This window comes from Schistocerca piceifrons, chromosome X (assembly GCF_021461385.2).
Source record: "Schistocerca piceifrons isolate TAMUIC-IGC-003096 chromosome X, iqSchPice1.1, whole genome shotgun sequence".
Classification (NCBI taxonomy): Eukaryota; Metazoa; Arthropoda; class Insecta; order Orthoptera; family Acrididae; genus Schistocerca; species Schistocerca piceifrons.
The window spans coordinates 378,748,535-378,820,623 of record NC_060149.1 but is presented as its reverse complement, the minus strand read 5'-3'; positions in this window follow the sequence as shown (position 1 = coordinate 378,820,623).

Sequence of the window (72,089 nt, the reverse complement as noted above, 5' to 3'; positions counted from 1 at the left end):
CACATGTTTCAGATCCTGTACGGGCCTTTCTCGATACAGAAAATGTTCAACTGCTGCCTTGGCCAACACGTTCTCCAGATCTCTCACCAACTGAAAACGTCTGGTCAATGGTGGTCGAGCAACTGGCTCGTCACAATACGCTAGTCACTTCTCTGGATGAACTATGGTATCGTGTTGAAGGTGCATAGGCAGCTGTACCTGTACACGCCATCCAAGCTCTGTTTGACTCAATTCCCGGGCGTATCAAGGCCGTTATTACGGCCAGAGGTGGTTGTTCTGGGTACTGATTTCTCAGGATCTATGCACCCAAATTTCGTGAAAATGTAATCACAAGTCAGTTATAGTATAATATAGTTGTCCAATGAATACCCGTTTATCATCTGCATTTCTCGGTTCAAATGGCTCTGAGCATTATGGGACTTACCTTCTGAGGTCATCAGTCCCCTAGAACTTAGAACTACTTAAACCTAACTAACCTAAGGACATCACACACATCCATGCCCGAAGCAGAATTCGGACCTGTGACCGTAGCGGTCGCGCGGTTCCAGACTGTAGCGCCTAGAACCGCTCGGCCACTCTGGCCGGCTCTGCATTTCTTCTTGGTGTAGCAATTTAAATGGTCAGTAGTGTATTTAAGGCTATTTATGAAACACAAAAGGAGGAGATTCGGCAACACTGCTGCTATGAGATTTCAAATACCCTAGGAAGTTGTGATACAAAATATGGATATGAGTGTTACTTCTGTTAAACATTTAATACCTACTAATGCCCATTATAGCGCATACTATTACCAATGTTATTTAACGCTACTTGCTCATACGACGCTCTGAATCTCAAACGGCAGTAGCGTATTATTCTCCAACATCACGACCCTGCTGCCTCTCAACAAGGGCACCTGCGCAACGCTCTAGCACTTACTAATTCATTCCGTGACGAGACGTTTTTCGTCGGTTCTTCTCTTTCTTTTCTGTTAATCGTACTTGGTAAGGATCCAAGACTGGTGAGCAAAACTGAAAGATTCTGTCGAACAAGATATTTGTAAGCCATTTCTTTCGCGGATGAATTATGTTCATTTAAAGCTCTTCCAATGAATCTCAGCCAGACATCTGCTTTGCTTACAATTCATTTACTGGTGGTCATTGCGCTTTAGGTCACTCTGGACAGCTACTTCCGGTTATTGTTACTTTTTCCAATGATTTTCCGCCAACAGCGTAAAAGGAGAGTAATGGATCTATTCGGCTGTTTACAAGTAATACGAGTGACCTTCCGAAAGTAAGTTTCATCATTGTTTTTGAAAAATAAGGTACAGCGGGTGGCAAAAACGCCATACGAATTCACACCAGTTGTTGGTTCAACAACGGAACGGGCGACAGAGGAAGAGGAATGAGACATGCGCAGTGCACCGAAGAAGAGAAAGTAGCAGCAGAACGGCCTGCCTGAGGATATTCGAGTACATATCACGATGGCAGACAGGCGTATACTGACAATGTGGTCGCCAATGGAAGTGTAAGCTGTTATACAATATTTAAGGGCACGTAGGACTATTGCGTCCATTATGTATGAAGCCCCACAGACCGTGTATTGCGAAGAGGTCTTGTCAACCCAAATCGTTGGTCGCTGGTGCTGCATATTCAGAAAATATAGGCAGAACGTGGAGGATGAAGGTCGAAGTGGGCGCCCCTCCACAGCCACGAAATGTAGAGTACAGAACATGGTGTTAGCGGATAGGCGCAGTGAGGCTTCGCAGGCTCCGAGTTTTGCCACAGTGGTTTGTTCAAACAAACTGCATGCTATGACAATTGTTTCAATGTCTGGATGACTATGTCGGAAAATAGTGTACGGTGTATAGTTCAGCATGCCACAGTATACAGGGTGTCCCATTATCTTGACCACCCTAAATAACTGTTTGGTCAGATGCAAATTACAAAATGTTTCAAGCAAATGTTCTTTATCCGTCAGGGGGACATCAATCAACATGATTGCCTTCGTTATAGCTTTGTTTTTTTACAAAGATATGAACAGCGGTATGACTTTTTTAAATGGTACCCTATACCTTTTATTCGGTAATTCATGTCCTCTCCTGAAGATCTATTCAAAAATGTATCACAGTGTGCCATTCACTGAAACACAACATTATTTATTACATAACACAACACTGACTTTGAGCCCGGGATCACAAACTGATCCACTTGCTGCAGTTGCAGAAAACAAATGAATACTAAGTAAAAACATAACACAAAATTGACTTTGACTCTCCTGTACCATTGCTCAGGAGTAGAACATTCAAAGGTGCTTAAAGTGGTGGTCCTGGACACCGATACACTGGTGCACTCGTAGAACGAAAGAATTATTTACTGCTTCCAGTGTTGCCTGCTGAAGAGAATTACAAGCAAGCACGATACGTTCCTGCATGTCCTCTGGAGTTGTTGGAATATCGCGATACACAATGTCTTTAATGCATCCCCAAAGAAAAAAGTCCAGATGATATAAATCAGGAGACCTAACAGGCCAAGTAACTGTTCCTCCTCGACCAATCTATCTGGCAGAATACCTTCGGTTCAGAACACGACGTGCTCGCAAGGCATTATTTGCTGGACATCCATCGTGTTGATACCACATAAGCATCCTGGTTATTAGCGGCACTTCATCCAGAAGAGGAGGAAGAATTCGTCTGAGGAAGTTTGCATACGATGTGCCGTTTAGACTACCATTGATGAAATAAGGGCCAAGACCAGACGTTAACTTTCCATAGACGCTGATGTGGACAAGTCTAAGCCATCGAGGGCTATCGCTGGACCAATAAAGGACGTTCCTTGTATTTACCTGTCCTTTGTTTGAGAAGGAACATTCATCGGTAAATAGAACTTTGGAGAAGAAGTTCCGGTTGGTGAGGATTTGCTGTTGTGCCCACTGACAGAACCGTACAAGTTTCTGGAAATCATTCCCATGCAATTCCTGATATAGGTGTACATGGTAAGGATGGAACCGGTGACGTGTAAGAATACGATGTACGCTGGTTTTAGGAATGCCAATCTCGTGTTCAAGCTATCGTGTGCTCACATGTGGATTCATAGTACCGGAAGCGAGAACAGTAACTTCGGCAGCTTCGTCTGTGCAAGTGCTACGACGATTGCGTTGTCGTGGGTTGAAACTTCCCATTTCCTGAAGACGAGAAAACATCCGTCGGGATGGTGGGTTCTTGTCAGGATATCGCTCTCTGTACAGTTCCGCTGCCTGCGTAGCATTTCGCCTACCTTCAACAACAACAACAACAACAATACAAGAAATGTTATGTCGATGCAGTTTGTAGAAAGGACAGCCTTTATTGTATGCCTACTCTACACAACAGTATTTAGAAGGACTAAACTACCCGTATGTAAGAAAACAGTACTGCAATTCTGTTCTGCTAACTCACATTCCCCATAGATGAAAATCATTTCTACCTTCTTTTCGTTGGTATACATTCTACTCATACAACTCTTCAACTGAGAATGGTTGATGGAATGACGGGTGCGCATTCTACTTACGTTTACATTTGTCCTTTGTCAACGTCAGCACGTGGATGTGTTCCGTTACCCCAAGTACCTGCACTAAGCGCTGGGAGCGTCAACGTCATTGTTGTGTTATGTAATTAATATTGTTGTGTTGCAGTGAATGTTACACTACGATACATTTTTGAATAGGCCTTTAGGAGAGGAAATGAACTACCGAATGAAAAATACAGGGTGCCATTTAAAAAAGTCATACCGCTGTTCACATCTTTGTAAAAAACAAAACTACAACGAAGGTAATCATGCCGATTTATGTCCTCCTGACGGCTAAAGAATATTTGCTTGAAAAATTTTGTAATTTGCATCTGGACAACAAATTATTTAGGGCGGTCAAGATAAATGGGACACCCTGCATAAGTTTTTGGCAATAAGGTTTCATGTGAAAACAATGACGAAACTTGCTTTCGGAACGTCTCTCGTATGCACATTTATTTACATACAGGGTCAATTGCACCATCGATCTTCGGCAGGTGTTTCTGTATCTTGCTATAGCCTTGTGGGGTTGCAACTTTCCTATAGACAACAGCATCGTCTCCAAAAACCCTCATAGAACTTCCAAAGTTATCCACAAGATCACTTATATATTTATTGGAGCCGGCTGTTGTGGCCGAGCGGTTCTAGGCACTTCAGTCGGGAACCACGCGGCTGCTACGGTCGCAGGTTCGAATCCTGCCTCGGGCATGGATGTGTGTGTTGTCCTTAGGTTAGTTAGATTTAAGTAGTTCTAACTCTAGGGGACTGATGACCTCAGATGTTAAGTCCCATAGTGCTTAGAGCCATTTTTTTATTTATTGTAAGCAATATTGATTCTACAGTCCTCACTTTGGGTACTTTCTACATCTCTCGGTTTCATCTTGTTAAGAATCAAGTATTACGTTCTAGCTCTTATAAATTCCTTAATCAGATGAAAACTGTGGTTCGCTACTCTATAAGCTCGTATTTTGTTCACTAAACCACAGTGCTGAACTGTACTAGATGCCTTGTGGAAGTCCATGAACACGGTATCAACCAGGGCGCCTTCGTCTATGTCGCTTTACATTCCATAGACAAACAGAGCGAGCTTTTTCAGGAATCCATCTTTATTTTTATAGAGGAGATTTTCTTTCTCCTCAGACTTCATAATAGTTGAGTACATAGCATTTTCCTTAATTCTATAACAAATTGACGGTGGCGATATACATCTATAATTACATGAATCAGTTCGACGATCTTTCTTGAAGACTGAAGTGACCTGTGCTTTTTTTTTTTTTCAAAACGGTTAGGACGCTCGTTATTCCTGTGACCTACGATAGACTACTGCTAGAAGGAGAGTAATTTATTTCTATTAATCCCTGTAAGATCTAACAGATATCTCACCGGGTCCCAATGTCGTTCCACTGCTGGGCGATTTTAGTTTCTTTTCTAATACGAAATCACCTTTTTCAATGTCTGCGATTTCAGTGTTAGAGTGATGTTTGAAAGGAGGAACTCTGTAACAATATTTCGTGGTGAAACTATTTTAGAATACTAAATTCAGTATGTCGGCCTTTTCTCTAAAGTCTACGGTTTCGATGCCGTTATGGTCACTGGGTTACTGAATAGACGACTGTCATCCGCCTACCGACTTCATTTATTTATTCACAAGGAACAACGCATACAAAAGATATTACAAAAAAATTCTCAAGAATAATTGTAATAATAACAATAATAATATAACAATTGACACTAGTAATAATAATAATAATAATAATAATAATAATCGGCATTAAAATTATATAGATTAGTTTATCAGATTTGAAGCTATAATCAGTATTATCAGAAGCGGAAGGCATAAACAAAGAAGAGATTGAAACGACAGTGAAGGTGGTTGTTAGGAAAGAAAAGAATTTAAATAAAGAACTCTGCCGACGAGGAGGTGGGATACGTTGAGGGGAAAGGGGACTGGCGAGAGTGAGCTGCAGATGTTACAGATGGCTGTCTATTGTGATAGAAGGCGGGCCATTATCTTTTAGAAGTTTGGCAGGCATTTAATTTCTCCGGCATTTTGGGGAAGATTGTTCGACAGTCGGGTACCTGATACAGTCAATGATGTAGAGAACAATAAGTGTTATAGGATGGCACAGAGAGGATTTTACTTAGTTCAGAACGAGTACTTCTGCTGTGCTGTTCAGAGAGCAGGGTAAGAGCTGAAGATATATAGGAGAAAGTGCAGTGATTGATACTTCACGTAAGATCCAAACTTCTTAGGATTTCTTGTGAGAAGGATTCTACCATTATACTTCTTACGCTCAGTTGGGCTTCGTTCAGCTTTTGCTTGTAAAGTAGACTGTGACTGCGCTTAAATCATGACGAAGCTCTCTTTGCTTGCGAAGCATTTTTCTAACACGGGTATTGTCCAACGTTGGGTCATTACCATCCCTCACAATCTTGATCGAGGCGTCCTCGACTAAGATATACACACATCAAAAATTTTTTTTCATCACCCCGCTTCCCAGAACTACTGAAGATAGACATTGACTGTGGATATTGTATCACAGACACAGTCCCTTTGACTCTTCAGAGATGTCGCTAAACCCGCCCAAAGACGTAAACATGCATGAGCAGCGCCTATTAGACGGAGAGGGTCCGAGAGCCCCTCAGTTCCAGTCATTCCACCAGGAAGGTGGTACACGGCTCGTGTTGTTTGTAGTTCAAACTTGCCTAGACGGTCAATACCGGAGTCCGATCGCGGCCGCATTGTTACTTTGTCCCATTAAGGGCTATCAGCAAGGAAAGTGTTCAGGCGTCTTGGAGTGAACCACAGCGATGTTGTTTGGCCATGGAGGAGATACAGAGAGAAGGAACTGTCACTGACGTGCCTCGCTCAGGACGACCAAGGGCTACTACTGTAGTGGATGACCGCTACCTACGGATTACGGCTCGAAGGAAGCCTGACAGCAACGCCACCATGTTCAATAATGCTTTTCGTGCAGCCACAGGACGTCGTGTTACGTCTCAAACTGTGCGCAATAACCTGCATGATGCGCAACTTCACTCCCAAAATCTATGGCGAGGTCCATCCTTGCAACCACGACACCATGCAGCGTGGTACAAATGGGCCCAACATACCGACTGAACCGCTCAGGAATGTCATCACGTTCTCTTCACCGATGAGTGTCGCATATGCCTTCAACCGGACAATCGCCGGTGACGTGTTTGGAGACAACCCCGTCAGGCTGAACGCCTTAGACACACTGTTCAGCGAGTGCAGCAAGGTGGAAGTTCCCTGCTGTATTTGAGTGGCATTATGTGGGGCCGACGTACGCCGCTTGTGGTCATGGAAGGCGCCGTAACGGCTGTACGATACGTGAATGCCATTCTCCGACCGATAGTGCAACCATATCGGCAGCATATTGGCGAGGCATTGGCCTTCATGGATGACAATTCGCTTGCCCATCTTGTGAATGACTTCCTTCAGGCTAACGAGATCACTCGACTATAGTGGCCAGCATGTTCTCCGACATGAACCCTATCCAACATGCCTAGGATAGTTTTAAAAGGGCTGTTTACGGACGAAGTGATCCACCAACCGTTCTCAGGTATCTATGCCGAATTGCCGTTGACGAGTGGGACAATCTGGACCAACAGTGCCTTGATGAACTTGCGGGTAGTATGCTACGACGAATACAGGCATGCATCAGTGCAAGAGGACGTGTTACTGGCTATTAGAGGTACCGGTGTGTACAGCAATCTGGACCACCACCTCTTAAGGTCTCGCTATATGGTGGTACGACATGCAGTGTGTGGTTTTCATGAGCATTAAAAAGGGCGGAAATGATGTTTATGTTGATCTCTATTCCAATTTTCTATACAGGTTCCGGAACTCTCGGGACCGAGGTGATGCAAAACTTTTGATGTGTGTATTATAAAATGCCTCTGAGTTGCGTCCATTTTTACTCCACATCTTCGTCCTCAGAGCTGAATTTTTGATGTTGGCTATTCAGATACTTCGCTGTAACATCGGTTTATTAAGCTCTATAGGAGATGATGCAAAAACATCCAGTGATCAGTCCCAAACAGCACAGTTGTCGTGCGTCGCAATAAATCTGGTGAAGGAATTTCCCAGGCAATAACAATCTGTAGCACACGTAGTCCAAGAGAAGTAAGTCTGTACACAAGTGCAAAAATGGCAAAACTATATGCACAATGGAAAATTTGACTCATTCAGATCAGCTGTCCTTAAGCAGACGATCAGCAAAACGCTTCGTCGCTTACAAATCAGACGAAGTTAGTCTTTTGAAATTCAAAACTGACAATCACATTCAGAGGAAATAACCACAAACTTGTCATTTCTTCACAGATTTGCAATTAAACTACACTATTTTAATTATATCTACATCCACATACATACTCCAAAAGCCACCGTACGGTACGTTGCGGAGGGTACCCTGTACCACTGATAGTTTCCTTTCCTGCTCCACTCGCAGATAGAGCGAGGGAAAGGCGACTGTCTACATGCCTCCGTATGAGCCCTAATTTCTCGTAATTTATTTTCGTGGTCCTTATACGAAATGTATATTGGTGGCAGTAGGATAAGTAGTTCACACTGGTAATTCAGTTATATTACTTGTGTCACAATACGTATCAGCAGTTCAGGGACTCAGCTACAGAAATCATGTTGCATCTCACGGCCTACAACAGCAAAAGTATATCTGTCCCGAGGACGAGCACTTTGCAGCCCAAATATAAAAATACGACTTCATTTGTGACAATGTTTTATGCATGACTGCATTTGATTTGTTTGAATTAGATATTCAAGACCATGTACCGGATGATCAAAAAGTCAGTATAAATTTGAAAACTTAATAAACCACGAAATAATGTAGATAGAGAGGTAAAAATTGACACACATGCTTGGAATGACATGGGGTTTTATTAGAACAAAAAAAAGTATTGCTAGACGCGTGAAAGATCTCTTGCGCGCGTCGTTTGGTGATGATCGTGTGCTCAGCCGCCATTTTTGTCATGCTTGGCCTCCCAGGTCCCCAGCCCTCAGTCCGTGCGATTATTGGCATTAGGGTTACCTGAAGTCGCAAGTGTATAATGATCGACCGACATCTCTAGGGATTTTGAAAGACAACATCCGACGCCAATGCCTCACCATAACTCCGGACATGCTTTACAGTGCTGTTCACAACATTATTCCTCGACTACAGCTATTGTTGAGGAATGATGGTGGACACATTCAGGATTTCCTGCAAAGAATATCATCTTTGCTTTGTCTTACTTTGTTATGCTAATTATTGCTATTCTGATCAGATGAAGCGCCATCTGCCGGACATTTTCTGAATTTTTGTAGTTTTTTCGGTTCTAATAAACCCCATGTCATTCCAAGCATCTGTGTCAATTTGTACCTCTCTATCTCCATTATTCCGCGATTTATTCAGTTTTTAAAATTTATACTGACTTTTTGATCACCCGGTATATGCTATCGACACTCGAGTTTCTCATGCCAGCATTCATCAACTGTGTGAAAAATATGGACATTTGTTCAGTGGCAGATCCGTGCACGCGGACGATTTTCAAGTGCACTGTCTAAAGACAATGCACAAACCAAAGATTTACTACGCAAGTCCGATACCTAAGGCCATTTGCGAGAATTTGGTTCTGAACTCAACAGATCGGAACAAAATCGTGTTTTGAAACCCATTTCTGCAAGCTACTGAGCTTCTCCTCTAGTTACCACCAGGCAATCAGAGGATAAAATCAGACTTTGTGCATGCTTTAAAGCAACATTTAACTCTCAAACAGTTATTGCTTCTTTCCTGTTACCTCGTATTCAGGACTTTAAGGGTCGCCTAGCAAGTGGAACATTCTTTTCGAGAATTGATTTAGCCGATGTTTACCTTTGTTTTCACGGCCGAGTGGGAATGACACGTCACTAAATATAAGCCCAGGTAGTCAGAACAATAGAACTTTATTAGGTTAATAAACAAATACAACAACAGTCTGCAGGTGCGTAATCTGGTGCAGGCTTAGCCAGTCAGAGTACACTGAATATCATAGGAATGCTTGTAGGTGGCCACAGTGAACAACAGAATGAAGTTCTGCAAGAGATAGGCTCAGAGCCGATGGATGCAGGCCACGTCCTACCAAGTGGCGCAAAGGAACCACTCGGCGGTGGCGGGGCAGTTTGACACATGGTCTTTCACATGCTTCTCGATCTTTAGCTGTCTGGGGGAAGTACGTAGTATGCGGTGTTCCGCGAGGTGACAACTCGGAGCTGGTGTCATATGTGGTGTGGCTCGAAGCGCTACAGGAGAGGCACCCGGCGAGGTCACAGCGGTTCGAAATGGCGCTGGCGAACTGCTCCTCGATCTTGGGCAGCAGACTCTGACTGCCGGGACGGTAAGTCATGATCTTTAGGTAGGTTGGTATCTCTGAGTGTGTGTGGCAAGAGCAAGACGTTAACGCTTATTTTCCTTCTGTATCAGGTCGGGTATCAAAATATGGATGCGTATACACAAAACGGTTAGCATATACCGAAAGGCGTAGTCCATTTAGTGGTGCAGTTACGACCACTCAGAACACATCAGTTCTTAAGTTTGTGTCGTGTTTGTGGGAAGACTGTCCGACAACCAACACACTCATGTGTGTACATATTAAGGTATCACATATGAAAACTTCTACAGTTACACCAGTTAGCCCCCATTCCTGTGGCTATTCAAGCGCATTTTCTGTGGTGTCTGCAGTTCCGTTTTTGCAACATGTAGTCAACCCACACAACTAACGCTCATCACGTATTTCATACGACGCACGGTAGCGACGGAAAGTGACGGTTTGTATCTCATTATAAACAAAAAAATTTTTTGCAAAGTTTAATTTTATGTGCCCATTCGATAGAGCGCTCCAAAATTAGTCTAGTGCGTTATTCGTTTATCTGTATTTATTAAGAGAATCAGTAAAACACGAAGAATAATCAATAGAAAGCGACTGAGAAGCTCTTCTTCATGGCGGTTGCAGTCAACGCGGACCAGAGCGCTGCTGTTGCTGCTGGTGTGCTGATTATTCCTCGTGTTTTATTGTCCTTGTTAATACAAACCAATAACAGAAATATCGCACTAGACTAATTTGGGACCGCCCTGTAGAATGGTCACGTAAAATTCCACTTTAAAAATCATTTTGTTTGTGATGGAGAAGAAACCGACGCTTTCCGTCGTCATCGGGCGTCGTATGAGAAACGTGATGAGCAGTGTTTGCTTCGGCTGACTTCAGCTACACGTTGCAAAGAAAAAATTACAAAAATCTGCCGCAACACCAGAGAAAATGCGCCTGTCGTTTCTTAGGAGGGACCACCCTGTGTGCGTGCGTGTGTGTGTGTGTGTGTGTGTGTGTGCGTGCGTGCGTGTGTGTCCAAAATCTTTGTGATGAAGTGTTCTACTAACCGCTAATTGTAATCATTCTAGTAGTTCGATTGCGTAAGTGGATTTTCTTGTAGAATTTGCATGTCAGTGTTGGTAACGTTAGAGTATGTGTTGTAGGAAACGTGAAGATAAGTGACTAACAGCCGGAACCGGGTGTTTAGTATTACTAGACCAGTGAGACAGTGTACTACTTACTGCAACTTGAATTTTCTTCTGTTTCACTACATCTCTTCGGTGATGCCACTGCTCCTTTCCCGGCCTGTCCACGCCCAGCTGAACTTACAATCTGCCTCTAACGATATCAACATCGGTGGGACCATAAACTAACCTAACCTAACCTCTCTTCCTTTAAGTGCAAGTAATGTTCTCACGGTGTACCCGCAGTAGCACTTTGCACGTTGACATTGTGTTAGGACTTCAATCCTGTGAAACGGAAAGCGAATGTCTTCTCCCTGATGACACAATCTGCAGGCAAAATGACTCTTTGGAATAAATTAGACTGGTTTACGAGTTCTCGTCCACCTTATCGCGTCAGATCATCTTTCATATTTAGGTATCAACAAAATGTCAGTACGTCAAGTAGATAAAATTTCTTTTATTGTGGGTCAGAAGTAGCCGCTGTCGTTTTGAGTCTCTGAGATGAAATAATCGAGTGACACGATCTCCGCATAACATCTGAAGAAACCGGTCTAGCCCCTTTTTTTTATCCTAGGCTTCGCTGGTTCCAGTTCGTGGCCGGAGGAGTATTAATAGAAACTACCTGCACGACAGCTAGCGGATGAGTAATTATGTTTTTTGTGCATATCACGCAATGACGACAGATCATGTTATGCCAGTGGAACTCTGAAAATAGCTGCATATATGATTACGTTTGTTTTCACTTGCTTCGCTGGCTTCTCTGCTAAAATGTGCAGTCCTCGCCCTGCTGCAACTTGGAAAATAATCTTTAAAAATGTTCCTCGTGATTCAAACTACTTAAATTAGGGCTGTCACTTCAAAGAAAGTTCGTTTTATGTTTATCTTTGAAACATCACGTAGAAAAAGCAATCTTCACATAGTACTTAACGCAAAGGTAAGGGTAACTGCGGGAGAAGGTAATTGAAGCTCACCAGTAAAGTTCAGATTCGCACACCCTACGGTGCTGCTGCGATGAAAAGTTATCATATTAATTTGACTGACTCAGTCATCAAAAACTCCACTCGACACGCGGATTTACTCGGACGGAAAAGATGCCTACGTCATGGGCATAAATTAAACGCAGTCATCGTTAAGTACATTGTCAAGTCCCTCTAGCAATTCATCCGCGAAAAATCTGAATCCGAGACGAACGGACAACGAAAATTTTCCAGCTCAGACGCCGCAGGAAATTACTTTGCATGTACATTCTGCAGAATATTTCAGTTCGAGCGAGGTGACGCAATGTATAGCACAATGCACTCGCAATCTGGAGGACGACGGTTGAAATCCGCGTCCGGTCATCCACATTTAGCTTTCCCACAGTTTCCCTAAACTGCCCCAGGAAAATGCTGAGATGGATCCTTTGTAAAGGCACGGTCGATTTCCTTCCTCATCCTTGACACAGTGTGAGCTTGTGTTCCGCCTCTAATGACCTCGATATCGATGGGATATTAATCCACGACAAACGGACACGGGTATCACCTCATGTTATTGCGATCTGCTCTAGACAGGGCTGTGTTTCCCCATCTAACTACCCTCACTCAAAAAATACGATCTTCACAGCTGCGACTGGAAACTAATCTTCTTGTCAATCTGATGAACATTTTTGTCTCTGAAGCAGAAAAACAAAACGTAGTTATAAATCCTCTGTATTCATTGTAAGGGCAATTATTGTCGCTCACAACAGCGTAGCTTAGGGGTTTCCTATAGCACGATAGTGAACCATTATTGGCAGTTGGACTGTTTGCCTAAACCTGTCTAGTGTCGCACTAAAAGTAAGTGTCCCACGCATTGCTGTCTGGTTGTCTTCATATATGAACAGGTCGATTTCGTCCTTTGGGACTGTGTTCTAAATGTGGCTGTTGAAATTCGAGTGGCCGGCGGCCTAATCAATAGAGGCAGTGACTTCACTTACAGTAAAGCGTGAGACATAGCGCTCAGCCAACTGAAGTCAAAACGTTGGCCAAGAACCATATCTTCGTCTGACGGAGGCGGCAAAAGCACGAGGGACTGAGTTCGCGCCCAGCACTCGGCGATAGCGTCCTCCCGCCACTCGATTAGATGCGTCTTGCTGCTGCACGCTGCTGGACACCCGAAAGAGCTACAAATGTGTAAACGTTGCCCTCAAGTGCCATTATTTAGTATTAATTATACTTCACAAATATGTGGCTAGCACAATCACTAAGATCTGTTCTACAGACTGACCAAGTAGCACGTTGGTAGGAAGACATTTCCTGACTCCATGACGTACACTAGCTGTTCCACTTGAATTTACACTTCTTCGACAGACAATAATGATGAGAACATCTGAGACTCTACTTGTAACCGATTGATAGCTTCTTCTTAGATGGAGTGTCAAAGCCTTTAAGTGAATGGATGGGAGTGTCTCCAACTTGTACCATGTCGGTGGTAAAATTAACCCAGTCGCATCAAATTGCGAGCTGTGGCCACAGAGTAAAAAAAAGTGAAAGTTCTTGGTAGTGTAAAATGTGTGGAGGTTCTCTACATACAGAAGACTGCTCTGACGTCTACCACACCCAACAACCACACTGGCTTATACATAAAACAATTATATTACCTGATATGTATTAAACCGGTTTAACAGCGGCCAGTAGGGTATTTGAATACAGTGTCATGAGGTTAACCTTTTCGTAACCAAACCGTGAAAAACTTTTCCGAAGGACTTAATATATTACGGGGCATATTACCAAAGCAACTAAAACCAGAGTAGTGCATTGTAATACATATATTTGTCTTAACTAAAGTACAAGACACAAGTGGGACTCCTGATTACCGCCAGGATACGTTCATCGTGTCTGATCGGTTATTTACTTATTGCATTAGTAATATCATTTTTCATTAACCAAACCAATACGAAACCGTATTATAGATATCAAAGCACAATAATATCCTTCCACGGTAGCAACGCTCGTTAAACCTTATGATGATATGAAGAACACAGCGGTACGACAGTCTGTCACTTTCTTCCGTCCGCTGTGCTCAGAGATATTTAACTGTCACAGCCCAAGAGTTTCCCGTGTTACAACAGGGGTACACAAACATCCCGACAGTGTGCCGGTACATAAATTCCACTCCATAATGTTGATCATTCTAGGAAGTGACCGGGACTTTAAAGTCCGTCGGGCAGGATAGGGTTAATAACAATTTATGGTTTCAGCCCTGATTGCTCAAAGCAATCGAATTACTCGTAATGTCAACCGCCATAAAGTGCCGCCATTTGAACGCGGCGAGAGCAACTCCTCCGGGCATAAGCGTTGTACAGGGTGTTTCAAAAATGACCGGTATATTTGAAACGGCAATAAAAACTAAACGAGCAGCGATAGAAACACACCATTTGTTGCAATATGCTTGGGACAACAGTACATTTTCAGGCGGACAAACTTTCGAAATTACAGTAGTTACAATTTTCAACAACAGATGGCGCTGCAAGTGATGTGAAAGATATAGAAGACAACGCAGTCTGTGGGTGCGCCATTCTGTACGTCGTCTTTCTGCTGTAAGCGTGTGTTGTTCACAACGTGCAAGTGTGCTGTAGACAACATGGTTTATTCCTTAGAACAGAGAATTTTTCTGGTGTTGGAATTCCACCGCCTAGAACACAGTGTTGTTGCAACAAGACGAAGTTTTCAACGGAGGTTTAATGTAACCAAAGGACCGAAAAGCGATACAATAAAGGATCTGTTTGACAAATTTCAACGGACTGGGAAAGTGACGGATGAACGTGCTGGAAAGGTAGGGCGACCGCGTACGGCAACCACAGAGGGCAACGCGCAGCTAGTGCAGCAGGTGATCCAACAGCGGCCTCGGGTTTCCGTTCGCCGTGTTGCAGCTGCGGTCCAAATGACGCCAATGTCCACGTATCGTCTCATGCGCCAGAGTTTACACCTCTATCCTCTATCCATACAAAATTCAAACGTGGCAACCCCTCAGCGCCACTACCATTGCTGCACGAGAGACATTCGCTAACGATATAGTGCACAGGATGATGACGGCGATATGCATGTGGGCAGCATTTGGTTTACTGACGAAGCTTATTTTTACCTGGACGGCTTCGTCAATAAACAGAACTGGCGCATATGGGGAACCGAAAAGCCCCATGTTGCAGTCCCATCGTCCCTGCATCCTCAAAAAGTACTGGTCTGGGCCGCCATTTCTTCCAAAGGAATCATTGGCCCATTTTTCAGATCCGAAACGATTACTGCATCACGCTATCTGGACATTCTTCGTGAATTTGTGGCGGTACAAACTGCCTTAGACGACACTGCGAACACCTCGTGGTTTATGCAAGATGGTGCCCGGCCACATCGCACGGCCGACGTCTTTAATTTCCTGAAGGAATATTTCGATAATCGTGTGATTGCTTTGGGCTATCCGAAACATACAGGAGGCGGCGTGGATAGGCCTCCCTATTCGCCAGACATGAACCCCTGTGACGTCTTTCTGTGGGGACACTTGAAAGACCAGGTGTACCGCCAGAATCCAGAAACAATTGAACAGCTGAAGCAGTACATCTCATCTGCATGTGAAGCCATTCCGCCAGACACGTTGTCAAAGGTTTCGGGTAATTTCCTTCAGAGACTACGCCATATTATTGCTACGCATGGTGGATATGTGGAAAACATCGTACTATAGAGTTTCCCAGACCGCAGCGCCATCTGTTGTTGAAAATTGTAATTACTGTAATGTCGAAAGTTTGTCTGCCTGAAAATGTACTGCTGTCCCAAGCATATTGCAACAAACGGTGTCTTTCTATCGCTGCTCGTTTAGTTTTTATTGCCGTTTCAAATATACCGGTCATTTTTGAAACACCCTGTAGCAGCCTACTGGATGCTAGAAGCCTCCTTCGACATCGCCATGTGCTAAGAAGTCACTGAAATCACTTCCCTTTGTCACCTCGACCGAACTCTCATGAGTGCGATATCCCTCCCGTTTATCTGAACAGCTTTTTCGCAACAGTATCTACTGTGTAAAGGTTTAACTTAGCTTCTAGAGTAACGGAACATGTCCGCCATCTGTAAGCGCAATCTGTTTAGCAATTTCCAAGTATTGCCTCTTTCCCTTTAAGTTTCAGTGTTTTGGTCATGAATGCCTGGAGTAAGTTCTTGGCTGCAACTTTCATTTTGTGAAGGCTGTTCTCGGCAATGTGAAACACTTGGTTCTAATACAGGGTGAGAAAAATAAAATTGATCCGCAAAATGTTAGTAACACTGACGAGGAATCGACCGTTTTTAACGAACAAGGTATGTGTTGATCAGAGAAAATGCTGGGAACCGTGATTTCGATGCACCAGTCGATTGCTGTCACACGTCTGCGCATAGTATGTACCGAGTACTTCGCTGTGTCATTACATCTGAGTGAGCAGGCGTGTTAAGTGCGCAGCTGAATGCAACACAATATGGGACTCACGACAAAACAGTGCTTGTTCTTTTGTCGAGTGTTATGCGAAGCACAATTCGTGGACAACGAGTGGGGCACCATTTGTGCAAAAGTTTGAGACTGGATGTGTTTCGGCAAAAGCTTCATCGAAGTCTGCAATGCAAAAGTTAGTGGCAAAATGGCGTCAGGCGGTGGCCATTTCCAGCATCTTCTGTAATGTTGATTAACAAGGGTCTGTCCAGTCTTGTTGTGTCGGACAAAAATACACTCGCCGAGTTCTTTAGTTTGCCACAGGAGGAGATTGACTGGAACTATAGCCCACAAAATATTAGTTCACTTTATTGCAATATAAATGTGAAGATTTACTTAACTTACTACAATCCATTTCCAGAGGAATGTTCTGAGTGATTGCAACTAAAGTATCACTTCATACAGACAAAATTTACAAGACTCTTCCCCTGAAGAATAATTGACGTAATTCCACATTAGAGTTCTGTCTAACACATTTAATACACTGGCGGCCTATCTAAGACGATGCTGTTGTCTTCATCGGTGGCTGAAAACTGGGGCCGGCCGGGGTTGCCGAGCGGTTCTAGGCGCAACAGTCTGGAACCGCGCGACCGCTATGGTCGCAGGTTCGAATCCTGCCTCGGGCATGGACGTGTGTGATGTCCTTAGGTTAGTTAGGTTTAAGTAGTTCTAAGTTCTAGGGGACTGTTGACCTCAGAAGTTAAGTCCCATAGAGCTCAGAGCCATTTTTTTGCAAACTGGGTTGAGCGTTCCTCTACTCAGCCGTAACTAGGCCATCGATTGTGGTGGCTTAGCGAAGCTCTAGGAGTCGAGGATACGCCCATCCCAGACAAATGGTAGTTTTCCCGTAACAAAATTGCGGAAATTTTTTTACTCAGTGGTTCCGTTTTTATTTTATCTCGAAAAGCACGAAAGTAATCACTTTATGCAAAATTAAAGTAGACAAAATATCCTAAAAAATCTCTAGTGACGTTCGAGTTTCAGAAGAGCGAAATCGGTGCCAGACCACGCTGAAAAGTAGTGATTTTTGGCCCTTCTGTGATAACGTCAAAAGTGCTCACTCCCATCCCCTACAAATCGAAAAATAGACGTGTCATCAACAAAGACCCATATACAACCTGGTAGTACATCAAATGTCCTCCATTAGACGTCTGTAACATCCAATTTACTCATAATGGGGGAAGAAACAAAGCGAAAATTACAAAAAAAAGAAAAATTCTGTGCGTTCAGTAGCTAAACGACACGTCGCACTTGTGCATCTCTCATCGGTGTTATACTTTCGGTTTATTATGCGTAAAAGAGGACGTTTTGATTGAATTGATGAAAACATTAACATATTATGTTTACAACACATTAGGTATGTGACACTGAACAGAAAGATAATTGTGAAATGTACATACATCAGGAAACGAGTGAATGTCGAGCCCAAGATTGGGCCATCACCTCTTGTAGGTTCTCGATCTGGAAAAGAAAGAAGGCATTTAGTGAGAGAACATGGATACAAGGAACAGATGAGCTGCGTAGTGAACTATCTATGTATGAATAAATACCTGTACTGATTAGTAAAGATGCATAATGCTGCAAAATAATACATGAATTAATACTTTCTGTTTCCTCAGCTGCTTTTCTACATGAAAATCGTCGTCGATGCTGGATCACGACCCTTCACATTGTTGGCCCAGTTTCGTGCAGAGTTCTGCTCCTCTAGAGCAGGGCCGCACAAGGTGCATGCACCGGTGTATCGCACAGTGCAGAGTGCAGAAGACGGCTGCGCTACGTTGACGACGGTGCAGACCCCCCACTCCTCGGCTTTGCGCAACAGCGCTGCCTCTCACTTCCTTAGCTTGTGTCGCTCGCGCCGCCTGTCTCGACCTGTTTCAAAGCTTTTACCCTGTTGTCTTCGTCATTGCCAAATACTAACGTACACTAGGTGGAGAGCTTAGTTTGGTGTACCGGTACAAAAGAGATTTATATAATAACTGTAATGGTAACAATTTTAAATTTGGTTTCAACAAAAATGTATCTTCCTATGTGCTCTTTATTTTATTTGCAATTATGCTACTAAGATCTGGAACAAAAGATTGGCTGACAGCAATTCTGAGAGAATCTTTTAAATTACAATTAGAATTACTCGCACGCAATCTAGTTTTTGTACAAGACAAAACAGAAAAAAAACCTTTCACGTACACAAGTGGAACCAAACATAGAAATAATCTTCGCTGCTTCTCTGTGTAACTTGGGAAATTCTTCCTTTGGCAAATTCTGGTAGAATTGGAGCAAACCTTTTGTGTTGTAAAACACATCCTTTCGGTGAACATCGCTTTGCAAATCAATTAGTTCGAAATGTAAATCTGAAGGCGCACTTTCAATATACATCGAAAAAGGTTTCACAAAAACATCGAGAATTGGCTGCAGGTAGGTAATTTCCTGAAACAGTAACAAAGCCAATGTTAATAAATGAAAGTAATGTAAGCCGTTGTTTCGACGTACTAAAATGCGATAGATTTTAATAAACATATAATGTGTACTATTGGTTTTAATGTAATGTTACACTTGCATATGTAACGCAATCTCCTTTATTTAGCTGTATGTCATATACCGGCACATTACCTGGAATCGGTCGTTAAACGCATTTTCAAGGGATTGCAGCACCTCGACGTATTTTTCAAAGCGCGCTCCTTCCTTCACAGATGCTGTCAAACAAAAATATAGTACCGTTTTGATTAGAGCGGTTATAAAAATCAGGCTGTATTAATAAAGGTACAATTTATATCTCGCTTACCTAGTTCAGGAAGGTGTTGCATATTTTTCTCTGAAAGGTTGTTTTTAAGGAGCTTCAGTATATACTGGAAAGGTTTTATTTTGCTGATCATATCGTTGATGAGATTGTTTTCTTTTTGGAGTTTCAGACTAAAATCATTTAGGAGAGCCATAATGTCTGCTAAAAATCCTAAATCAGCTACCCATTCAGGGTCTTGAAAAAGTGGCTCCGGACGTCCTTTGCTCTCCAAAAACTGAGCCACAGTGTGGCGTAGTCGAAAAATTCGGGAAATCACTTTCCCTTTGCTCAGCCAGCGCACCTCAACGTGGTAGGGAATATATGGATACTCCTCTTCAAACGAAATCAAAAATTCTTTGAATTGACGATGAGTGAGTCCATGAGGACGAACGTAGTTCACGATACGCACCACTACCTTCATCACATCTTGAAGACCGATAACTTTCGCACAAAGAGCCTCTTGGTGTGCAAAACAATGAACGGAAGGTAAATTCGGCATGTTAAGTTTTTTCCGCAGTAGACCAATAAACCCTTTTGCTTTACCGCACATTGCTGGTGCCCCGTCTGTGGTTAAGGAAAACAGCTTTTCCCAAGGGAGTCCTATTCCTTCAGCTGCCATTTCAACAGCTGCTAAAATATCCGCCCCTGTAACAGTGTCCTTCAACTAAATCATATCCAGGAGCTCTTCCGTTACATGTAGGTCGTCGTCCACGCCACGCAAAAATATTGCTAACTGAGCCGTGTCGTTAATATCCGTGGACTCTTCAAGTGCGATGGAGTACGCTAGGAAGTTTTCAATTTTGGCTGCCAGTTGTTCATGCAAATTCTCAGCAATGTCGTTGATTCTCCGATGTATTGTCATTCTGGAAAGTGGTATTCTGTTGTATGCGGGAGCTAATGTGGGATTCATTGTCTCTACTAGTCCAACATAATGTTGTTTATTAATGGCCCGTCCATAAATGGCCTCCCAGCTCTTGCTAAACGTAGAGCAACTTTGTAACTAGCTCTGAGAGTCCTTTCGCAACACCCCTCATCTTCTTCACCCTAAAGCAGAGAGAAAAAGATATGGTAGAAATAATTTTTGCGAAAACGAAAACTAAGGAATCTAAGTATATGTTACTTCGTTTCGCATGACCTTTAACCAAAATATACATGCTAAAGTACATGCAACAAACCTCGTTTGTAGATACAGAACTCTCTTCTGCAAGAGTTTGCAACTTCCGTAATTCTTCCTCTCTGGCATCTCCTGTTATACCACTATACTTTTCTGAATGCAATTTGCTGTAGTGCCTTTCAATAGACGATTTTCTGACACACGTAATTAGTGTACCGCAGATCAGACATTTGGCTTTATCGTCACAACGCACAAAAAAGTAGGAGAGTTCTCATTCCGGTTTAAATTGACTTTCGGCAATTTTCCCTTTTTTTGGAGCAGATGGTTCCATTATTCCGGTAATTGTCTAGCGCTTACGTATTCCAATGTTGACTAAGCCGTATGGCAGCGCATTCGGCAGCGCACAGCGTTGGCCTCACCTAGCAAGCCGAGTTGAGGCGAAGTATGCCGAGTTGAACCGATGCACTGTGCAGGCACTCGCTGCACCTCTCTTTGCACGCGTGCGGTTTTCCGTGTTTGTGCGGCCCTGCTGTAGACCCACACCGACCATGGCAGTTTGTCTTACGTCTGCGAGATATAAGCTGAGGGAGCCTAGCTGGAGCCTGGTATTTTCGTGTGGTAATGGGGAGCCAAACAATTCTTTTGCCGTCTTCCACCCCCACCGGTCTGGAACCAAATATGTGAATGATGGGGACTCTTTGTTGCACAGATTCGTATCGTCCAGTGGGCACACCCTCGAACAAGTTTGCGTCTCATACCTCCATTATGTACAAAATAAGTACATCGACGTGCGAGCCGCACGGGTTAGCCGTGCGATCTGAGGCGTCTTGTCACGGTTAGGGAGCTCCCCCCGTCGGAGGTTCGAGTCCTCCCTCGGGCATGGGTGTGTGTGTTTCCCTTAGCGAAAGTTAGTTTAAGTTAGATTAAGTAGTGCGTAAGCCTTGGGACCGATGATCTCAGCAGTTTGGTCCCACAGTCCTTACCACAAATTTCCAAATTTCGAAGTGCGACAGTTGTGTTCGATGAGTACTCGGAAGGACAGAAGACCATCAAGTACATGGAGCCCTTGAGAAGGTCGACCAAAAAGCAGTCCGTGGAGATACAAATTAGTAGCACCATGACTTCAACAGTTTCACAAGTACATTTTCTATCGAATGCGAAAAATAAGGATAGAGTAATCACCATGCTGATGTCAAAATGCAATGACAGTGGAGTCGCCTAAAAGCAGGCAGCTGATGATGCTGACACACTGAACGTGTGGACGGCAAAATTCCTGGCTTCAGTTCACAAGAGTGTCACAATTGCTGGAGAAGATTTTTACTGTCTGTTCATAATGATGGGTCTCCATACTTCCCCTAGTGTGCACTGCCTCAAGACGGGAGTGGTAGAATCCCTCAGCTCCTCTACCATTTGTTGTTGTGGTCTTCAGTCCTGAGACTGGTTTGATGCAGCTCTCCATGCTAATCTATCCTGTGCAAGCTCCTTCATCTCCCAGTACCTACTGCAATCTACATCCTTCTGAATCTGCTTAGTGTATTCATCTCTTGGTCTCCCTCTACGATTTTTACCGTCCACGCTGCCCTCCAATGCTAAATTTGTGATCCCTTGATGCCTCAGGACATGTCCTACCAACCGATCCCTTCTTCTAGTCAAGTAGTGCCACAAACTTCTCTTCTCCCCAATCCTATTCAATACTTCCTCATTAGTTACGTGATCTACCCACCTAATCTTCAACATTCTTCTGTAGCACCACATTTCAAAAGCTTCTATTCTCTTCTTGTCCAAATTATTTATTGTCCATGTTTCACTTCCATACATGGCTACACTCCATACAAATACTTTCAGAAACGACTTCCTGACACTTAAATCTATACTCGATGTTAACAAATTTCTCTTCTTCAGAAACGCTTTCCTTGCCATTGCCAGTCTACATTTTATATCCTCTCTACTTGGACCAACATCAGTTATTTTGCTCCCCAAATAGCAAAACTTCTTTACTTATTCCCTCAGCATCACCCGACTTAATTCGACTAATTCCATTATCCTCGTTTTGCTTTTGTTGATGTTCATCTTATATCCTCCTTTCAAGACACTGTCCATTCCGTTCAACTGCCCTTCCAAGTCCTTTGCTGTCTCTGACAGAATTACAATGTCATCGGCGAACCTCAAAGTTTTTATTTCTTCTCCATGGATTGTAATGCCTACTCCCAATTTTTCTTTGCTTCCTTTACTGCTTGCTCAATATACAGATTGAATAACATCGGGGAGAGGCTACAACCCTGTCTCACTCCCTTCCCAACCACTGCTTCCCTTTCATGCCCCTCGACTCTTATAACTGCCATCTGGTTTCTGTACAAATTGTAAATAGCCTTTCGCTCCCTGTATTTTACCCCTGCCACCTTTAGAATTTGAAAGAGAGTATTCCAGTCAACATTGTCAAAAGCTTTCCCTAAGTCTACAAATGCTAGAAACGTGGGTTTGCCTTTCCTTAATCTTTCTTCTAAGATAAGTCGTAAGGTCAGTATCGCCTCACGTGTTCCAACATTTCTATGGAATCCAAACTGATCTTCCCCGAGGTCGGCTTCTACCAGTTTTTCCATTCGTCTGTAATAATTCGCTTTAGTATTTTGCAGATGTGACTTATTAAACTGATAGTTCGGTAATTTTCACATCTGTCAACACCTGCTTTCTTTGGGATTGGAATTATTATATTCTTCTTGAAGTCTGAGGGTATTTCGCCTGTCTCATACATCTTGCTCACCAGATGGTAGAGTTTCGTCATGACTGGCTCTCCTGAGGCCATCAGTAGTTCTAATGGAATGTTGTCTACTCCCGGGGCCTTGTTTCGACTCAGGTCTTTCAGTGCTCTGTCAAACTCTTCACGCAGTATCATATCTCCTATTTCATCTTCATCTACATCCTCTTCCATTCCCGTAATATTGTACTCAAGTACATCGCCCTTGTACAGACCCTCTATATACTCCTTCCACCTTTCTGCTTTCCCTTCTTTGCTTAAAACTGGGTTTCCATCTGAGCTCTTGATATTCATACAAGTGGCTCTCTTTTCTCCAAAGGTCTCTTTAATTTTCCTGTAGGCAGTATCTATCTTACCCCTAGTGAGATAAGCCTCCACATCCTTACATTTGTCCTCTAGCCATCCCTGCTTAACCATTTGGCACTTCCTGTCGATCTCATTTTTGAGACGTTTGTATTCCTTTTTGCCTGCTTCATTTATTGCATTTTTACATTTTCTCCTTTCATCAATTAAGTTCAATATTTCTTCTGTTACCCAATGATTTCTAGCAGCCCTCGTCTTTTTGGCTACTTTATCCTCTGCTGTCTTCACTACTTCATCCCTCAGAGCTACCCATTCGTATTCTACTGTATTTCTTTCCCCCATTCGTGTCAATTGTTCCTTTATGCTTTCCCTGAAACTCTGTACAACCTCTGGTTTAGTCAGTTTATCCAGGTCCCATCTCCTTAAATTCCCACTTTTTGCAATTTCTTCAGTTTTGATCTACATTTCATAACCAATAGATTGTGGTCAGAGTCCACATCTGCCCCTGGAAATGTCCTACAATTTAAAACCTGGTTCCTAAATCTCTGTCCTACCATTATATAATCTATCTGATACCTTTTAGTACCTCCAGGATTCTTCCATGTATACAACCTTCTTTTATGATTCTTGAACCAAGTGTTAGCTATGATTAAGTTATGCTCTGTGCAAAATTCTACCAGACGGCTTCCTCTTTCATTTCTTAGCCCCAATCCGTATTCACCTGCTATGTTTCATGTGCTTCGTGTCTATCTTGGCCACTATAATACGTTCACTATGCTGTTTGTAGTAGCTTACCCGCACTCCTATTTTTTTTTATTCATTATTAAACCTACTCCTGCATTATCCCTATTTGATTTTGTATTTATAATCCTGTATTCACCTGACCAGAAGTCTTGTTCCTCCTGCCACCGAACTTCACTAATTCCCACTATATCTAACTTTAACCTATCCATTTCCCTTTTTAAATTTTCTAACTTACCTGCCCGATTAAGGGATCTGACATTCCACGCTCCGATCCGTAAAATGCCAGTTTTCTTTCTCCTCATAACGACGTTCTCCTGAGTAGTCCCCGCCCGGAGATCCGAATGGGGGACTATTTTACCTCCGGAATATTTTACCCAAGAGGACGCCATCATCATTTAACCATACAGTAAAGCTGCATGCCCTCGGGAAAAATTACGGCTGTAGTTTCCCCTTGCTTTCAGCCGTTTGCATTAGCACAACAGCAAGGCCGTTTTGGTTAGTGTTACAAAGCCAGATCAGTCAATCATCCAGACTGTTGCCCCTGCAACTACTGAAAAGGCTGCTGCCCCTCTTCAGGAACCACACGTTTGTCTGGCCTCTCAACAGATACCCCTCCGTTGTGGTTGCACCTACGGTACGGCTATCTGTATCGTTGAAGCACGCAAGCCTCCCCACCAACGGCAAGGTCCATGGTCGGGGGGGGGGGGGGGGGGGGGGGGGGGGGGGGGGTCGTCTACCATCTTGGAACTGAATTGGAGAAGTGTTGCTAATCATATACTCATTCCCCATGCAATTAGTGGTTGCCACTACGCCCGCGTTGTTCAAACAAAGTTAATTTTTTCAAGATACTCCTCAAAACTATGGATCCGAATCATACATTACTAAATTCACTGATCCTTCAGCCAATCCAAAGCAAACAACAGATTTTAAAGCTTTGTACATGACTGGAGCAGTAACCGTAGAATGAAATCTTATTGCAGAAGTAGTAAACAGCCAGTCAGATGCAAATTGGAAGGTTTATTAAAACCCCTTTACCATGGTTTCAACGTTTATAAAAACGTCTTCTTCGGAAGGAAAATATGGACAACTGGATTACATGTTGTGGCAGAGGGTCCGCAGCTCGTGGTCGTGCGGTAGCGATCTCGCTTTCCACGCCCGGGTTCCCGGGTTCGATTCCCGGTGGGGTTAGGGATTTTCTCTCCCTCGTGGTGAGTGGGTATGTATGATGTACTTAGGTTAGTTAGGTTTAAGTTCTAGGGGGACTGGTAACCATAGATGTTAAGTCCCATAGTGCTCAGAGCTTTTTTTTTTTGTGGCAGAGGTACATTGAAATACAGCCGTAAGCCGCCGTCAAATATAAAATTCCACCTCCATATTAAATTAAAATATGCACAACATGATTATTATGATCTTGTGCATTTTCACCAATGTACAGCTAGTGCACTAGCTGGTGAGGAAGTTGTCTCTGTAGATGATGGTTCCGGCTACGGTTTCCATCTGCAGTTTATTTTTCTCCTAAGCTTCTGTTCTCTCCGATGTTTTTCGGTATACAGAAGAAAAATAAACTGCAATGGAGACCCGTATCTTAAACCGTCATCCACCAAGGCAACAGAACATCGCATTCATATGAAACAACCGAGCGAGGCGGTGAAATGGTTAGCACATTGGACTTGCATTAGGGAGGACGACGGTTCAAATCCGTGTCCGGTCATCCCAATTTAGATTTTCCGTGATTTCCCTCAATCGCTTCAGGCAAATGCCGGGATCGTGCCTTTGAAATGGCACGGCCGACTTCCTTCCCCATCCTTTCCTAATCCAATGGGACCGGTGACCTCGCTGTTTTGCCGGCCGGAGTGGCCGTGCGGTTCTAGGCCCTTCAGTCTGGAACCGTACGACCGCTACGGTCGCAGGTTCTAATCCTGCCACGGGCATGGATGTGTGTGATGTCCTTAGGTTAGTTAGGTTTAAGTAGTTCTAAGTTCTAGGGGACTGATGACCTCAGATGTTAAGTCCCGTAGTGCTCAGAGCCATTTGAACCCTCGCTGTTTGGTCCCCTCCCCCAAATCAACCAACCAACCAATCATATGAGGCAAGGCCAGTCTACGCAGCAGCTGGCTCCATCTTCTCCACTGTGAATCGTGGCAATCTGTCGTGATCACTGAATAACAAAAAACATTGCGAAACTTTCCGCCTACGGTCCGTCGCCGTACAAAGTCACGTTTGCTGCCGAATCGTTGTCCTAGTGGCTGGCACCGGTGCCAAAAACTACGAACCTCTGTAGCGTCGTTGGATGACGTTTACGGATAGGGGTTCCTGTTCTTGATTTGTTCCTGAAGATACTCTCTAGAACGCCTCAAAGTTTTTTGAAACATTTCTGGGACGCCGTGTGTATATACAGTTTAAGAACCTATCAAAGAGTTTAATAATGAGGTTCGCCGATTCATGACACTCCTAGTCCTGAGACATTTGATCTTTGTGACATTACAGTCAATCAGCAGCTCTTGGGCGCTAATGACCATAGAAGTTTTGCGCCCTAAAACCACAAAAAAAAAAAAAAAACAGCAGCTCTACTGCTTGCTGCCCGTCATGTCGAGTGACTGATTCCTGCTTATCCCTGAGACACTGATAAGCCTTTCACGGCGTTTCATGTGGCCTTCAAGGGAAATACAGGGATTGGACAAAAATGTGGAAACATTGCCAGAAATGCTGGCTTGCAAATAAATGCAGATGCTGTCCATGGCTGTAGGTGGCATTGTTGCATATGCCAACGAATGACACCTGTGCATTACTCTCAATACGTTGCAGGTGTTATTCGTGGTCAGAACAGTGCAGTTATGGGTGCATTACAGGTATTTAGGAGCCAAATGACTTCGAACATGTGTAAATTGTTTGTGGTCACATGGTGGGTGCTCCTTAATTTAGGTAGCCGATGTGTTTGGTATTTCAAGAGGTAACGTGGTGAAGATTTATAACACATACAGGGAAATCCCAAAAACATTATCCGTTAAGTCCAACGCGGAAAAATCTGTGTGTTGAGTGATCGTGACAGACAGTCATTGAAGAGGTTGGGTTTTTTGGGGGAAGGAGACCAGACAGCGAGGTCATCGGTCTCACTGGATTAGGAAAGGACGGGGAAGGAAGTCGGCCGTGCCCTTTCAAAGGAACCATCCTGGCATTAGCCTGGAGCGATTTAGGGAAATCACGGATAACCTAAATCAGGATGGCCGAACGCGGGACTGAACCGTCGTCCTCCCGAATGCGAGTCCAGTGTGCACTGAAGAGGATTGCGAAGAAAAATAAGTAGCCGTCAGCTGTAGAAGTTACTGCAAAACCGAGGGTCGAACTCGCGAATCCTATCAAGACCAAGCCGACACGAAGGGAGTTCCATAATCTGGAAATTCCAAAACCACATTAGAGTGATACAAATGCCCGTAATAGGAAAACGTGATACCGAAATCATGAAACCTGGGCTGTGAATCAATTGAAAAAAGTCATTTGGCCAGATGAGTCTTGTTTCGCACTGTTTCCAACTTCTGGACGAGTTTACGTCTGGCGTACGCCGACCCAAGGCTACGATGAAGACTGTTGGATGCCAAGAGTGAAATGAGGCTAGAGTTCGCTGATGGTTTGGGTAGCTATATCGTGATATTCCATGGGTCCCATGGTTGGTCTATAAGGTCACATTATTGTCAATAATTATCATTTTGGATAATGAGTTCCATCTCATGGTACAATATTTGTTCCCCAGTGTTCCGAGACGATAGGGCCCCTGTTCGTACAACTCACATCGTCTAGGACTGTTTTAGTGAGCACTAAGATAAATTTTCACATCTCCCTTAGCCACCTCAGTCTCCAAATCTGAATATTATTAATCCTCTGGGGTCTACTTTGGAGAGAATGGTACCTGATCGCTGTCTGCCTCCATCATCGTTACCTGGAGTTGCCACTGTCTTACAGGAAGAATGGTATAAGATTCCGATGAATATCATACAGAACCAATATTTATCCATTCCGCGACGACTGTGAGCTGTTTTGAATGCCGACCGATTTCGTATACCGTATTTGGCGTGGTCATATGTTGTGTTTTGATATTTCCATGTTTTTGTCCACTTCCTACCAGCTTCTCGTGGGTGATCATTATGTCCTGTTCTGGCAGAGCAAAAAAAGTGAACCGGATTTGCTTAACACAGTTCTGCGACATTCCCGCCTTTGCTGAAAATGAATTAGCCCGAGATAGTCCACTTCATTAATGGACTATGTCATTTTGTAATTTTATTTTGACTCTTAAATCGGTGCTGGCATTTCTACGTGTACCAGAGCTGGAGACATGTGCCTATAAACAATCGCATAACTTGTCCCTCAAACACTTAATGCAGGTATACTCCGTTTCTGAAAGCATACTTTCAAGTACTGCTATCTCATATAGACGTACTATATTTGAATTTGTTTCTGCTCATGCAAATCGTTATCATTAAGCAAGGTATATAATATATTAAGTTTTCCTACTTTTTTATTTTCGATCGCACACACTGCTGCAGAAAGAAAGATTCATTCCGGTATGACACGTCTGGCTCAATGAAGGTGTTCTGCACTCATTGATTTTTCATGTTAATTAGATCTAAAGACACTCGTACGATCTTAAAAATGTACAAGGAACTTTTTCCTCTCCGTCTGGTACCATCGACGGAATAACCACGATAGTTTTTATAAGGTTGGACGTATTATTGCTAGAGCAAGTCATTTTTATGTCAGTTCCTTAAAACTAAATTGACAGTAATTTAAATTCTTCATAGGTACAGCATGCCAACGTAATTCTTTGTGTTATTTTTCGTATCAAATGCTTCCTGACTCTGTTCTTAACGTTTCCAATTACGGCCTACGAAGTATCAACAGAAACAAGGTGTTATCTGATGTACAACGGGGGCGGCTGAAGCATCTGCCTAAGAGCGCAGACCCGACATGGTCTACTTATTTTTTGTTACGACCCCGGCTTAACAAAACTGGTGGTATGTTATTGCAAGCCACGGACGAATCTGAATACCTGGTGGTAATGCAGCCCAAACTCGCCCCTCCCCCCCCCCCCCCTCCCCACCTCTAACCACACCCCCTTCCCATTCTGAAGCTCCACCAAACTGCACTTCGGGGAATTAACAGTATGAGGACAATAGTGCGGCGTCACGAATACTGGCCTGGTTTTGATAACGATAATAATGATAATACGTGTGGCTAGGTCGAGAGCCCCACCTGCGGAAAGCCCGGCCGTCCGGTACAAGTCTTTTTATTTTACGCCACTCCGGCGAGTTGCTTGTAGATGAGGATGGAATGATGATGAAGACAGCACAACACCCAGTCCCCGATCCGTCCGGAAATCGAACCCGGGACCCTCGTTTGGTATATCGTCGTGCTGGCCACTCAGCTGTGAGGGCAGACGTGGTGCTCATGCCGCAGTAGATCATACAACCCGGAACTGCCAGGCCTGTACCTACATTCAACGAACTCCAGGCACAGCTTTAGCCCTGACTATGCCCTGACCACTCCTGGCAAAGAGCAGATATTGACGTCGCTGGACCATTTCGAGGAGCAATTTGGTTACTAGTTGTCGGCACCCTCTCTAACTTTCCACATGTGGCGTGGATGGCTACTACTTCCAAAGCAGCTACCAGTCATGCCATCGTCAACATGTTTGCAATAGAGGAGACATCTTCTACCATGGTTTCCGACAACGGATGTCAACTCTCAAAGTCTGTGTTTCAGGACCTTTGTAAACGTATCGTTACTGAGCATTTCACCACCGCCCCTTTCCATCAAGCACCCAATTTGAAAACCGAGCAGATGGTCGGGACGTTCAAAACGCAGATGTGCAGGATATTGACGACAGCCCACTCCGGGTAGGCACTCACCAGCTTCCTTGCAACCGGTCGGTTCACCCCCATAAATTGACCTACAGCGGCTGAAATTTTTCACCGCCGCAGAACGTGCACCCTCTCAACCTGTTGCGCCCTACTCAGCGGGCCCGCCGCCTACGCAGACAGCCTTTTTATTGCGTGGGCTCCCACGACTGGCTTTGGATATCTGGCTGGAACCCTCTGTGCACCCAAGGCGTCGTCTTCAGCAGTAGAGGGAGGCATATGTCTGAAGTAGCGACCGGACAGTAGCACATAGTTAGGAGTCGCAGTCAGCTCTGGCCGCCAAAGAGACGTACTCCCCCTCACCCTTCACCAACCAAATTCCCGTTAAAGGCCGGCTGGGTGTGACTCTGGCAACCATGTTCAGGAAAAGCCTGCCCAACATCCTACTTGCCACCACTACAACCTCCATCTTCGTTTTAGACACCAACACTGATGGACAACCATCAGTGATGGAAGCCGATGGAGGTTGAAGCAATTCTAATTATAAGCCACTATTTTAGTTTGTACCAACACCAGAGACCCCCACTCCCCCCTCACCAATACCAAGAAATCGACGAAGGTTGGGCATTCTTGGACTGAGGTGTCCGTAGATGCCAACGCGTTGTCCCCATCTGAACCGCGGCCGTCATTTCATCCCCTTTAGGCAGGAACACGGCGCCCCAGAAACTATCGATCGGCAGGCAAATCTCCAGATATCGCCGACATTCTACCAAGCCGGTTGCGACGAGGAAATACCTCTGGGGATTTGGCGGGCTCCAGCGCCTCTGTTTCACCTTCCTTTATGAAGTAGGGAGCTCTGAGGTATCTAGTGATTCATGAAATTTATGTCGAAAATACCGATTAGACGCCAGAGGAGGTGATGTATTCATTGCAGTTGACAAAAATATTGTCTCTACCGCGGTCGAATCTGGGTGTGACAGTGAAGTTATCTGGTCATGTATAACAGGTTTAGATGAAAACAAGTTAACTGTTGGATGCTTTACCGGCCATTCGAGTCCGCTGTTACAGTTTTAGAATCATTGACATAAAGTCTACGGCTAGTAGTGAAGAAATACCGAGATCATACAATATTAGCTGAAGGCGACTTTAACTTACCGAATATAGACTGGGACGTCTACGGATTTATTCCAGCGGGTACAGAAAGACAATCCTGAACACCTTTTCCGAAAATTGCCTTGAGCAGCTAGTTCGACAGCTCACATGCAATGGAATATTTTAGACCTTGTAGCTACGAACAGGCCTCACCTTATCGACGGCGTCGGTATAGAGACAGAGATAGTGACCATCATGCCATCAAAGCGACTTTGATTGTTTAAGTTAATAAATCAATCAAGAAAGCTAGGAGAGTATTTCTGCTATAAAGAGCATCCCACTTAGACAAGGAATTGACATCATTTAGTTCCAGTACGATGGACGTATTATGGGCAAAATTTAAATAGATTGTGAATTACATTCCGAAGAATTATACGTCAAGTAAGTGGATTAAGGCTGAAAAACCCCCACCGTGTTTTAACAACGAAATTCGAAATATGGTGAGGGAACAAAGGCTGTTGCAATCTCGGTTCAAAAGAAAACGCGCAAATAATGGCAGGCAAAAGTTAATAGACACTTGTGCGTCTGTAAAAAGGTCGATCTTCGAAGCTTCAAACTACTTCTACCGTTATACCTTAGCAACAGACCTTGCCGAGAACTCGAGAAAATTATGAGATTACGTAAAGTCGCTAAGTGGGTCTAAGGCTTCTATCCAGTCACTCGCTGACCTGTCTCGTGTGGCAGTTGAATACAGCAAAAGTAAAGTCGAAGTTTTAAATTTCGCATTTCAGGCATCGTTCACAAGGAGAATCGTACAAACATATCGTTGTTTGACCATCGCGTGGACCCCCGTATGGAGGACGCTGACGACGTAGTAATAAACATTGCTGATGTAGAGACACAAATGAAAGAGGTGAAAGCAAATAAGATCGGGATGGAATTAAAATTCGGTTTTATAAAGAATGCTATACAGCACTGGCCCCTTACTTAGCTTGAATTTTTTGTGAATCTCTCGCCTAGCGCAAAGTCCCGAGCAACTGGAAAGAAAGCGCGAGTGACTCCTGTACATAAGAAGAGTAGAACGACGGACCCTCAAAATTACTGACCAATATCCGTAACATTGTTTGCTGCAGTACCCTTGAACATATTCTCAGTTCGAATATAATAAATTTTCTTGAGACTGAGGAGCTTATGTCAACGAATCAGCATGGTTTTGCAAAGCATCGCTCGTATGAAACTCAGCTCGCCCATTTGTCACTTGATATACTGTGAACTATGGCTGACGGGCTTCAGGCAGATTCGATGTTTCTAGATTTACGGAAAGCGTTTGACACGGTACCCCATTACAGGTTGTTAAAGAAGGCACAAGCATATGGAATGGGTTCGTTGATATATACGTGACTCCAAGACTTCTTAAGTAACAAAACCCAGTATGTTTTCCTCGACAGTGAGTGTTCATCAAATACAGGGGTATCGTCGGGAGTGCCCTAGGGAATGTTACAGGATCACTGTTATTTTTTATATTCATAAATGCTGGCTGACAGGGTAAGCAGCAGTCTGCTGATGTTTGCTGATGGTGTTGTGGGGTAGGAGAAGGTGTCGTCGTTGAGTGACTGTAGGAGGGTATAAGATGATTTAGAGAACATTTCCAATTGGAGTGATGAATGACAGCTAGCTCTAAATGTAGAAAAATGTAAGCTAATGCAGATGAGTAGGAAAAACATACCTATAATCTTCGAACACAGTTTTAGTAGTGCGCTGCTTGACACAGTCACTTCTGTTAAATATCTAGGTGTAACGCTGCAAAATAATATGAAATGGAATGAGCATTTAAGCACTGTAGAAGGAAGGTGAATGTTAGACTTCGGTTTATCGGGAGGATTTTAGGAAAGTGTGGTTCATCTGTAAAGGAGACAGTATGTAGGATACTAGTTGATCCATTGTTGAGCAGTGTTCGATTGTTTGTGATCCGTACCACGGAAGAGATCGAAGCAGTTCAGAGGCGGGCTGGTATATTTTTTGCCGGTAGGTTTGAACAACACACAAATATTACAGCGATGCTTCGGGAACTCAAATGGGAATCATTCAATTGAAGGCGACGTACACTTAGAGGAGTACGACTCAGGAAATAATAGACGACCGGCATGTAAGTTTGATTACAGAACGTTTCCACTTCTGCCAACGTGCATTTCGCGTAACGACCATAAAGATAAGATTATAGAGATTAGGGCTCTTTCGAAGGCATATAGATAGTCGTTTTCTCCTCACTCTATCTGCAAGTAAAACGGGAAAGGAAATGACTTGTAGTGGTACAGAGTACCCTCCCCCACGCCCGCCCTGCTAGCCGTGCGATCTAACGCCTTGCTTCCCGAGCGGGAAGGCGTGCCGGTCTCCGGCACGAATCCACCCGGCTGATTAGCGTCGAGGTCTGGTGTGCTGGCCAGCCTGTGGATGGTTTGTAAGGCGGTTTTCCATCTGCCTCGGCGAATGCGGGCTGGTTCCCCTTATTTCGCCTCAGTTTCACTATGTCGGCGATTCCTGCGCAAACACTGTCTCCACGTACGCGTACACCATAATTACTCTACCACACGACGAACATTGGGGTTACACTCGTCTGGAATGAGACTTTCCCGAAGGGCGGGGGGGGGGGGGGGGGAGGGGGTTCCACTGGGGGGCCGCAATAACCCTGGGTTCGGTGTGGGGCGGCGGTGGGGTGGGTGGACTGCCGTAGCATGTTGTAGGGTTGTGTACTACTGATGGCTACAGCGGACGAAGCCTCTCCGTCGTTTCGAAGTCCCCAGTTCACTACATGCATCCATACATACCCTCCTCCATGCACCATACAGTGGCTTGAGGAGTATGTAGATGCAGATGTACATGTAAATGTAGAAGTCGGCACAGGCCGGGCCATTTCCAGCCCAACATGCGGGTTAAAGGGGGGAGAGGTTTAGTATCCGAAAGTAATTCAGATTCCCCGCCCAGCCCGAGTATCGATATGGGGGAAAAGTTAAAGATACCTAGTCTTTAGTCTTCATACCACGGTCGCAGCTTGCTCTCACAGAGGGCACCTCCAGTGCCGCGGACATTTTACGTTGGTCTAGCCACTGAGGCGACAGCATCCGTAAATACCATGGCCCCGCACTTGTCCAGCAGTTCTCGCCATTTCCTGAAGCTTTCGATACGCGACAACATATAGCAGAGTAATTGGCCTTGTCTGTGTTTACGGTTTTTGATTCATATCGCTCCCTGTACTGTTTCCGAAGGCTTACAACAACTTTCGCCACGCTCTGGACTTCGTTTCTGGTTGGTCTTTCATTTTGTGAACTTTGCAATATCGACCACAGGAAACGCCTGTTTGTTCTACCAGTCTCTGTATCACCGCCAGTACGAGTGACCACTGTGTTCCGCTTATGTCGAGTGAAACATCAAACTGACCGATGTGGTTTTTCATGTGCTCATACCTATGCGCTGATGTGTTACAACGTGTATGACTCATCGGACCAGGCTACATATCCGATGCTTCTAATGTTCAGTAATGCTATGCCTTAGTCCATGCTTATCGCTGTGCCCTTTGGCATGCAGCGAGCACAGGTATACAATGGAGCAAGCTACATTTTTCCTTACTTCTAGTTTTCAGAAGTGGTGCTCCCGCACCATCGTTACTGCTATGCACGGTAGTGCGTGGTGAAGACAGGTACAAGTGTGAGCCAGGAGCTTTTCTACCACATTGCGAGTAGGTGGTTACGGATACTGTTACACCATGTTAAGTGCAACAAACACTTTATTAAACAGTAAGAATGGATACACAATTGAGGAACTCCGGAACAAAACACGATATATCCACTTTTGCTGTATTCGCGTGTTTGACCTGTAGGGGGGAGATACGGGAGAAATAATACATGCTGCCACAAAATAATTTTGAGCACAACGCGACATCAAGTGTTTTATGGTGTGTTTCTTCTTTTTATAGCTTGTGGAGCCATTTAGAGATCACTATTTGTTACTTTCTGTATTAAAAGCAAATACGGATTTATCGGTTTTTGTTCCTGCGCTCCTCAATTGTTTGTACACCCTAAACCTGGTGAAAATTTATCTGAAAGCTCAATGCATGATGAATCAAACTCATCGGATGTAGTGCTGCTAAGATATTGTTGATGTCGTCTACTATTTTAAAACCAAACGATGAAAAAGGATCCACACCAAAAACGTTTTGTGCCTTTAGTGATGGTGAAACGAAGAAATAAATCAAACGGCTGACTCTCTTGTACAATACTGTTACTGTTCTCTTACTGCAAAAGAACTGAGGTGCGTGCTGTAGGATTGAAATTTGTATGATGTCGGTTGAAGAGTCAAAGAACTAAGCTGAGCACAGGTTCCTTCTTTTGCGGTAGAAGTTAACGAGCCTGTATCAGCAAGGAATTTTATTACCTTCTTGTTGATCATTAGTGAGAGAGAAAACTTCTGCAGTTGTGCTGTGAATGGGTTCAGCCGTCGCTGTAGCGTGTTTACACTGCGGCGGCGTTGTTGGTGCAAGGCGGTGCGGCCTTTACAAACTTCCGCCGCATGCCTTTGTTTACAGTATCGCACACAACGCTTTTCCTTATGCGGACACAGAGTGCGCGTATGTTTAGAAATACAATATGAGCACCCAGCATACTGCATCCTGTCGATTGGTGGAAAAAAATAAATACGAGCTCACGGAGCATCGGGACAGATTTCCTACTGGATTCAAGACTTCCTTGAGGTTAGTACTCAACACGTCCCTCTCAACGGGACAAAATCTATAGATGTAAAGATAATTTTCGGACCACCCCGAGGAAGTATGATAGGACCCTTATTGTTTACAATGTATATAAATGATCTAGAAGAAAGCGTTGTACGCTCTTTAAGAAAAATGGTTCAAATGGCTCTGAGCACTATGGGACTTAACAGCTATGGGCATCAGTCCCCTAGAACTTAGAACTACTTAAACCTAACTAACCTAAGGACAGCACACAACACCCAGTCATCACGAGGCAGAGAAAATCCCTGACCCTGCCGGGAATCGAACCCGGGAACCCGGACGTGGGAAGCGGCCCTTTAAGACCGTTAGCAGGTGTTGCGGTTGTATATAACAAAGTAGCTGCGCCAGCAGACAGTATCGTTTTGCAGAATGACCTGTAGGGGACTGATGAATGGTGCAGTATCTGACAGTTGATCCTGCACGTCAATAAATGTAACATACTGCATGTATATGGGAAACGAAAGCCAGTACCGTAGACCTACACAGTTGATGAGAAACTGATGGAAACAGTATCTACCGTAAAATACCTAGAAGAAACTATCCAATGCGATGTTAAGTGAAATAACCACGTAAAATAAATAGCAGGAAAAGTAGATGCCAGATGGAGATTCATAGGAAGAATCTTAAGTGTAATTCGTCCACAAAGGAAAAGGCTTATAAGGCGCTTGTTCGGCCGATTTCTGAATATCGTTCGTTGATATGTACCACGCAGAACTGATAGAAGGGATAGAGAAGATCCAATGAAGATCGGCGCTTTTCGCCACGAGATCGTTTAGTCGGCGAGAGAGCATTACCGAAATCCTCAACAAACTCCATTGGTGAATGTTACAAGAAACACGCTGTGCATCACTGAAAGGTTTCCTATTGAAATTGTGGGAGAGCACTTTCCGGGAAGAGCAGGACAACATATTATTTTCTCCCACATACTTCTCGCGTAATGACCACGACGAGAAAATTCGAGAAATTAGAGCTAATACAGAGGCTAACTGACAATCATTCTTCCCACGCCCCATTCGCGAGTGGAAGAGGGTAGTGGGGTATCACATAGTGGTACCAGACGTACCCTCCGCCACAAACAGTTAGGTGACTTCCAGGATATGATGTAGATGTAGATCCTAATGTTATTATAGTGAGGATGGGTGGTAAAAGAACTGCGTGATAACTGTTAGTCGAAGAAATGTATCTTCTAATTTCTTCAATGGACTTTGTGTCAAAATCGCCGTCGGATTTGAATCCCGAGTTTGATGACAAAGATTAAATTAGTGAGGGTGACGGCATTTTAAAGAAAATACGTCCACTTTCATCAAATTATGACTGTGCTGCAGCTGACATTTCAATTTTTTTCTGTTGCTAACACATCCTCGGAAGCAGGATATGTTAATTACAATGCCTACGTGCGAACTTTCTTATCGAGTGCTTATGTAATTATTGCATCATGTACTAACAATTCGCCATCATATTGTTTACAACTTTGATTTGCACACAAAAATCGACACTTTCTGGACAGCTCTTTGAGATCATCTGTTCATGCAGCATAAGACTGGCGCGACGTGTTGAGAGAACGAAAAAATGCGACTCTAGCTTCTACGCCATGCGTTTGCTGCTTGTAGAGTCTAGAGAGCCAACTATGGATTTCTGACAGTTCTAAATACTCAGGTTTAGTGCGAGAGCGTAGAAGAAACATTACTCTGGGGGCAGTAGATAACAGAAAAGCACGTTGTTTAGTAACGTTGGGCTTAGATTCAGCTATCCAGGAAAGAGCGGAGGCCAGCGTCACAGCAGTAATACGGTAGTTTCCATTACTCGCCGTACACAGTGTTTAGTTTAGTGCTTTTCTCACGAACTACTTCCAGTAAGTGAATATCATTTGTGCCATTTTATCTGGCTTCACGAGTACATTTTCTACGAGCTTTTTTTTTCTTTTTTTTGCGCTTTAATTACGTGAGCTGAGTTTCCAGTGAAAAGTAACTGTTGATATATCCTTTTTCAGTCTGCATCTACATCTACATGGATACTCAGCAAATCATATTTAAATGCCTGGCAGAGGGTTCATCGAACCACCTCCAAAATTCTCTATTATTACAATCTCGTATAGTGCGCGGAAAGAACGAACACCTATATCTCTCCGTGCGAGCTCTAATGGTTACGGAGTATGTGTGCCGTGCACATGGGTTTTTTTAAAATTAGAGAAATCCCCTATGGGATCAGTGATGAGCTGGCTACGGAAATCTGATAGATCATCTTCATTATTCTCGGAGAACGATTGTCCTCGCAGATCGGAAACAGAAAAGGTCAATATAATATTAATAAACCGCAGGATCATCCGTGTCAAGGCTCAAAACTAGTATCGTTATTGAAAGTTATATGCCCAGATATTGTTAGGAACAGAAAGTTCATTGAAACCTGAAGGGAACAGCAACGGAATCCTAAATACAGATTGGAGTATATATTGTAAGGATAAGGTTGATACCATTGGCGACGACGTATTTATTGCAGTAAGGATTCAATTGGAAATTCGGAAATTTGTGGTAAGTTCCTATGTGACCAAACTGCTAAGGTCATAGGTCCCTAGGCCTACACACTACTTAATATAACTTAAACTAACTTACACTAAGGACAACACACACAGCCATGCCCGAGGGAGGCCTCGAACCTCCGACAGGGGGGAGCCGCGCGAACCATGGCAAGGCGCGTTAGGACTTCGCCGCTACTCGGTGCGGCAGGAATTCGATAATATGTACTGAAGTTACTACCATTTCCGAATGTGAAATTATTTGGGTGAAATTAAGTATGAAAGTTGGACCAAACATGGTAATTCGATGTGGTTATAGACTGCCTGCGCCAGGAGATGTGCTGTTAGAATGCTTGAGAGAGAACATGCAGAATTTCGTGTATAACTTTCCTGGTCACGCTATTGCAATAGGGAGAGACTTCAATTTGCAGCTATAAAATAAGAGTGTCGTGTGATCAAAGATAGTGCCAAGTACAGGAATTCGTACGACATTACTCTGAATGTGTTGTGTGAAAATTACTTCAAGCAAATAGAGAACCAACTAGTCAGGGTAAAGTCTTCCGTCTCATAGTAATAAACAGACGTGAAATTTTCGAACCAGTAAAAATTAAACAGGGTATGAGTGACCACAAGGCTTTGATAGTCTCATTGCCTACGGATTTTGCAAATAATGTTAAGAAAAGTAGAAAAATATTTTTCTTAGCAAGAGTAACAGAATAAAAGCTGCAGAGTATTAAAGAAATCAACATAAAATATTCAGTGTTAAGGACGAAGATGTGCAGCACAAATAGTTAAACACAAAAGCATCGTTCTGTATGCCTTGGACAAGTAATTTCCGAGAAGGGTTTTAATCAATCGGAAAACCAACTGAGGTTTAATAGCCATGTCAAAAAGTTGCTAAGTAATCAAAGATAGATTTATCACAGATTTGGGAAAAGTCTAAATCTACCTGTCAAACGGAAGCTGAACGAAGCGAAAATGAGCGTAAGTAGAGCAATGAGAAATCTGTTAACAACATTGAAAGAAATAATTTGCCAACCAGTCTGACTTAAGAAGTTTTGGTCTTGCGTAAAATCAGTAAGCAGATCGAAAGGAACTCGTCAGTCACTCAGTGACCGTACTGGCACCGAAACGGAAGATGATAGAGCAGGGGCGGCCAAGAATTCGGCTCTCTATCCGTGACCTGGCACGAGCGCCAGAGCGCTCCGTCTCACTACACATCTCCCTCACTGCCACGCCACGCTGTCTGAGCATGCGGAGGTGGAAGACGGAGAAACTGCGAACGAGCCACATTTAAATGACAGTGCAGTCGCACCGCATACGACTTGGTTTTATATTTCACATTTCGCAAAAACATAGACAAAAAACAAAACGAATTTTCAATATTATTTCATCGTTTTTTTCAAGACCACAATGTATTCTTCAAACATCGCATTTTCCTTAACGGCAGTAACCTTAGGGAAATGGGCTGTATTTGGCAGGATGTGTCCCTTCTATAATGCGATTTTCTTTTTAAATGCATCCGCAACAAATCAGAAAGAAGTTGTTTCTCACCTTGCAGGGCCTTACTTTGGGCAGTATGCAGTCAAGCCCATTTATAATCTGAGGTCTGCAAACCATTATGGGTATTCTAATTTTCGTTCCTGCAGTCGTTTTTCCTTCATAAATTCAACAATACTGAGTTTTCAGTAGCAAAATCGTTCCAGACATGCCACACGACTTACCTAACGTACTTTCCAGTAATATGTAATGTCTCCATACTATTCGTTTAGTTCCATCGAAAACAATTGCAACTGACAGTGGAATAATGAATACGACTTTGGAAATTTTGATATTCACACCACTGGTTTCTTCCTGTGCTGCATGTCTGAAAATTTAGCACAAAGTGCATCTTGATGTACAGAACACTGAATCCAGACGGTCGATCGTTCCAGATTTTTACATTTTCATTGCCAACTAAATCTTTAAATTCATTCTACATGGTAATGTAATATTGTTTCATACCAAATCTGCAGTATCCGTTGCTTATGCGACTGAATAATACACATTGGGGAATTTCGCCCTCTATTCTGTCATTCCAACTCATTTTTAAAAGTTTGTGACTATAAATTGCTGGACGGCCTCTTTTTGTGCTAACAGCCACTTGCTCTGTGAACGTCCATCATACCACGAACAAGTAGCGAAGGGTAAACAGCGGTGACACCATGATACTGAGGGACTGAGAAGAGTTGGCTGAACGGAATATCGTGCTGTTCAGAGCGCTTCTGGGAAGGAACGATCAAAGCCATGACAGGCCCGTACTTGGCTCAAATGGTTCAAATGGCTCTGAGCACTATGCGCCTTAACTTCTGAGGTCATCAGTCGCCTAGAACTTAGAACTAATTAAAACTAACTAACCTAAGGACATCATACACATCCATGCCCGAGGCAGGATTCGAACCTGCGACCGTAGCGGCCGCTCGGTTCCAGACTGAAGTTTAGCACACTGTGTAATAGAGAGAATGCCGAAATGTTGAATTCAGTATTCCGAAATTGTTTCACCACGGAAGATAACTGTACGGTTCCTGTTTTCAATAACCGCGCTAACAGCACAATAACAGTTACTGAAGAAACTGATAGAGGAATAGAACATCAACTAAAATCCTTCAGTAGTTCAAATGGCTCTAAGCACTATGGGACTTAACAAACAATGGTTCAAATGGCTCTGAGCACTCAACATCTGATGTCATCAGTCCCCTAGACTCAGAACTACTTAAACCTAACTATCCTAAGGACATCATACACATCCATGCCCGAGACTGGATTCGAACCTGCGACTGCAGCAGCAGCGCGGTTCCGGACTGAAGCGCCTAGAACCTCTCGGCCACAGCGGCTGGCTCCTTCAGTAGTGCTCCTCTCCTAGCAGTAGTATACTACCTGAAAAAAACGAAACATGCATAAGGGAAGAAGGAAACGAAATGAAACTAACAAGTAGGAGGGATATATGATGCTACTGTATTTCAGCGACTACAAAATTGAGTCAAATTTAGAAAGAAATGGGCAGTATTGGCCCACTTACCTGTATGTTGTATCCCCTCTGGCCTTGAAGCATAGACTGAATCGTTTAGTAAGGATTTCATAAAGCCGTCGCCACCAGTAATCACGTCCGATGCCTCTCCACATTATGATGCCAGGGGTAACACTGTTCCATCTCCACGAAACAGAAGCATGGGAACTCTCCCTGGATCACAGCCATAATCGCCGAAGACAGTCATCTGGGTAGTGCAGAGCTGCGATTCATCACTGAACACAGTGCGAAGGCATTCATCAGCAATCCGTACCTCCCAGTCATGACAACTTTAAACACAGCCGTTTGTATAATGATGTTCACGGCAGGCTACACACGAGACGATACTTCGCTAATACGGCTGTTGCAAATCTCTAACAAATGATCACGGATGATACAGGATATTTCAAGGAGTGCAGTACTTCTTCCTGGATTGCAGGTATAGATGTGTAGGCATTATGATGTGCTTGGTGTAGAATACGGTGGTTCTCCAATGTCGTGGTCACATATAGTCGACTGAAATTTTCACGCCAGCCGGGGTGGCCAAGCGGTTCTAGGCGCTACAGCCTGGAACCGCGTGACCGCTACGGTCGCAGGTTCGAATCCTGCCTCGGGCACGGATGTGTGTGATGTCGTTAGGTTAGTTATGTTTAAGCAGTTCTATGTTCTAGGGGACTGATGACCTCAGAAGTTAATTCCCATAGTGCTCAGAGCCATTTTTTGAAATTTTCACAACTGGATGGCAGGTATAGATGTGTAGGCATTATGATGTGCTTGGTGCAGAATACGGTGGTTCTTCCATGTCGTGGTCACATATGGTCGACTGAAATCTTCACAACGAGTCTGCCTGCCCTCACATTTACAATGCAGTCCAACACTGGTCAGCTGTCACGCCAAATGCACCACAGATCTGGAAATTGCATTATTCGACTAATCAGCCATATAGAGACCGACAATGAGGCCCCTTTCAAAGTATGTTAGATACTGATATCGTTGTCTCACAAGAGCATGTGGTACCTCCGTGTCCTTCACAGTGATCACTGAACATCTCACACTGTTCGCGCCCCTTATATGCCCTATCTGGCCTGGTGACAACACTAAACTCGTGCAACATTAATACACACTGGTGGCCGTTGAACCTGTTACAGGGAATTGCAACTCTAATCATTTACAATAATGCCAATGGTATGTATGTGTACAAAGTGACAATGACATCCTAGACTACTAAGCTGGCAAGTTGGGTGCACACAGGGGTAAAATAATGTCCCTACTTTTTGTGAACCAGGTGGCGGCACAGGGCACCAAAGTAAAAAAATAAAATGTATGCAATTTAGAATGCAAGACTTAGCACTGTGAATTTATGAATTAACTAATTAAATTAGAAATTCTAGATAGTGAAATTCAGTATCGTTATTTTTACATTACTTCATTTCTTTGTATCTCAGCTTAATATTCCTTCTTCAAAAAAATTGGAAATCCCAACCAGTAATTAATTTATAGTATCTGTTTGGAAAAATAATTTTAAATTTATTATCAAGTTTCATATAAATTTTTTCACCATGTCTAGTATTTAAATATCCGCATCTTGTAATGTAGTAGATCACTAATTCTTAGAGAATATCACTTCACTTTACTTTTTGGCTATAATTTTTTTAAAAGTGCAAAACAACCTGCACATTGTTCTTCACACAAATTTTGTGTTTTGGACTCTTCTGACACTATATACACGATGTTGCACGGAGACTAACTTCAGAAATAACTGAAGTCCTCCATTCTTTGGGTCGTTATTAAATACATAGGTGAGGGTATTGGTTGGTTTAGCTAAATGGCAGTACTCTCTACAAATCATGCTATAGTGACCTCCAGTAATATGCATTCACTTCACTCAATGTCAGTAACAGAGTTTGGTTTCCTAGAACATTGTGTATACACTCCATGATGTCACACTGAACTTCATTCCAAAATGTAGAGCTTTCAACAGCTTATTTTGCATGTAAATATATGATCTTCCTGACATTACTGTATTTTATTTGAAGGGATGAATGTAAACAATGCACCATGACAATTACAGTACTCAAATTAATATTAAAAAAGAATAACTTGTGTTTAACACAAAGACTGTTCCCATATTAATTTAAATGGAGTTTGCATCAGCTCTATTTGTTGACAGATTTCCTCCCTACAGCTCAGCCATAGATTCCAAATGTAACTTTGGTTGCCTACATTTAGGAGCATAAAAATGTTTTTTATAACTTTCTTATTTTTATAGATAATTGAATTCTGACTGCATATTTCGATAGGACCCTGGCCTTTGAAAAAACGCTACTCACATTACACGGTCTTTGGGTTAGCTAACTTGATAAGGCAAGGGGCAAAATCTTTTTTCTTAATTTCTCACTCTAATATTAACTGATTTTAAAAATTCAAAATGCTAACATAAACTACAAAAAATATTCAATGAATAAAGTTGGATATCACCTTCTGAGTGATGTAACAAATTTTTCCTCCATCTTTCTTAAAATACTTCACAAGGAAATGTAAACATGAAGTAAACAAACCTACAGTTTTACATAATTAAAAAATTTCAATGCTGGGCATCATACATTAAATTTTTCTTACTATAAATGACTATTTAGACAAATATTTCATTCGGAATTTTATCACAGAATATGGCACACAGCCTCACTGGCGTTTTCTGTGAGGCCAATACATTGATTCTTCTTGACATATTTATGACGTAGATAGTCTAATCTGTTATGAAATTGTATGAATTTACATTAACATCACCAATGAATGGCGCAACTCACTTAAAATCTGAGGAGGCATCATATGGCACCAGACAATTGTTTGGTGGACCGAGATTCCACATGTCTTGAGGAAAAATTTCATTTCTTACATTCTTTATGTAGATATTCTGTGCTTTTATGTGACCAAACAGAGAACAGTCATTCTTCTGATTCTTTTTTTGATTTGTCTGGAAAACAAGAGATACAGTAATGCATACCAAATTCTGCAGAAATGTAATTCGTAATATCTAGCTCAAAATTTTCTTTTTCATTCAATCCAGCAAACTTTATGGTTTGTGGTTCAATGAAACATATGTGAATCATCGAATTTTTAGTCTTTCTTACTGTAGCTTGAATGAATATTCTGTTTCATATCTAACTACAGGAACACAGATTGCTGTTCATTCCACAATAATTGTCTTCCTTGCGAAGAGTTGTTACACCTTCAGCATCAGATAGGTTATGGTCATCCCATGGAAGAAGTGCATCACTTGCACTAGAACTCAAAGAAGAAATTACAGCTAAGGTTTCTTCCCATGTCACTCTTATATAATCTCTAAATAATGCACCACGCATGTCTAGTGGAAAAAGTACTTCAATTTTCATACTTTTTACCATCTGAGGTTGATATGTTGATCAAAGATGAAGTTAATTGCATAACGACAGATCAAGGAATAAATGGATGTTCCATTCTAGAATAAAAATTGTTTCCTTTCTTTATGGTAATAACATCAAACAGTTTTGTCACAGAATTGTCAACTAATTTTTATTAGATTCTCCCTCATATGTTGGATAATCTGTACCATCAGCGCCAATAGTACTGAAGCTCATGTACATTTCAGCATGTTTAGCACGAACCCAACCATCTCCAATAGTTACATTAATCTCTATGTTCTTATTGGGAAGACTTAGGTTAGTTTCAGTCTTCTCATCCACTGGGAATGAGAAAAACTGGTAGCTCTTGATATTACTCACATAATAAGGAAAACATTTTATTAAGTCATTTCTAAAACAACTGACACTCTACTTCCATTAAAGTGAATCAAATTACCATTTTCAACAATTGTGGTTATTTCTATATCCTGTATAGTATCAAAAATTGGAAAACATGTAGGATAACGTTGCTCATGAGTTTGTGGTCTGCCAAATTCAGCATTAGGCTTGAATGAAGTAATAACATAAGTTCTCAATGAAAATGATCAGTATGCTTCACAAACATTCCACCAGAAAGATTAAAATTCATTTTGATTAATCTGAGGAGAGTAATTTGAAGAACATCATTAGCAACAGTTTTTTTCACAAGGTACAATAGTTTGGTTACCAAATCCAAGCACACTCCCAATACTAGCTTTCATGTCCGTATAAAACTTAACATCACACTCAATAAAAACTCTATTTAAAATTTCATCTGCTTTAAAATGAATATTTAGCTTTTTTTAATGAATATGTTTTCCAAGCATTTCAAACTATATTTACCAACTGGAATTTGTATTTTTTCCCTCATAATACAATTTATTGTTTTAATGTAATATTTGGAGTTAGAAATGTATCAAAACCAACTAGTGCAACATTACTATTGCTGTCTTGTATAGGTAGGTCAATTTTTTTGAAAGTAGATGACTTACCGCATGATTGAAGTAAGTGACTTATTTAATGTTAATAAAATTGTATTTAATTAAATTAAAATTGTTTGGGAAGCAAAAATAAAAGTTCCAGAAATGAAATCAAAAAATAAATGTGGAAAGCTCTTGTTAATTCTATTTCATGTGCTATAAGAGGCCGAAATGGGTGTGAGAAAACAACATTAGTAGCTGACAGTTATGATCTAGCTCTCAAATGGTTGAATTGGAATAATATCAATCATATGTAAGTGTGCTGTAAAAGTTTAGATCAACCAAAATGTCAAGAATTTATAAAACATTTTGCAAAAAAGTGGAAAACAAAAATTACGAGAAAATTGTAACATTATTGAGATTAATGAAGAAATTATACCACTGGATCAATGTCAAGAAAATTTGCTTATAGTATTCGCTGATTTCCTTCTCAAAAGTTAAGATGTAGTTGGAGAAAATTTACTTCAAGAAGACAAAGTAATAGTTAGTTTTTATTTAATACAGACATAGGCCTATTCAAAAATACGAAAACAGTTAGTAAGACATAATCTAAGTTTTTAAATATATTTAGACAAGATACTGGAAATTTAAATCATACTAACCAAAAGTTTGTTTGTGTTGATTTAAATTGATTTAAAGTTTGATGATTTTAAAAAATGTAGTGAATATTGGAATGAGGATCAGTTCAGTTTTTGTATGAGGACATGATTAGAAAGCCTAATGAAGGCAAATACAAAGATAGAATTAAAAATTATATAACAATTTAAGATTAGCCAATTGCTAATTTTGATTTTTTTTTATTTTAACCCCAGGCTTAAAGATTATTTTATTAATGTTTTTATCTACATTAAATGTTAGCGAAATATGAGTCAGCAACAAGACAAAATAGAAAGGTAAGGAAAGATTTAAAAGCAGAATTTAAAAAATAAAAAAACAGCTGAGGGCAGAATGTGAAAATGTAAAGGAGATAAATCTGTTATTGATGCAGTAGAGCAAATAAAAGAAGGAATTGAAGCTTTAGATGATAATTATTTGAGGACAACTGACGAAAGAGGTTGAGAAGCAGATGGTTTCTTATCACTTTTATCTTGAAGAATTTAATGATATATCACCAATAATCCACTATGATAATAATAAAAAATACAAGATACTTTGAATAAATATGAAGAAAACCTTACAAATAGAAACAAGTTAAAACATGAAGAACAAAAGGTTAAAAATAAATATCACTGAAAGGACGCTAAAATATATTAACCATAGTGAAATTCAAGTTTTGTATTAAAACCTGTTGGCACATTTTAATTTTTTTGTATATGACCAGTAAAATTTGATGGAGATGACAGCTGGTGAAAGGACTTAAGAGGGTACAGTTCGATTAATGAATCTTTTAACTAAAAAGCATATTACTATGAATAATATGGGTACAAATTTTAATAGTAAGAATTTACTAAATTGTCCAGATATATTATTTCATTCAAGAGTATTATATACTGAAAAGAATACAAATAAAATCCAATCAAGTAAAGGTATTAAATATAACAATGTGACAAAAGGAACTGTTGATGTCTGTTATTCAAAATCAGCTGCAAATTTAGACTCGAGTGCAAATGACGAATAAGGCAAAGTTTAACAAAAAAGTACTGAAAAATCAGTTCGATATATCTGAATAAATGATGTGCATGAACTAATCAATAGATGAGGTGTAATTCATGGTGAAGAATTAGATGGAAATAAAAATTATCATCATGAAGAGGTTGGCATCACACAGATGCTGCCAAATAAATGCAGTGATTTCATCATCAGCAATCCAGAGAGGATTTTATATTTGATCAGATTTGTAAATAATCTTCCTCACACATTCTAGAAGAGTGAAAAACATAATAAAAGATTAGTAAATTTGGTTTTAAATAACTTTTCGATGCCAGAGATGCATCCACCAGGATTGTCATATTGCAGACTAGTCACTAAACTAGATGAAAGACTGGCATGGGCGATAAAGGTGTAAATCCGTTATATGAAGCTTGTAAAAAGTATGACATCACCTGTAGAGATAATAAATATTTTGGAAAGAAGACATGAAGCAGGTAAATTAGCAGCTACAGCAGTTAAGAACACAAATTAGATGTGGGTATAGATGTTCCTGAAGATAGATAGGGGCCATAAAAAATTCAGTTGGCACTGTTTTGGGACTAAATAAAAATATTAATACCAGAATTAGGTGCAATTAGTTCACTAACTGGTGGAGCAGCTGTTGCAACTAATTCACTAATAAACTAGAAAATAACTGATAATGAAATAGAATAAAAAAGTTCAGTTTAGCTCTGGAGAAGAGGAGAACATGAGTAAAAGGAAACTAAAAAAACTTAGAACTCCTTGTAATTTTATATTTCTCCATTAAAAATAAATCTTATAAATGCAGAGCCTACAAGCCCTAAAAGCAGGAGCAAAAGAACTAGGATATAAAGGATGTTCGAAAAAGAGAAAACAGCAACTTATTGATCTTATCCAGAATATATAGAACAACAAGACGAAGTCTGGTCGCACTGGAGTAATGGAACTGAAAGCTAAAGCAAAGGAACTAGGAGTTTAAGGACATTCTAAACTAAAAAAAACCTATTGCAATGATTAATTACGATTTGGAATTATGATTTTGAAGATTTGTGTTGTAAAGAATTATATAAATGTTATTCAACAACAACTGAAACATATACATTGCTCAACAAAAGTTTGGAATAGTATTGTAAAATTTAGTCTATGATACTAGAAGTCTCATTAACCTAGGCACTTCATGGTTGGTTGGTTGATTTGAGGAAGAGGACCAAACAGTGTGGTCATTAGTCCCATCAGATTAGGGAAGAATGGGAAAGGATGTTGGCCATACCCTTTCAAAGGAACTGTCCCAGCATTTGCTTGAAGCATTTTAGGGAAATCATGGAAAACATAAATCAGGATGGCTGGACATGGGTTTGAACTGTCATCCTCGCCAATGCAAGTACAGTGAGCTGACCACTGTGCCACTTCACTTGGCAGGCACTTAACCATTTTCCAGTTAGAGCTCATTCACTGTGTGGTGTTTACTACTGGCATGCTCTGTGGCCGTTTCCCAGTTATGTAAACATACCACTTCTCAGCAGCACACAGTGAGCAGCCCAGTATCAACAACAGCTTCATTCACTTTGACTTCAGCATTCCAAAAACATGGCACATAGAGGCATACAGCACTTTTATAGAGTCAGGGTAGTGGCTTAACTTTCAGCAGGACACATACAGGAAGGTTGGTTCATTTGAGGGAGGGGACAAAACAATGAGGTCATCGGTCCCATAAGATTAGGGAACGATGGGGAAATAAATCAGCCATGCCGTTTCAAAGGAATCATCCTGACATTTGCCTTAAGCGATTTAGGGATATCATGGGAAACCTAAATAAGGATTGCTGGACATGGATCTGAACAATCATCCTCCAGAATGCGAGTCCAGAATGATAATCACTATGCCACGTCGTTAGGCCACACAGCAAGATGTTGCTGATCAGTTACACATCACCCAAAGTGGTGTCTCGAAGGTGTGGAGAATGTACAGAGAGATGACAAATGTGAACGATAGACCAGTAGTGGTTGTCCTCGTGTGACAACACTAATGCAGGATGGTTTCCTTCAATTGTCAGGCGTCCAACATCTACGGCTAGAAATATTAGAAATGACATCTCCCGCGCAACAGGGCTTCGTATCTCAGACCAAACAGTGCCTAGAATATTGCATCAGAGTGGTCTTCATTAGAGAAGTCCTGTGAGAAATTTTTGCGCGAAACCAACGGATCCGACGCAACCGAAGGAACTGGGCTCATGCACATTAACATTGGACCATTGCAAAATTGTTTGTGATCAGACACTAGACGTATTAGAGTTTGAAGAAGAGCTAGATGACAAAAGGAATGCAGATACATTCAGGAAGTCCATCTGTTTGCAGGTTGAAGTTTACTGTTGTGGGCGGCAATAATTAAGGAGGGGATGGATACCTGTAATTCCTATGTACCGCAATTTGACTGTTCCTCAATATCTCCAAGAAGTCCTACAAACAATTTTAAGGCCCTGCACATGTGAAGTCGATGACAGCTTCATCCCAGTCAATGACAATGTAAGACTGCACAATACTCTAGCAGCGTCTCTGTGTTTTCAAAGATGCAACATTACCCAAATACATTGGCCAGCACAGTCACCAGACACGAATGCAGTTGAACATGCAAGGGACTTGATGAAAGTGGCCATTGCACAAGGTCTGAATCCACCTGTCAGTATACAGGACCTCACTGAAGCTTCCACTGAGTTGGATATCATACCACAAGACAAACCTGATGGTCTCATCCAAAGCATGCCTCACAGAGGGGAAGAGTTCATCCATGTGTGGGGAAGACATATTCACTACTAAAGACTGATAATCATCATCATGAATAAAGAGTTTCGTTGTTTTTGTTTTCAAGATGTATAATTAGGTGAAGGCTGCTTCGTTTTGTAATAATTTTTTGTAACTAACCAAAATCGTTCTTGTTTTCAGAAAGAATTATGTTTATTTTGTTAATAAGGTGTCGCAGAAACCTCAATGTGTGTACTATAAGAAGTCACTGTAGTAAACTCTATGATATTTAAAACTTTTGTTGAGGTGTGTAGAAGTAAAGTTGTTGAGTATAATAAAAAGAAGTATGTATTTACTAAAGGTGGGTGGAAGTTTGCATTAGGATATTTTTAATTGCCTGAAGATTTTATGAGAGAAGTTCAAGATAGACTAAATTGGAATGCAATATCACAACGAAACTAAACTAAAAATTTCGTAAGAGATTTTCAAGGCAAGTTACATTGGATATGTATATCAAGGAATCAAAAATTATCTGAATTTTGTATAAGATAATTTCAGGATACAATTGACAGAAATTATGTAACATTTAATCAAATACCTGAAAATTTTATTAGAGAGTTTCAAGACAGATTAGACTGGAATGGTATTTCAAATAAACTACAGTTATAAGAAGATTTTCTAGAGAATTTCAAAATAAATTAAATTGGAAGGACATATCAAGTGATCAAGAATTGTCTGAGCATTTTATGATGGAATTAAAAGATAAAGTTGATTGGGAAAACAGTTTAAAATATGAAAATCTGTCAGCATCTTTAATACAAAATATGAAATGAAATAACAGAACTGGCAGAAGGCAGCTTCTGTTTTATTTGTTTAATCCATCAAAATCATCACTTTTAGAAAGTGAAACGCACTCATATTTTTCAAATGAATGTGTTGATAAATGGTTAACAGATTATTCTTTGTGTCCAATGTATACAATCTTTATTGAAGGAATGTAGTGCTCAAAATATATTTTTGTACTAACTCAATTGTAATTATATCATTTATCAACTGTTCTTGTGTGTAGCCACCCAAAATATTGAAATACTTATGAAAACAAATGATGTACAAATTTTCTTTCATTCTGTGGTGTAAATTAATGGAATTGGAATTATAACAAAGTGTAAACATATCTTCCCAATTTGGGTATCTATCTTCGATTCTGTATAAATGCCTTTATTAATTTATCCATTCTGTTCTAATGACACAATAAATACATTTACAGTTTTCAGCCAATTGAGTGAAGTTGGTTTCAAATTAATATCGCCAGTTTGTTGTAGTACATACAGTAACAATCTGCCTATTTCTCTGTTTCTTTTTTGTATTATTTCTAAACTGTTATCAAATATTCCATTAAAATTTTGTATGTTATCTCCAATTTTATTTAAATTTTCCGAGTGAGTTATTTGTCCCTGATACATTTCTTTCACTTTATTTTTAATATTATATTCTCCATGTTTACAAATTGAAGCTACAACTTCATGTGTAGTCTATTTTCTGAATGTTTGGCTTCTTCCTTTTGTGTCTTTAAAATTAACAAATATAAATAGGATTCGTTGATAAATATTATGTGAGGTTGTGACTTCTGAAGTGTCTCCAACTCAGGAACAAAGATTAGCAAAATATTATCTACATTTATGTTGGCTTCTTTTTGATGAAGTCTACAATTGACTCCATTTATATAGAATAAAAGTATAACCAATAAAATATTTCCAGTTATTAAAATTTTATATGTTGGAAAACTAAAACAATGTCATGTTTTCTTGGGAAACAGCTTTTAAAATGCAGCTGTCAGTTTTTCTGGGCCCCCTTTAAGAACATGAATAATAATTAGTTGAAGTTCTTAACTATCCAATGCAGCTGTTTTTTATTTTACTCCTTTCTGATCAGATTCTATAGCACTCAGTCAAAATTTGTTCGTAAATTTTTTTCTCCTCCTTTATTTCATCAACAATAATATTAGACTGATGACATAATTTCCCAAAAAAATAAAATAAACTATTGAAACAAATATTGCACATTTCTACTGTGTGTACACCAAGAAAATGTTTAGCATACCTTCTACTAATTTGTAATATGAACTTTAGTATTTTCTGAGATAAAATGTTATCTCCTTATATCTGCCACTATTATAAGTTGATAGACTTCCTGCAACATGTCTTTTAGACAATATGCCAACAGCTTTGAAATAATTTTTCTTTGTGTATATTTTTGATGTAGCAATATAAACATTTTAATCTTTATTCATCTCTACTGCTTCAGATGTTATGTTTTTATGTTTTAAGCACTCACAGCCTTGTGTAGTAGTTCTTGACCTTTACTTGTATTACAATGTCTTTGATTTTTGTTTATTTTCAAATTCTATCGCTTGCTGTACCCACTGCAGCGATCCATGTGCTATGTTAATTATTGATGTTATTTTGTATCTTGAACATAAATAAATACTCTGGTTCTTTCTTCAGATTTAAGTGAGTGATGAATTATAATACTGGTGTGGTCTCGTAAAAATAGTAACATTGATTCACATAAGTCATGCGGAAGATCATTAAAAAATTTAAGAGAAAAGATTTGATCCAAAATTGAACCTTGTAGTAGTCCCTTCGAGATTTCTTCTGTCAGTAAAATGTTCTGTACATCCAGCATTGTTTGAGTTATTCAGCACAAATGTTTCACTTTGTTGACATTTAATGCTACTCACCTATCACAATACGTACCAACCTGCGGTTTTTTAAATTTAAGACGTGTAAATTTTGGGATGTAAAAGTACAAAGACATTCTTAGTAGCAAAACGCTTCCTATTCAAAACTAAATTTACGTACAAATCAATTTCCCCTTGGTTTCTCTTCTTCTTATGTCAACCTATAGCAGGCTTCCTTGCTTTAGCAGGTTTCATCACTGCAGTAGCGCTTCTAACACTGCCATCAAATGTGAATCAGTTTATATTGATGAGACTTGGATTGTCAGCCCTTTCATAAGCTAAAGAAATGCTATAAGCAAGGCAAGCGGCGACGTTGCCCGAAACGCCCTTGAGAACGTCGACTGCAGAGCACGACAGAAATTCGTAGCGAATATTTGAACGCACTGAAAGACACAAGAGAATTAGATTTCACCACATCCAAACGACCTTAATGCAACATAACTTTTGGAAAAAGTCTGAGTGTAATAGACTCTGTTAAAATAAGGTAGACATTATGTGAGTTATTTCGTTTTTTCATTAAGCCAAACGTCAACGACAAGTCATAATTTAAAAGCATCTAATCATGTGGTCTTCTGCAAAGAGTGGCGATCATAGCTAACAGAAGACGCTAAATATACTCGATGGGCCACTGTGGCCGTTGGCTCGGGGCGAACGCATATCTACTTTTTCGATTAGAGCAACTGTTCAAACGTAGTACCGCCAACTTCAGTACTCTTGGTGATCCGCTTTTCAAATGACTGTAAATATGACAGAAGCGTATCTGCGGGAATGTCAGTACAGGCGTTTCTGATGCGGTCGACCTTGTCTTCACGGCCTGTTAAAAAAAAAAAAATGTTCAAATGTGTGTTAAATCTTATGGGACAGAACTGCTAAGGTCATCAGTCCCTAAGCTTACACACTACTTAACCTAAATTATCCTAAGGACAAACACACACACCCATGCCCGAGGGAGGACTCGAACATCCGCCGGGACCAGCCGCACAGTCCGTAACTGCAGCGCCTAAGACCGCTCGTCTAATCCCGCGCGGCTTCACGGCCTGTTCACACTTGCTGGTACACCTTATCTTTTAAATATCCCCACAGAAATAAATCTGGTGACGTCAAATACGGCAACCTAGTGGGCCAGTTAATAGGTCCACCTCTACCGATCCATCGACAAGGGTAAACACGGTGTTATATCTCCCGTGCTTCAATTGCGTAATGCGCTGGGCAACCGTCATGCTGAAGCCACATACGTTGTCGAACGTCCAGATCAACATCCTGCAATTGTACCGGTAGTTCCTGTTCCAAAAACGCTCGATAGCTGCGTGAATTCGACACGACGTCGATAAAATACGGATGAATGAGTTGGTTTCCCATGATACCATACCATACGTTAAATGACCAAGGACGTTTATGGTCAGCTTGCCGTAAACAGTGAGGATTGTCCACACTCCAATAATGCATGTTATGCCGGTTAACGCTAACATGGTTTGTGAATGCAGATTCACCAAAAAATAGTACCTCGGCAAAGAACGTAGGGGTAGTTTGCATTTGTTGATGTGCCCATTCACAAAACACTACTCCGTTATGGAAATCGGCGTCATGAAGTTCTTGATGCAGTGACACGTGGTGTGGATAACACTTATGACGATGCAGTATTGTGACAATACTATCTACGGACTTACCGGAATCGCGATATAGTTGCTGGGCGCTTATTCGTGGATAGTGGTGCATTGCCGCTAGTACAGCTATTTCATTAGCTTCTCCTGTGACGTGTCTGCTTCGTTTACTTTTGCCGGTGTGTACACTGACATGAGATAAAGGCGTTCACAGCATTGTAAAACAACGAACGAGAGCGAACTTTCTCTGGAAATGCTCAGCATACAAGGCAACAGCAGCCTCGACATTTCTCCTCCATTCTGTGTAAATCAGGATCATTTTATCTTTTCTTCTGTGGTTGCAACATTCATCGTCCACTTACACATTTGTTCTCCAAATGATAGGTAGGGGTGCAGGCAATAAACACTAAGCAAGTATTGTAATGTTTTGGGCCGTGATGTGTTCTCCAGACGGAGCACCTGTCGCAGTGTACTACCTGTTATGATACGTCGTAGATTGCTACACAGCCACGGTAGCGTATCGAGTAGGCCCCTGCTCGATACGTCAGACGAATACAGCGTTCTGAATGGGTAACCAATTAAAAGTTATGAAATACTGGCCTATCCTACCCTCACAGCATGGAGGTGGGGACCCACGTGCCATTGGATCTTTAAGGGCCTTTGAGAAGCATGTCGTAAATTACGATTGTGTACCCATTTCTCCCATTACAGCACCATCTGTGGCGAAAGGAAGAAAACGCTTCAGACAAAATGTATGTATATTTTGCTGTAGTACCGTAACCGGCAATAAATAAACGGGGGCTCCCATTCAAGAATTCGAAGTGGCCCCCGCCACACAGGGACTGGGTAGGGTGGCAGGTCGAGTGTGGTATCGTTGGATGTCCGAAGTGGCCCCCGCCACACAGGGACTGGGTAGGGTGGCAGGTCGAGTGTGGTATCGTTGGATGTCCCCCTCCGAGTGTGGTATCGTTGGATGTCCCCCTCCGAGACATACAAACTGGAGTTATAACTTTATTTGATCCCATGTGTAATTTTCGCTATAGTTCAGTATCTTCAGTTAAAATCAATACTCTGTATAATCTGGGAATATCGACACCTACATACACAACCGCACTTGCGGATAAACAGTACTGACCATCAAGTTAGTTCATCTTCTGTGCAAATGGAAAGGAAACTAGGAGACAAACTCTTCGCTATCTTTCCCCACATATCAATTAAAATTATTTACACTCTGATAGAATGAGATACGCAATAATGAATGACAAATGAAAAACTGCTTAACATTTAAAAGGAATCTGAGTATCTTCCTGCTATCATTAAAGTCGTCATCTTGTCGATATAAGCAATTTCCCCTCTGTCCAACGTATCCATGTTCTACCCATAGCCTCCATTTCATGATTAATTTTCTTGTACTTATTTCTTATCACTATGTATACTTTCTTTAGTGAACTTGTTTTCGACTTTTCTTCTGTGTATCACATTGAACCGTAAATCACCTTCTATTTTCCATTTTTCAGTGACACTTTATGTGCTTTCCCATGAGTTGCACGCATCTCTCTCTCTCTCTCTTTCTCTCTCTCTCTCTCTCTCCATCTCTTTCTTTCTAGTGTCATATTATACCATTCCATCCATCCACTTTTAGCCCTTCTGTGCTTTCTCTATATTGCTTGAGGCTAATGCCGATATCTTTAACGACCTCGTTGGCGATACGACGTGAAACTCCAATATTCTCACCCTTTTTGAAAACAAAGGAAGCCATTTTCTTTCACTAAGGGTTGAAATGACTTAAAAAAATGACACAGATTAATCTACTGCTGTTAGTGAGTTATTTACAATGATTTCCTTCAGTTAAACGATTTTGTAGCCACATCGGTTAAGAAAGGTCGTAGTATTGGCCACAGTAATGCTGCTACCAAATGGTTCAAATGGCTCTGAGCACTATGGGACTTAACATCTGAGGTCATCAGTCCCCTAGAACTTAGAACTACTTAAACCTAACTAATCTAAGGACATCACACACATCCATGCCCGATGCAGGATTCGAACCTACGACCGTGGCGGTCGCGCGGTTCGAGACTGAAGCGCCTAGAACCGCTCGGCCACAACGGCCGCCTGCTGCCACCATACCTCATATTAATAACGTTGCTACTATTGGAATTATATATCCTTTATTTGCATTCTTCTAATTCGTTTCTACATTAATTTTAACAAAAATAATCGTATTAGATGTAGGAAATTACCCTGCAGAAAAAGAATCTAAAACTTTATCAAATATTAATCGCTGTATGAGAACCAATAAGTCGCATGTTGTAAAAGCTGACAGAGTTAATACTGCTGTAATGATATATCACTAATGTTATATAGAAAATATACTTCCCTTTTTAAGTACTTACATTTCGTTAATCCATCATGTCTGAAAAATTCAAAACAACTTCAAAAACTACTTAATGAATGGCACAGAGAAACAAACTGAATTGCAGTACCTACTATCCAAATACTTAAAATATGCTATATAATAAGTCAAGCAAGCTGCTAAGAGTTTTCAAGGGTTTATTATTGTTGACACCTATCACGACAGTACTGAGACTTTGATACAGTCTACATAACTCTCAGGATAAAATCAGACGATTTTACAAGTCTGGTACTGGCAGGGGTGAAAAGGATCAGAAGATAAATTGGTACAAGGAAACTCCTTGTTATTTACGAAAGAATGACAGCGAGAGATAACATTGCAGATGTGGAACATCCAGAGTGCAGTGACTTATCGCAAGCACGAGTACAAAAGGAGTTTTTGTTTGCAAAACAGTTACAACGGAGGTACAAATTAGGCGGCAGCCCGTACACTGATCTCCCACGCAGCGGTCGTGTCGTCTCGTAAATAATGTTGTAGCACCCCGCGGCTGCGGTGGAGTCGCTTTTTGCTGTGGTCGTGCTGTCTTTATTTTCCTTGCTCCCTATACTTACAGCACGAGCTCGTTGTAGCTGAGGCTATTTCCGCTGATAATTTCGGAGGAACAATCGTTGCCATCTCGAGAAGGTACAACGGTCCAAGTTTTTTTCGTTAGGTAGGAAGATAATCAACGATCCAAATGATTGCCTCTACAGTAGCTAAGCGGCTTAATTGATATAACTAGAGCAGTTTCTTAAGCGCTGCGGGTTTTCGTTCACCGCTCTACACATCCGCCCATCGGCAAAGTTTGTTGAACTTGTAACGACGTCAGGCGGGCAATAGCACACGGCCCGATACGCTAAGCGTTCTTTTTTCTTGCAGCAGCGACTAAGAAAAGTTCTGGTTTAAAGATAATTATAGCCATTACGGCTGTTGAGCTCCATGACTATTCCAGGGACAGAATAACAGTTCCAATCCCTTTCCTATAATGATTCATCTTTCCATGACCAGCTTCAAATTTATGTCCATCTTCACAAGATAGCATAAAACTCTTAGTAAGACTATATTCTTAGGCCCGTCTCTGCGACTAATTGTAAGTAAAATGATCCTTGTTTGTTTCGTCATGCATGTTTCGCTTCTTTTGCTGTTAGAGCATCCTCAGCGACCTCTAATATATATATCCCGGTGCTTCCACAGTAACACAATCTTTTAAAAAGGAACAACTGAAACAAGAGTGAAAACACAAACGTCTAGACAGTAATACTCTAATAAAGTTATGTCAGAGGTTGCGCTAAGTGTGAGTACCAGCTTATACAGAAAAGTATAAAAAGTAATACTGCTTTCTTATAGAAAGAAAGAGCGGTAGTGCATTGATTGAATGAAGATAACAAGGAACATATGCCTTATCTAATATTCAAACGAGTTTTCCCTCTGTAGGTTTTGAAAGTGAATAATACAGGCATATAAATGAAAGTCTGAAAATGATCTAAGCGTCCATCCAAATTGAAAATAACGTAAAATCTACAGCTTTCTGAGCGTTTTACCGCTTCTGTAAGTTACAGCACTGGCTTTTTGCACTAAGAAGGCTGACGGAATATGAAATGATTCAAACCATTGTTTTAAAAAGAAATCCACACTACTTATATAATTCAGAGGGGTAAGTACCGTAATAGTCTATACGTTCGCAATACGATAGTCTCCATTGCCTGCAGCACATGCTGTCTGCAAAAATCAAACGGAAGGTGTGTACCATGTTCATAGTCCATATTATGTGTGGAAAACATTGACATTGTGTCATCGTACCCAAACAAGATGAATAATCGTAATGCTTTGCTTCTGTTTTGCAGTAAGAGGCCATTTGAAACTTCCTAGAAAGTCGTTTCTCATATTAACAGTGCTTCTATGGTCATAAAAACTCTGATTTATTCCAGAATAGATCGTTGACTTTGTAGTGGAGTATGTCCTGTCTTGAAATAAAGTTTGGAAGGCTGACGAGAGGTGAAGGTAGAAGCGGATCTGTCAGCGACAGTCGTGAGTAAGGGCTGGGTAGGGTCCGTTAATACTAAAGAGAACATTTAAAATAAACCTCAAACTTCACATTTAGTGTCAAAAATATAAGATGACAGCCTCTGTCGCTCATTCCTTCAGATTTACAGGACGAGAACAAATCTGGAACTGAACAACGAAAATGAAATCATGACTATTAAAATAGTATTACTGAATTGGAAAATTTCCATCAGGGCTAGAAATGACAGCCGCACCTGCTTAATGGGGCATTTTGTATCACAGTAGAAACAACAAAAAAGCAGTAGGAGACTGGATTTGCTGTACTAAACAACAGTGCTGGATCATATGTAGAACAACTCGTCAAAGATATTTAAAAATTATGGTAGGCAGTTTGGATTAAAGTCTTCTGCTTGAGCACATCTCTAGATGAATTACTCAGTCGGTTGGGACATTGAAATGAAATGATCATATGGCACTGATGGACAGGAATCCCCACCTACTGAAGTTCAACCTCCAAGTAGCAAGTATTTTCAGTTGACGCCACATAGGGGACTTGTGTGTTGATGATGATGGTAACACAACACCCAGTCCTCGAGCGGTGAAAGACTCCAACCCGGCCTAGAATCGAACCCGGGCCAGCTCCGTGGCAGTATGACATGCTGACCATTCAGCTAAGGGGTGGACAGTTGGGGTATTGTTCCACAAGACGAGATTACAGATTCGAGTCCCAGTCCGGCACATAGTTTTAATTCCTCTATATTGTCAACAGCATTTCGGACACTGATAAGTGAACGGAGATACTTTGTATTCCATGTACTATGATGCGTATATTTTCATCTTTAGACGTTGGACGTTGAAAATATCAAACTCGATAGAGGAAACTATTGTCGAGAAAACATATAATTTCGTTGTATTAGTATACTTCAATTTTAAAAATTAGCACCCTATAAATCTTCATTCTTTATTTGAAAAATCTCATAAGATCTCCATACTTCGTCTGAGAATGTACGAGTAATATTCCGAACATTCCTAATACTAAAGATGGCCCTGGTGGTGTAGTGGGCAAAATACTCAACTCCGGCCCTTGAGGTACCAGGCATAACCCTGGATTGGGGGTGGAGATTTTTCCTCGTTCTAATCCGTGAAAGACGCCCCTAGATCCACTCAGCCTGCTATTCTAGGAATAAATGGCGACCAGGCCAGACCAGTAGACCATTCACAGGCTGCACGTCACAGACTCTCCTAACACTTGAGCAGTTTTGCATAAAAATTTAAAAGTTAAATTTCATCCATAATTACATGTAAAACCTAATTATGTAGTCCCTATAATGTCTTTTTAGTAGCGATTTTGAATTGTGTGTGTGTATGTGTGTGTGTGTGTGTGTGTGTGTGTGTGTGTGTGTCGAAGCGCTGCTTCATCTTCAGTTCTTAACTGCCAATCATGGGATCAATATTGTGATGTCAACACAACAGAAACGCATATCTGAGAATATGCTGCTTTTTGATGTGTATGACATCACAATGAAGTATATTCCTAGAGTCATTGCCACTCAGATATGTACATACACAGAAAAAAATTGACAGCCAACTGAATCCATGAAGGCAAGGTTCTCCTTCTACACATACATTAGCGAAAAAATATACTATTGAAAAGACAGTAGGCAGCCTTTATCATTAAGTTTTATGCTCATTTCAGTGCCTGATATTGTCAAGATGAAACTTAATTACATGCACAAGTTAAGTACTGAGTATATATTTTGAACATCATAGCGATATTTCACATTTTTGCTGTGCTGGCATAAGCTGGCACCAACACACCAGGCATCAAAGAGGTTGCGAGATGATCGATACAGGCCAAAGACAGAATCGCAAGAAACGCGCCACCAACGCCCTCTCGGCCGCCAGTATTTAGATCGCCGCCATGGACCGGATGGCCCAGTCACGCCCAGTCAGTCCCTGTCAGTCATCCAGTGAGTGAATGAGTCGAGACAACAGTCTCCTCCCATTGTGAATCGCAGTCACAGTTAGCTCAGCCTCTAGCTCAGAGTCAGTCAGTACCTAGCGACCAGAGTAGCGTACATAGCAGAACTGTACTTCACCAGTAGTGAGGGTAATGTGGACTATTACGGAGAGCTTGTACCTCAACACCTGGACTGTCTTAAGTTAAGTAGCATCCAGTTTATGTTAATAAAGAACCCTGTTAATACATGTGTGCAGTTGTGTTATACACTCCTGGAAATGGAAAAAAGAACACATTGACACCGGTGTGTCAGACCCACTATACTTGCTCCGGACACTGCGAGAGGGCTGTACAAGCAATGATCACACGCACGGCACAGCGGACACACCAGGAACCGCGGTGTTGGCCGTCGAATGGCGCTAGCTGCGCAGCATTTGTGCACCGCCGCCGTCAGTGTCAGCCAGTTTGCCGTGGCATACGGAGCTCCACCGCAGTCTTTAACACTGGTAGCATGCCGCGACAGCGTGGACGTGAACCGCATGTGCAGTTGACGGACTTTGAGCGAGGGCGTATAGTGGGCATGCGGGAGGCCGGGTGGACGTACCGCCGAATTGCTCAACACGTGGGGCGTGAGGTCTCCACAGTACATCGATGTTGTCGCCAGTGGTCGGCGGAATGTGCACGTGCCCGTCGACCTGGGACCGGACCGCAGCGATGCACGGATGCACGCCAAGACCGTAGGATCCTACGCAGTGCCGTAGGGGACCGCACCGCCACTTCCCAGCAAATTAGGGACACTGTTGCTCCTGGGGTGTCGGCGAGGACCATTCGCAACCGTCTCCATGAAGCTGGGCTACGGTCCCGCACACCGTTAGGCCATCTTCCGCTCACGCCCCAACATCGTGCAGCCCGCCTCCAGTGGTGTCGCGACAGGCGTGAATGGAGGGACGAATGGAGACGTGTCGACTTCAGCGATGGGAGTCGCTTCTGCCTTGGTGCCAATGATGGTCGTATGCGTGTTTGGCGCCGTGCAGGTGAGCGCCACAATCAGGACTGCATACGACCGAGGCACACAGGGCCAACACCCGGCATTATGGTGTGGGGAGCGATCTCCTACACTGGCCGCACACCACTGGTGATCGTCGAGGGGACACTGAATAGTGCACGGTACATCCAAACCGTCATCGAACCCATCGTTCTACCATTCCTAGACCGGCAAGGGAACTTGCTGTTCCAACAGGACAATGCACGTCCGCATGTATCCCGTGCCACCCAACGTGCTCTAGAAGGTGTAAGTCAACTACCCTGGCCAGCAAGATCTCCGGATCTGTCCCCCATTGAGCATGTTTGGGACTGGATGAAGCGTCGTCTCACGCGGTCTGCACGTCCAGCACGAACGCTGGTCCAACTGAGGCGCCAGGTGGAAATGGCATGGCAAGCCGATCCACAGGACTACATCCAGCATCTCTACGATCGTCTCCATGGGAGAATAGCAGCCTGCATTGCTGCGAAAGGTGGATGTACACTGTACTAGTGCCGACATTGTGCATGCTCTGTTGCCTGTGTCTATGTGCCTGTGGTTCTGTCAGTGTGATCATGTGATGTATCTGACCCCAGGAATGTGTCAATAAAGTTTCCCCTTCCTGGGACAATGAATTCACGGTGTTCTTATTCAATTTCCAGGAGTGTAGAAAGAGGAGCAAACAATATCCTCTCCTTGCTTCCCGTGGTACGAGCCTACAGTGACTACGGGACGACACAAGATACTGGCAACGAGTATAATTCACTGCAGATTTTGCTTGCTTCTCTTGGGTTTGAGATTGCAGAGGTGATTGTATTCATGTGTTTGCAAATTTGTTGTTGTGTTCTTGCATGTATTCCACGAGGGGAGCCGCAGAACTAATCAAATTTCTCTTTTCAGAGGCGTTACTTGCTTTTTGCTATAACGTATTTGTGTAGACAATGGCCACCCCGCCCCCTCCACCCCCTTCCCCCGCGCCTCAGCCGCAGACGGCCAATGTGATAGATCTAACACAAGCTTTTCAGTTTCAGAACCAAAAAATTGCTGCCATACTAACGACGGTTCAACAGCTAATGGCTGCACATGCTGTGTCAGCCTCACAATAAGTGCCACCAGCCAGCATACCAACGTTCTAGCAATTTAACGACACAGAAGAGGAATGGATCGAATACCTGACACAATTCCAAGCACATTGTGAAGTTCATCACGTTACAGCTACTGTGAAGCTACAATACTTTCTTTCGATTGAGGAGCCCCAGTGTTCAGGTTAATAGAAAAATTATTCCCAACTGCGCCCCCCGACGAACTCAGTTATGACGAAGTTCAAAAATAGTTCAAATGGCTCTGAGCACTATGAGACTTAACTTCTGAGGTCATCAGTCCTCTAGAACTTAAAACTACTTAAACCTAACTAACCTAAGGACATCATACACATCCATGCCCGAGGCAGGATTTAAACCTGCGACCGTAGCAGTCGCGCGGTTCCAGACTGTAGCGCCTAGAACCGCTCGGCCACTCCGGCAGGCTTATGACGAAGTAATGGCTGCATTAACTCAGTACTATGAACAGAAAGTCCAAGCAGCTGCTGCCAGATATCAGTTTTTCCGTTTGACGAAAAAGCCGGAACAGACATACCGTCAGTGGCACGCAGATTTAACGGACATGATTAGGAAGTGTAAATTTAAGTGTAGTTGTGAAAACTCTTACAGTAACTTAATGATTTGGGATGCAATAACATTCAGTGTCCCCGATAGTAGAATGCGAGAACAGATCCTAAAGTACTCTGATCCATCACTTCCCCAAGTATTGCAAATCTTGGAACAATATGATTCGGGTGCCTCTGCTGGCAAGAAGTTTGATCAGGCCCCGATTTGTCGGATCGACTCTCCCCTTGCCCGCGACCGCTCGAGGCAACCACAAGAACGAGTGCGCACACAGCCACGCGGACAGCAACGTAGGCATGTAAACAGACCTGTGAACTTAGTGAAGTCTTGCCCTACATATTTTGCTCGCCATAAAAGACAGAATTGCCCATCACGTAACCCAACGTGTTACACGTGTGGGGAAAAAAAGGCCATGTCCAAGCAGTTTGTTTGCAACGGCAGAAAAACGACAATTTTGCCCGCTCACAGAAGAAACAGGCTCTTGCACATGCAGTGAATGTTGTGTTTTCCAAACCTACAACAGGTTCTGACAAATGTAAGATTAAGGTTGTGCCTCAATCTCGCCCTAGTGCTGCGCAAGGACATTCTAACAAACTATTTGTCTGACTACCAATTCCTGGCCGTCGTGTGAACTTTCAGTTAGAAACAAGGTGCCTCAGTAACGTTGCTTAATCGTGCCACGTACGAACAGTTAGGCTCACCATGGCTTTCTAAGTCTAGCAAGCACCTCACTGCTTACAATGGACAGGAAATCCCAGTCCTTGGACAGTGAAGTTTTCCTGCCACTTACAAATCTCACACTAGGACAGTGAATTTTACCGTGTTGAAACTGAGGCGTCGTGACACTGGTAGCGGCTCGAATAAATCCACTGCTACCAAATCCAATCGATTCTGTGGTTCTACAGAATACATCTGACCTTGAATCATTTTATTGTTGGCTCTGACTTTCTGACACTGATCACATGACTCTAACCGCCGTTGAAACCCTCTCCACATGCTGTTAAATATCACCACTTCACTCAACTTAGCTATGCAGTTACGAGCTCCGTAGTGTCCGTACTTACAGTGAATATAGTAAATTAATGCATCTACATGCTGTTCCGGGAAACAAATTTTCCAGTTCTCCTCCGTATTTTTCCTACGGCTAAATAAGACATCTTTATGCACCTTATAGTACACAGACAGTTTTGGAAAATCAGGATGACCTAGTCTGCTTTTTAGTAGTTTGATATTGTCGTCTTGGTCTTGCTCCCTTCGGAGATTCTTACAAATACGTTTGATCGAGCCTTCATCCTGCAACTGCATAACTGCCAAGAACACTTCATTACATTCTCTATTACAGATGGAATTCACTCCCTGTCCGTTGTCTTTTACACTTCTTGATAAGGCGTCCACCACAATGTTCACCGAACCCTTAATATAGATCATCTTATACTTAAACTGTTGTAGATACAGGGACCATCTCCTTAATCTACCATGCTTAAGTTGACAGGTATCTAGATATGTGAGTGCATTATGGTCGGTGAAAATTAAAATCTCATATCCTAAAAGGTACTTCTCGAATTTTTGTAAGCCAAAAACTACAGCTAAAGCTTCTAATTAGGATATACTGTAGTTCTTTTCTGCTTGTTGAAGGGAACTACTTGCAAAAGAAATGGTTTTGTGTACTACTTCTTCTCCTTCTTCCTCAACCTGAAACACTTCAACTCCTAATCCATACCCATAGGCATCAGATCCAAGACAGAACGGTTTGAAAAATCTAGGTGGTTTAAAACTTGACTATTAACTTAGGCTTCTTTTAGATCTTCGAACGGCTTCTGATATTCAATAGTCCACTTATATACTACATTTTTTCTTTAACTGTTCTCTTAAGCAAGGTGCATTAAACAATTGACCAGACACAAATTTTCTGTAAAAACCAAATAGACCAAACATCCCCTGAAACGTCCCCTTTGAACATTTATACAGGACTGTGCTTAAACTGACACACAATATTTTGTTAGCGCAACGCAATCTGACTTTCAAAATTCCCTACAAAAGAATGGCCCTGACTAACATTAAACTATACCTTTCACAAATCATTTACCTCACAAAAATCTTCGCTGCTCAAGCTACTGCAATACAGCGAGCGCCACTACTGCCAGCTAAATAAAAGATTCAAACTATGGAAGGCACTAACTACTGATAGGGATAGTTAGCAAATGAAAGATATTAATAGAGAACAAACAATGTATTTACCTTGATATCATCATATATAAATATAGCAGTTCATGACAAATTTCAAAACTCCGCCATCTCTCTCCCCACATCCACCACTGCTGGCGGCTCACCTCCAACTGCGCAACGCTACGCGCTGTTCACAGCCAGCTGCCTAACACTACAATGGCGAGTATTACAACAATGCAAAGCAGCCACAGACTGCACACAGCATAGCCAGTGATTTTCATATTGAGCGCTACGTAACGTTGCCAATAAGAAAACATAAACAGCCTACTTACATAGCCCCCATGCTCCCCACAAAAAATTTTACAAATTTTTTTTGGGCAGTGGCCAATAATGATTTGATAAAATTTTTCATAATTACAATAACAAAGAAATCAAATGCACACACTTATTGATACAATGTTGGTCAAAAGCTAAAATTTTCTCACAGTCCATAAAGATAGTCCTAATCATTCATCATAATAGTAATTAAAGGTTTTTTTTTCAGAAAGTCTCATTAGTAAAAGAAAATGCACACAGAAGTAGTGGATTTCCATGCAGTCTTGAAGAAGTAGTGTTGTCCTTCCAACGGAAAGACAGTGCTGACTCGACATGCAGACAGGTAATGGGCCACAACAGAGTAAACCCACAGCAGAGTCAGTCGACGTTTTGAAGAATATTGGTGGGTAGGTCATCACAGAGCAGACCCACTGGAGTCCTGGTAGAGACTGTAGTATTCGTGGGCCACCAGAGGTGCAGACCCACTGCAGTCCTTGTAGAAATAATAGTATTGGTGGGCCATCAAAGATGCAGACCTACTGTAGTCCTTGTAGAAATAATGGTATTGATGGATCATCAAAGATGTAGACCCACTGTAGTCCTTGAAGAGACAGCCAGCAGCCATCTGTTGCGACTGTGCAGCTGCACAATCACCATCGAAGAGTCTTGCGAATAATATAGCATGTCCATAACCACCACTTGTGCACTCACAAAGTTTCTGGAATCGTCCTTAGATCCAGCAATGCTGTTATCCAGTCCCTTGCTGAGCCATTAACACACGTGCAAACACTATCAGTCCCTACTTCTCACATATTGTCCATGTACTATGACCAACAGAAACGTGTGCAGTGAAATGTAACTAACAAGTTAATAATATCATGAACTGGTGACAATTACAATTTTATAACATAAGAATACAATTACAAAGGTACAAAATACATCATTAAAGAACATAATAATACAGATAACATTTGTAGTACAGGCTTTACAAAAGAATCAAACTAACATATACATCAGTGGAATTATGACATGAGTACATACATAAAAGATCACAATAACTTTTGAAACATCAACTTCACACATGAGCATTAAACAGAATGGAATTAATAATGTCTAACATCTTTACAAAGTAAATGACATATTATTAATTCCAATTATATTCGAGGATAACAGTATTCCTCATCATAGTGAATGTAGCTTAATATTAAAAGAAGAAAAAAATTCTATGAAACTACACAGAGACAGGAAGAAAACAAATACACAAGGGTACACAAACATATAGTGGGATAACACAAAAGGGAAAGGACAGGGTTTGTTTTACTGCAGTATTTTGCATGGAGATCTCCCTTTGTTCATCATTATTCCCAAAAAGTCCTATCTAAGCCTACCTTCTGTATTTTGTTCACATCCTCTGTCAATAATAGTTTTTCTCCACTGTACAGTATCCTATTTCTTATAAATTTATAATAGTTAGTTTCTTATATAGTCTACCCCCTCTTAAGCTAACTTAAATCTACTGAGCTCAGATGCTAAACTAAGGGACGAGGCAGTGCAGCAGCACATAAAACAATTAATATAAACAGCAATAAAAAAATGGAAAATTGCAAAGCAAGCTACAGTAAATATAAATTACCAAGCAATGCAACATTACAACTAATATGAGCCAATGTACAGTAACAAGAAAAATAAGTCAGTAGTAAAACTAGCTTAACAGAGTAACACAGTTTAAAATTCAGTAGCACTATGCCTGGCAAACAGCAGCAGCAAATATAAAAAATATAAAAAATATAAAACTTATATCTATACATGACAAAGCTCAAGCAGAAAAAATATTACAGTAAAAACAACAATGCAGATAAGGGAAATGTATATTCACATCTTAATATCTATGTAATTAAAGTGGTGCACCACAACAACTGATTGTAAAAAGAAATATTACCATGTACTTGAAAAGAAAATTATGTGTTACTGTTACTAGTTCCTTCTTATTGTTCTTTCCTTTCCAATTGCTCCTTTTTTTAAAGAATGTGGATCATAAAATAATTATTTAATAGATCTGTTGACAGAAAGTGTTCACATTAGCAAATGCATTTCATTTTATAAAAGCAATGCTGCAACACAGCTGGAAACCAGATATCAAATGAAATAAGCAATTACGCAAACCAAAGCATAAAAACATCATTCAATAGCTATGTGGCATTTCGTAAGTCAGTAGCTCTCAATTCTCGTAGAAAGACACTTGTCATTATCAGGTTTGCAGATGTAAGAATATTTCCGAGGATAATGGCCTCCCCTTTTTTTTTGTTCTACCTGTGCCGCTGAAAAGGGCTCGCAATAATGGCTTTTTCTCCAGGCGTCTGGCACAGCTGGGTGCCCGCGACGCATTACGTGCAGGTGGTCACTTAACTTTCGTACGGAAATATTTACGACAGCAGTTTCTGCTACCGTTGCAGTCTCATATAAAAATATTTCACAGGTCAAGAATTAGCGTTGCAAATCTGTAGAAACAAAATCCTATAAATATAAGTGTCCAACAAAAATATTCATCAGCATTGTGATACAGTCACACATTTCATAACTCTTAAAGTACGTTTCTTGGTTTCCAACATCCTTTTCATAAATCAGAGTCCCTAAACACTACTCATTATTCCTTACCTCATTATACATATACATATTCGTCGACACTTCTTCAATATTTCATCGTGAGAAATACGTAGCATAATAAACATTCCTCAACAACATAATACACATCGTCGTCGTAATAATAACATCATAAAACTTCAGTCAAATCTCAAAATCGTCGTAACTTCCTCCAATAATTTCTAAGCCTAAAAATAATTCTCTGCTCATTTAAATAGTGTCATCTACCTCAAACGTACTTTAAAAATCATGATCTCATACCAAATACATCATTCAAAGCTCTCATAGTATCACAATGGTTCCGAAAAATATGAACAGTTTACAAAGTACAGACAAAATACAGTTTCATAAGTGTGAAGTTATCCAACTGTGTAATTGCGTAAACATGTGTCACTGATGTAGTAAAATAAATGTTTGTCTCTCTCAGTTAAATGATCAGATAGCTGTGTAATTTGTGTGTTAGAGAAATATGGTACCAATGTGTAAAGTTGTATAAGCAAATACCATATTAGCTAGGGTTCCTTGTGCTTGCCAAACACATGGTACACAAAGTAGGCGTGTACCCCCCTGAGGATTAATGTAATTATACCCTCAGGTGTTACAGATTACAGCAATAGAATGAAATATATCACGGAAAACTTTCTTTGTAATTCAAAAATCTCGAAAAATAAATGGCTTAAGTACAAAATCTCTCAAATGCGTGTCCTGTAGCGCTAAATGTGCGTCTTGCTGTAAGATAATTCTGTGGAAGTGTCGTACTTATCGTCCTCCGAAAGCCAAGTTCTGCAGAAGTCAATGTACTTACCTCATGATAAACAAAAGTGAAATGCTTTGTGTATAGATATCTTAGTTATTACGCTTATTGCCGTGATGAAGAAAGTACTGTGCTGTAACGTATTGTTGTGCTACTGAAAAGACAATCTCATTGTTGCTGTACCACAAAAGTTACTACTAAAACATGTTTTACTTTCCAGAAGAATTCAGAAAAACTGTGCAGATATAAAACAGAAACACTGCAAAAGCAACATTGTAAATTGTCACTCATTAGTAGCGTCGTGATAAAATCGTGTAGCTGTCACATAAACTAACCACTGTGCCATCTGGTATCTCACTGAAAGTACTTTAAATCCAGAATATATTTTCAAGTAAACCAAAATGTTGCATTAAAATCTCATTAGCAGTACTGGTAAATGTTCTAAGTATGTAAGCCTTATAGTCGTTCCATAATCGTGCAACTAACAAGCAAGAATGTACACACACAATAACACTGTGACGTCTGTTCACTATAACAATGCATTCGTCATTTCTGTTTAAGTAAGTTCGCTTGGTTCTTGATTGGATATTTAACTTCAAACATTGTTGTATGTTAACAGATTCTAAGTCTGACAATGCATATTAGTAATGTGAAGCGAAAAATTTTATGGCAAAGACTAAGTTAAAAAGCAGATTATCTTTCAATAAATGGTTTTACATGTGAAATGTGGTGTAAACCTTTACTCTTCCTAGTACGCAGAGTTTCAACTTCAACGCAATTATCATGTGGTATACGTTGGATTCTGTAAGGTCCATTGTAAACTAGAAAGAATTTGTGACTCAAGTGTTTCTTCTTATGTGACAATGAATGAGCTTTAATGAGAACTTTCTGACCAATATACAACTTCTTTGCATTTGCTTTACCGTGTAGTTTTCTCCTTTTGTCTGCTGCAGATTTTATATTTTTAAGAGCCAAATCAATTATGTCTTTGTGTCGAAGTTTACGTGTATTCGGGAAAGGTACAAGCTCTCTGATTCTGTTCGGTGGTTCTTCATTCTTCAGTACAAGAGTAGGTGGTAAAGTAGTGGAGTCGTGAGGCATTTCATTCAGCACGTTTTGAAATAAGTGTAAATATCTGTCCCAATGCTGATGCTTTCTGTGACAATAAAGTCTGCAAAGCTTATTGATTTCTTTCATAATCCGTTCAGATGGGTTGCAATGTGGTGAGTACAATGAAATAAAAACGGGTTTGATTTTATGGTTGCGAAGCATGCGTGACCAAACAGCAGATCTGAATTGCGGTCCGTTATCTGAAATGACTTTACTAACGTGTCCAACTTCACGTAAGAAATTTTTAACAAAGGCGTTGGATACAGATCGTCCAGTGGCTTTACGTAACGGAGTGAAAGAAACAAATTTTGAAGTAAGTTCAACAGCGACTAGAACGTACGAAAATCCATTAGATGTTCTGACAAGCGGTCCCAAGAGATCAACAGCAGCAAATTCTTTTAATTTAGAAGGAATGATAGGAAACAACGGAGCACGATGTGAGACAGTAGATGGTTTCGCCTTTTGACAAAGTTTACAAATAGACAAGACTCTTCGAATTCGCTTTTCCATATTGTTAAAATAACAAGTCGTTCGAAGAATATGATAACATTTTCGTGGGCCAAAATGTGCGTAGCTGAAATGAATGTACCAAATGAGCTTATTAACAAAATCGTCTGGAATGCAAAGTACCCATAGCTTGTCATCAACAGTGCAGCGTTTGAACAGTATGTTGTTTCTAACCAGATAATAATGCCGAATCTGTGTGTGTGTCTTTTCATGCCATTTGCTCTTGATGTCTTTCCAAATCGGATCTTTATCTTGTTCATGAGCAATGTCCTTCAAAGATGTGGTGATGAAGTTTTCAAAGGCGACTTTCTGAATGTAAAGAATACTGAAATTTTTCTCAATGTTGCCTTCTGTGTTACTTTTCTCAAGCCCAGCCGGTGCGCGTGACAGTGCGTCTGCAACAATGTTCTCCTTGCCGGGAATGTAGACTATTGTGAAGCGGAATTCTTGCAGAAACAATGCCCAACGTTTTAACCTGTCATGATTTAATTTTGAAGACATAAGAAATTGTAATGCATGATGATCACTGTATACTTTTACATGCTTACCAGAAAGAAAGAAACGGAATTTGTTAAATGCCCAAACGATTGCTAAAGCTTCTAATTCAGTAACGGAATAATTTTTTTCAGATTTTGTTAGCACTCGGCTAGCAAAAGCAATGGTTTTCTGAACGGTAGTGTCATTTTCTATGGCTTCTTGAAATAAATGGGCACCAAGACCGACTTTAGAAGAATCCGTGCTAAGGCAGAAATCTTGTGACAGATCTGGATGAGCTAAGATTGGCGCGTGAAGTAACGCTTCTTTCAAAGAATTGAATTCCAATTGTGCTTGTTCGTCCCAGTTCCAAATAGTATTTTTTCCAGTGAGAGAACAAAGTTTTGGTGTAACAAGAATTTGCATATTCAGAAAACGACGGTAAAAATTTACGAGACCTAGAAAACTGCGGACTTGTC